The sequence below is a fragment of the Rhinichthys klamathensis genome, unplaced genomic scaffold (assembly GCF_029890125.1).
Source record: "Rhinichthys klamathensis goyatoka isolate OS25496 unplaced genomic scaffold, OSU_Roscu_1.1 h1tg000111l_1, whole genome shotgun sequence".
Classification (NCBI taxonomy): Eukaryota; Metazoa; Chordata; class Actinopteri; order Cypriniformes; family Leuciscidae; genus Rhinichthys; species Rhinichthys klamathensis.
In genome coordinates, this window is record NW_026606649.1 from 10,693,202 (window position 1) to 10,765,290 (window position 72,089).

Here is a 72,089-nt window from a genome sequence, read left to right on the forward strand (position 1 = left end):
TTCCACTTCTCAGCTGTAACCCCCGCAACTTGTCTCTAAATCCATTTTAAAAAACATTCCTTAATGAATTTTATCAGCGTAGGTTCTGTTTATCAAAAGACGCTTCCCGTAAGGTTATTTCCTGTGATGCAACGTAATAGGCATCACGGCTTGGTGCCATATGGGTCTAGTTTGTGTGCACCCCTAGTAAATGAGTCAGACAAATGTTTATAGTAGTACTCACATTCTGTACTGACATTTAAAGGAGTTGTTCACCCAAAAACATGACTATTCTGTCACCATTTACTCACCCTCATGTCTATTCAACTTGTCGACTTTCTTTCTTCTGTACAACACGGAGGTATTATAATGTCTCTGTGATTGTTTGTTTTTTTCAATGGGGTCCAAATTGTTAATTTGGACCCCATCAGTTTTCATTGTATTAAAAAAAAAAACAGTTTTGGAATGACATGAAGGTGAGTAAAATGATGACAGAATGGTCATGTTTGGATAAACTATCCCTATATTAATGCTTAGTTCACCCAAAAATGAAAATTCTGTCATCATTCACTCACCTTCATGTCGCTCCAAACCCATAAGACCTTTGAAACACATATTAAGATATTTGAGATGAAACCTGTCAGATGAAGTCCTTACATTAAAAGTCTATTCCACCAAAACGTGTAAAAGTAATGCACATCAATGGATTGAATGGTTTTATTTACATGTAAACACAGATCGATGCACATATTGTATAGAGCACATCAAATATGGTAAACGGTAGATCAATGTGCTTGCTTGCTGCATAAGAACCAATGAGGCTTGTTCTTGTGTGTTAAGCAATGTGAGCTTCCGTTAACCATTTTTATGCGCTGTATGTTGTGCATCCTAAAATCTGTTTAGCATACCAAGAGATCATGTCTCTGCAGAAGAACTGCTTGATTCATTTGGATTAATTGTACGATGCCTTTATGAACTTTTTGAAGCTTCAACGTTTTGTTGGAATGGGCTTTCAATGGAGGGACAGAAATCACACAGGTTTAATTAAAAATATCTTCAGTTCTTTTTCAAAAGTCGTATGGGTTAGAACAAAATGAGGGTAAATAAATGACCACAGAGTTTTCATTTTTGGATAAACCATCCCTCAGGCTGCCTGACAATTGATGTCACCAATTACACCACATGTAACTTACAAACCAGGCATGAAATTGATTCCTTGTCTTGTTTAACATGGACTGATCTATATGAAAGACCCTTGAAATGAGAACACGGTTGTAAAACAAACTATTTTTCCTCTGAATCATGACATGTTGCTCTCTCTCTCCTTTCCTTTTGCTCTCTTTTTCCACAGGCCAGTCAGCAGCTCCCCCTCCTTATTGACTTCACTCCACTACATGTTCTCATCGTCCGAGCATTCCCTCCACCACGCCGAAAAGCTGTCTCTCATTTTCCCACTGCGCTCTGGTCTGCACTGGGGGCTTTAAAGGGGGGCCGGGGGTGCGGACCCCAAACGACGTGGCAGAGTGTGTGCGTCTATACGCCGACCAGCATAACCACACACCCTATGAGGACAGGCAAATGAATAAGATGGGATTCGTTCACATTTCCCATAAATGATTTCTGTCCACTACGGTCTCTGGAATGAATTACCAGGGCTGCCAGTAATTCATCAACAGCTACATCAGTTTAGAGAGGAATTTCACTGATACCAACCATGCAATTTCAATAACCATCGGCGAGGTTACAGGGGGATAAACTAACAGACAGACATGGAAGGAATGGGAAGAAAGGCAGTTCACACAGGATAAAGTCAAACGAAAATGATGGTGAATGTGTTCTATTGTATATTTGTGTGTATCTGACTACAAAGGCAAAATATAACTAACTTCAGCATTTAATATTTTTTTGCAACAGGCCTTTGTCAAGGTTCCTTGAAAAAAAAAAAAAATGCTGAAGTGAGTGTGCAGTTATATTTTGCCTTTATAAAGCTTTGTTCTCTAACTTGCACCTCCAAAAGGTGTGTGTTTGCTCCGATGCATTGTTAAAGGACACATTGAGCACAGCAGGAAAATGGAGGCTGTGGGAATACTGGCAAGGAGGAAGTACTTCCCTCAAACACACATACATTTACTCTCTCGCGCGCACACACACACACACATTCCGATGCTCGCACACACACACACACACACACTCCCTGGCCCCCTGCAGACTGTGTGGGGGGTGGTCAGTCGGGCTGATTTTGGCAGCGAGAGTCTGAAGGAGTTGTACAGCACTGAGAAATACATTATCTAGGGTTTTAAAAAAAGCACCAGACTTTGAGAAAAACATTGGAAGGCAAAACCACAATGAAACCCTGAAGTGAACATAAGACTGAAAGGAACAAGATGTCCAAGGTTATGCTTCTCAGTTTTAAGGTAAACTAAGGAACGGTCTGAATCGAAGCAATTGATTTTGTTCTGAGAGAGTCGTTCATTGGTTTAGTGAACGTTATTCACATGAGAGCTGTTGTTAAACTGAATCCATAGTTTGCCCAGTGCAATCAATTACCCATAATGCTGCACAATGTGTCCATGCTGTTTGTATTTGTGAGTGCTGCTGGTAAAATATAAAAGTGTCAACCTGGGGGTAATCAAGCTTCAGAAACAAACACAAACACCTCCTAAATTACAATAGCAACCCTTTGTACGTTGGGGACACTGAGCGAAATTTCACCGAATCACAACCTGTCCTATTTAGAGCGCCATTTCTTCATCGGTCTGTGATACAACTCGCTCACAAAAGATAAAATGGTTTAATGATTGTCATTCTTTAATCAGTGTTGTTATTGTTAACTTCAAATAAAACTATTTGTTTTCCGTAAGTGAAATAAAAAATTTACAATTTAAACTTCAACTAATTCAAAGAAGTTTAGTACTAAAGTATATAAAAAAAAAAAAAAATCAAGCTATATATATATACATATTTCAAAATGCAAAAGCACACAACAAAATTACTAAAAATTAAAATGAAACCTGAAAATATACAAATAAAATCTAATCCAAAATATTAATAAATACTGTTAAAAAACACCACCTTTAACACCGGGATTTTGAAACTCTTCTTTGGTATGGCTGTTTTATTTACTTATTTTTCCATTTCTAAGCATTGACAATCTAATTGCTAATTAAAGTGGTTAAAGGGTAGCCTGGCTCCGCCCTCCTACGCACTTCCGCTCAATTTCATTTTCCTTCAGTACTACGTCTGGGATTGTGCTGTAGACTTCGGTTTCCAGAAATCAATTTTTTACCGGGCCAATCAGCGAACAGAGGGAGTGGCTGAGAACGATGACGTTGATGTCGACTCGTGCGTTATTTTGAGTTGTAGCTCAGTAATGGCAGAGGAGACAGATGCGAGTGAAGCTATTCGGTCCGTTGTGGCAACGCTGCCGAATATCAAGAAGTTAAAGCCGGAGCAAGAACAATCTTTGCTTAGTTTTGTGTTTATGGCCATCCTCCCACGGGGTTCGGGAAAAGACATATGTCACGACCAAACGTTAGCGATTGGTTATGGCAGATAGAGTGACTCTGGGCAGATCCAATAGTTTTAGACTTCAATAGAATACCCGCCTACAAGGAAGTTAACGCTTGTCAATGGAGCGGTGCCAGACTCTCTGTACAAATGAAATGTACGAGAGTCTGGTAGAACCAGGCTAGTTAAAGGGGTCATCGGATGCAAAATTCACTTTTATATGGTGTTTGCATAAAAATGTGTCTTTGCAGTGTGTGGACACAACCACCATATAATGAAAAAAATCCATTCACTCCTTTTTTTTAATCCTCGAAAAGTCTAAACACTCTGAGCACTATGATGTCATAATGCTCATGCTCCGCCCACAACCACTGACGGACTGTCCCGTATTACCATATTTCTGCTCTCAGCCATTCGACACCCCCCATGGAAGAGAGGGGTGGGGTGAGCAGTTGCTCATTATCACTTAAAGAGACATGCACCGAAACGTTTATGTTTTTGAGGTAAAAAGCGTGTTTTACACAACCATTGAGGAATTTTAACCAAAGTATATTACAAACTTTACATGAACACCCTAAAGAATCACACCAACTTGTGGAAAAATGGGCATCTGATGACCCCTTTAATAATTTTTTTGGACACTAATTGGAGTTTTGAGCACTACTCCGTCCTGTATGTTTCGGTGACCATGGTCTACCTTGTTTTTCTTTCTCACAGTCTGGTCCAGTGTACTTGATTGAAGATTGCAGGGCTCTTCAGCTGAAACAATATAAAAGTTTGTTTAGGTGTGTGTGCGTGTGTGTGTGTTAGCTGACAGGGTTCATTTCATTCCAGCTACTCAGTCATCCTTTATAGCAAGGTCTGAGCCAATCAAATCCACAGATATTAAGTTCACATGCACATTGCAATCTAGCTTCACTGGGTTTTTGTTTAGTCAAACTTCATCTTCATCTGTCTGTAATCAAATATTTGTATGCTTAAATATACATCGCAGTTGGAAGTCACTTTTGTCTTTTGGCACAAAATGTCAATTGTAGTCCGATTAACACGAATACATTCTGAAAGAAGCCAAGCTACAATCAAATTATCATGTTATCGACCGTGCAACTATTTAATTAAAAAGAATCAGTCTGACTTAAACTTTTAAAGTGGATGTAAAAGAAGGGTTCTTTATTTGCAGCAATGCCATAGAAGAACCATTTTGGTTTCTCTACAGAAACTTTCAGTGAACAGATTTGAAAGGAAACGAATGACATTTTTATACTCTTAAGAACCCCTTTCCACTATTAATAAACCTTTTGTGCAATGGAAAGGTTTAATGGATGGTAAAGGTTCACATACAGTAGATGTTGATTAATACAGATTAGACTCCTCTCCATTTGAATGATCTTCTCTTAAAACATCCATGTTATCCTCAGGTAAACACACCTTAGCTAGGATGTTAAGGTATTTTCTTTTTTATTAGAGTCATGTATACGGGTTGAAAGCAGGTGTTAGAGCAGTCAGGCGTTTACGCTTGCCTTGGGCTTCACATTAGCGTCATGCTCCACTGGCTTTTTTAGCATCCTGGCTAGCACTTACATACACAGTGACTGCCAACCTCTCTAAACCTCTCTTTTATATCTCAGTCTCGAAAAGTATGTAATAATATATCAAATAATAATTTCAAATAATTCCCTCAGTATGACTTGACTGACACCACTTCAATGAATTAACACTAGACAAACAGGCAATTTTACTTTTTTACAAGCCATACTAGCTTCTGCAATATCTTAGTAATCCAAGACAATAATCAAAGATTACTGATATTCTCCACACTATTCTTTTTCATTCCTATCTTCATATCACAGAGCTAAGCAAACACAACCCCTTGGAAATCCATTTTAAGCGCTGGAAAAGACCAAGCCAAAGTCAACAGTCCAATCATCTCTCTTGATTCAGTTTGACATTTTGACTGATGTAAAATGAACATTTCAACGCCTGCACCAACAGCAGATAAAGTCCTGTCAATCTAGCCAATTACCTTTCAGAAATACAAGAACAACATTTCTGTCAGATTGTGTGATGGATGACCATGTCTGGTGAAACCACTAAACTTCCATGCAAAACTTGTGTTTTCTTTTCAAATTGCAGTGGCACTGAAGCAGCTAAACAGATGCCAAATACAATTTGACTGTTGCTACTGCCTTTGCCCACAGTTTTACAGTCAACAGCAATTCTTTACCTGTGAAAAAACAATTTCTCATCACAGTCAACTTCCTGTTTACTTTAACTGAGCCAACCGAATAGTTAGAATGGAAAGGATGCTTCCAACAGCTTTGAGAGACAGTATCGCAGTGAGAGGGGGTGGAAAGAGAGAAAAAACTAAAGAGAGTCCTCCACCTCCTCTCACACCTCCACAAAAGCACAGGACCGACACAAGGTGGGAGAGCAGGTCGCTATGGCAACTGACGAGTGGCCTCCAAGGAGAGTCACACACATCCCCCAGACTTCCTCAATTAGCTGCACACACACACACACACACACACGCACACACACACACACACACACACACACACACACACACACACACACACACACACACACACACACACACACACACACACACACACACACACACACACACACACACACACACACACACATGTTAGGGAGGGCTACAGTGCTTGCTCTGAATGGACATTTTGGTTGCTCATTAACACAGGGTGAAAGCAGTTTATTTCTGGATTGTTTCTAACATTATTTCTCATATTTATAATATGTTTTTAACCCTGTCTTTTTTAATCACTATATTTCGCTGCATATCTTATGTGCAGCCTCCTTATACATCTGAGTTCCCATAATCCTGTATCCACTTGGGAATGGTGACCACATACCATTTCATTGTGCAGGTCATTGACATGCTGGTGCATTGTTGCCACTGGCCCAGTGGTGGTTTACTGTGGCGGATCATTTGCAGCAACAGAGCTTAAATACCAAAATATAATGTCCCTAGCGTGTTCGCCCCTGCGCCACTATCCAGGCATTTTTTCTTCATCACTGCGATGTGTTTAGATCTCTGTTAATCCTCCTGAGCTGTTAAAGAGGTTTATTTACTTTTCTTTATTCCCAGAGGAATATTTCATTGCTCAGGAGACTTAATGGAGATCTTTGGTTCATGTCATTTAAGTATCAACTTTCTCTGAGATGTTTCTCCTAAAATATCACTCCTAAAAGTAAAGGTTCCAAGAGGGGGTTTGCCACAGACGAACCAGTCCCCGCAGAACCTTACTTTAAAAGAACCATTTTTTTTATCTTAGTGTGAAGAACATTTTGATAATCAGAATAACTTTTTTCCACTAAAGAACCTCTTGTGCTTTGGAAAGATTTTTTGGGGAAATTAAAGGTTCTTCATGGAACCATATAGTATGCCAATAAATACAAGTTATTAGTGTAGGAGACATAAAAGTAGACAAAAAATTGACATTTGAGAAATGTTTAGTTCATATTCAAATTTCTGACTTTTGAGAATCATTTGAGATCTTTCTCTCCTGCAGAAAGTTAACATTTGCAACACATAAATACATAGATAAACACCCACAACATTTTCATAGTCTGGTGCACTTTCTGTCTCTCATATGACACACACACACACACACACACACACACACACTGCTTGTCCTCTCGCCTGGCAGCCCGAGGGTCCACCCCCTCCCTTCATTCAGCCTGGTCATGTGACTCGAGCTCTGTGAGTAACAGCACCGTGTGAGCCATCCATTCATTTCCTCCTGAGAAACACACGGCGGAGGAGGGAAGAGAAAGAGAAGGGGGTCACATCAGAAAGTGCGACAGAGGAAGACAAGACAGAAAAGAGGGAGACAAAAGGACGCTCTAAGGATAGTGGTTCTCGCTCTCAATTACTGAGGTTAATAAACAAGGTTAGTACTGTCCGATGTTTTTCCTTTCCGTTTAGCTACCACTTCTTACTCTGTTAGTTTGTTAGACTGTAGACCTGTCAGCTGTCATTTAACTGACAGTTACAATCGTCACTGTAAATAAGAACTCATTAATACCTTTATTTTTGAATAAACTTAAAAAAAATATTTAGACTTTCAATGTTAACATAACTGTCCATTCGTCAGTAATACTTCTCAATTTAATAGCATAAGAGTTATTATTAATGTGGCAGATGTTTTATTTGGGGGTTCTTTTTCACTTTTATTGCTGTTGACATATTTGTGTAATTGTTTAATATGTGACTCCTGACTTTATGACCTGAATTGCCTGGGTAGAATTCTTAGTAAATCTATAGCCTAATTCCTAATATTATTTAAGTGCATTATTGATAATTTGATAAAATGTGTTTACAGTTTTGCAGTCTTGAGTTTGGTTTTGAGTTTTGTTTCTCTCTTCCTATGTTTCATGTCATATAAGGGCTGCTCAGGCAGTTTCAGCAATATAAATAGTTCTCTGCACATTTATTAATATTATATAAATGCTATATGATTTTTTTTTTTTTTTTTGTTGTTGTGGGTAGGCTACTTATTGAAAGACTCCAGGATTGCATTCAGTTGACTTCTCTGATTCTCTCTCTCTCTCTCTCTCTCTCTCTCTCTCTCTCTCTCTCTCTCTCTCTCTCTCTCTCTCTCTCTCTCTCTCTCTCTCTCTCTCTCTCTCTCTCTCTCTCTCTCTCTCTCTCTCCTACTGCTTCAGATACTGACAAATTAACATTATGATAAATGCAGTATGGTGAAAATATAAGAACTGCACAGAAGAACAGTAGCTTTGTTGTAGTCCAGTAAAGAACTAGAGCGGTTGCATCTGTTGGTCTGATTTGGCATGGATGATTTTGTGTCTCTCCATCTGCCAGTGGTTTCCCTCTCAAGTATGTGACATGGTTTTCCTAGCCAAGTCAATCAGACCTTCAAAGCTCTGAATAATAATTAGACATCATTCAAGAAAACCACAGCACAATTCGAGTTAAATACAATTTAAGTAGCTATAAATATACAGCATCGTCTGCACCACAGAACTGAAACCGCACCTGAGAGTTCCTCTAGAGTGTCTATTGGTGTCTGGTGTCTGTCGCGTCTACACCGGATGAGCTTTGTGCTGCAGTTGCATGGTGAGGAAGTTCGGGGGTCACTAGGTCTTGTGTTTTTGGATGCATTTCTTCACCTGAAACATCAATAAAATAAGCAAAGTTTCCTCTCACTATGGCGCTTCAATGACCCAGTGAGTCAGCGGTAGTTCAGGCAGGTTCACCTCTGGGTGGTTGTTGTTGTAGATGTGGTCTTTAGGAACACAAAGTGGGCGTGAGAGGGAGCTAAAGGGTGAATGTGTGGGCTTCGTGCAAACATGATTTGAATCAATAGTTTGAGGGGGTGTGAATCAGGTGTGGAAAGAGTTTTTATGCTTTAACTTTGTAGAATCCCTGTAATGGACTGGCCATCCATACAGGATGTTTCTCTGCCAACGATCCGAGACACTGGGATAGGCTCCAGCATCCTTATGGCCCTGCAGGACATGCAGTTTGAAAAATGGATGGATAGGAATTTTTTAGAAAATACTTGTATTATGTAAAACCGTAAAAAGTATTGTGGATTGTAAATACATATTTATTCAGTTATGGTGTGATTAGTATTAGGGTTGTTATGACTAAAACTTTAGTATTCTATACAATAGTGAAATTTCAACAAAAAAAAAAGTTGTTTTTTAAGTATTTGTTATTTACTATGTAATAAATAAAGATCACAAAAGTAAACTGAACTGACCTTTGATTAAAAAACTGAAATATATAAATAAATAGGTGTAATATAAACATAGTTTTGAAGTTTTTGAAGAATTTGTAGTTATTTACTATGTAAATAGTAATAAAGAATAACGAAATTAATTAAGAGCAGTGAGTATTTGTATCATTCTTGTCAATACTGTTGTATTCTTGTACATCTCTGTACCTTATTTACCCCTAAAGAGTGTGTGTAATATACAATAAAGGTACATATTATTACTTAAATGGTATAGTACCTTTCACCTCTGTTACAGCTTTTTTCTTCTCCTTTATTTTGGATAATAAATACAGTAAAATACAGAGCCAGACCTAACAACTCTGATATTTTGACACATATCCCTTTTTTTTTGTCTTACCGTTTTACACTCACTGACTGTGTTACATTAATAACTCAAGCCAAATAAGACAAGCTTTTTAGCTAAGAAGTACATTTGTTCATTCACACTTGCAGCAGCTGCGACATGTGTACCTTCTTCACTGAGACAACACTCGGGAACCAAACTTGGTGCTCTGTGACCAATAATACAGAAAGACTAGTATTGTTACTTTTGATTACTTAGATTATCATCCCTAGTCAGCATATATTCATTGGGACCTACAACAGTTAATGGACATCTACATTGGAGTGCTGAAGCTTTCACTTTCAAACTGATTTTCAGTGAACTACTGCTTTTCTTGGCATAGAAACCCAGATGCTTTCACACAGACATGCACCTACACATATGTGCACATAGAACACAAATCAGAGGAACTAAATCTCCTTTGTGAGTCACCAGCCTACAAAGAGTGAAGTGGCAGGGTGGTTCCTGTACAGGACGGGAAACAGCAGATCTCCCCAGTGACTGCCTGGCCCATTAAACAGAGCTCTGCAAAAGGGCTCCAAACCAGAGTCTGTAGCGGATACACTTCCTGTGAACACTTTGACTGAACTTTGACCTCTGACCCCACAACCACTCCTGGAGGGACCTGACCTCCAAAACGCAAGAGGAAGAGGGAGAGAGTTTCATGTGTGATCTGTTCCTGGTTAGAGATCTGTCAAAGCCAGACAGTTGTCTTCAGCCTCACAGCTGCCGTCAGGGCAAATTATCTCAGAAGAGCTAAAAGATGTCCTTTTTCTCAACCTCTTTACGTCTTGCTCTCTCTCTCCTTTCAGTCTCTTCTTTGATTTTCACCTGCAGTTGTTGGTTCTTGTTCACTTTCTCCACGTTTTTCTTTAGTTGCAGCTGTGAGTTTTCCAGCCTCACCGAGGGCAGAGAAGGAAAAACAATTCTTACCCAGCCCTGTGTGAGCATGCACTGCTGGAAAACAAACACAGCTGCCTTGCTCATTACGAGCAGGGGCATCATAACACTCAGGGAAGAGGGCTAATATTGTTCAAGGGGTAAAAACACATGCCTTGTGAGAAAGAAAAAAGAGTGCTTTGTGGTCATTATCTGTTTTGGAAGGGCTGCGTAATCTCTAGCAATCACATCCTTTCCTGTCCTCCTCTCCCTCTGCTTCCTTTTTCTCTTCGCTTCTTTTCTGTAAGTTTACTCTTTGTATGAGGTTTGGTCTCTGGGTGGTTAGCAGTCACGCTAGTTAGCATGCTTGGTTACTGGCACTCACGCTGCGCTTGAGGGGCCGAATATTTTCTGGCACTGCTCTAGAAGAGGCTCAGGCTTTCCCACATTGTCGAGGACAGCTGGGAAGGGCTATCGCTACCCCCTGAGTCCGCACAGCCTACTGGGAATGCGGGCAGATCTCTTCCAGCTGTGAAACAGGCAAGACTTTCAAACACCTTAGTGGGTGGTTGTTTGGACTGCAGGGTGACATATTGTATATTCACGATATATTTGCAATTCTTTTCTGGTGATGTAGAACTAACCAATATTGTGAATTTTGGCTATGAAATTCACTAAACAGTTTGTCTTTATGTTACTTGTGAGACTTGTGTGTCTCACAATTTAAATAGTTTAATTGGTTCAATTCTTTTGCATGAATTATTTAATTGATTCTTGATTCGATTGGATTAAACCTTTTTTTTTACGTCACTATTCAAAAATGTAAAGATATGACATTTTCTCAGCAAAGTGTTTTTATTATTTAAAAAAATATATATATATACAGTATATATATATATGTGTGTGTGTGTGAAGTCAATCCTGAATTACATCCCAGTCCCATTCACCCTTTACCATTCTGTTGTCTTATATGACACAATACCATAAATAAAGGTGAAATTTAACTAAAAAAAATTTAAATAATAATAAATAAATGGCATGTATTAATATATACATTTCTGTTTATCACAATTTTATTTTATATATTAAACAGCATTCTTTCGTGTGTTAATTCAGTGAAAAACAGTGGAGAACATGTCTTGGTCATTTTAAAGTACTTTTTACTGTAGTTTGTTTCCTGCGTTGGTTTTATATCTAGTTGGTTACAATAAAACAATAAGCAATTTCAGAGCAATTTAATAAATATCAATATATATATATACAAGCATTATTTGAAATCTAAAACAAAAATATATAACATTAAACTATCTAGATATATATGTTTTAGCTATACCGCCCGCCCGCCCGCCCAGTCCTAGCCATGCAAGCACAGCATAGAAACTGTTTGTCCTCTCCAAAACAGTTGAAAATGTAATTCCCTTCTGTATATACTTCACCAATTTGAGAGCAATCAGAGGTGTGAAGACAGCAAGATGTAACACCGTACAAAGTGCAAAATAGATTGCTCAGCTGAGCACAATTAACTCTAGCTTAACTAGAGCTGTGCTCATTATTTACGATTTAGATCAGACACAATCCAAAAAATGTGCCTCTCAGAGGCCGCCTCTTAATAAAAAACAGGAAGCAAGTCCACACAGTCACTCTATGATTAGTTTGAGTCACCTGACCTGCATTAGGGAATGTTCAAATCATTTGTTGGTTGCCCCTATTATTCAAGCTCTAATTTTCAAGGAGCACATTTTTCTTAAACTCTTCACGGTTGACGCCACACATTGCACAATATTGCCTAATAACATGGCCTTCAGATATTGCGCAACCTGGTGTGTGCCAGACCTCTGATAATAAACATGCGGTTCAATAGTTCAAGTCAAATTACACACATCTGTCTCACCCTGTCCAGCGGAACACCAGAGAGAGAGCTTCAGATGTTTCTGGCCCGCTGTCAGCATGGAAGAGAGCACAGCAAACCAGTCCAAGCTGTGACCGAGAGGCCATTTGTCATCTTTTTTTGCCTGATCTGGGAGCAGACTTGCTTAGTAAGGTCTTGATCTTCACCATTGTAAAGCTGATCTCGAACCTGCAATAACTTCTTACAGCACACTGTGCAGATGAGGTAGATATTACAGACAAGATGGGACAAAAAAAATGCAGACTGCATCTTGAGGTTTAGTCGAGTTGTTTGCGAAACAGGAAAAACAGTTGTTGACACTTTCACTCTTCAAAGCGCACTGGTACTTTCATCGACTTAGTCTTCTGTGAGACAGAAAAGACACATGGTTGGATTATACATAAAGGCATGGGTGAGAAGATCGAGAAATGGGGAACAGAGAAATCTGGAATGACCTCCTCTCATATAGCCTTATTCGTATGTGTTTCTATCTATCTGACACATGATACACAATAAATAGAAATCTTTTGGCAAAAGTAACTGGCGTAGCTTCCGTGATTCAACAATCATTTTCAAATCTACATATTCATTTTCCATATACCTGATAGATGGCCTGATCGACATTTGACAGACTTTCCATTCACAGACAGACGCTGACACTGTCACCTGTATGGCAAGAGGCAAGTAGATCCCACATGAGGTCAGTAAATACTAACCTATGCGCTCCTAACACTGACAGATTTAAACGGAGGGGTTCCAGGCTCCCCTCAAATCAATAGCAGATGTGTAAGTGAGCGTGTTCACTCCTAGTTCTCTCTGAAGGCAAGTGGAATATGCAGAAGCCTGATTTTTTTTCAACTAAATTTGAGGAATCTGCAGGAGACGTTCTGTAGTGTTTATTTACTTTAAAGACTGCGAGGAGCAGATGAATCTTCACACAAAGCATCGATTGTGAGGCTGAGAGAGAAGGCCATTTCATCCATGAAGAGCATTCAAGGGTTTCATATATCAACATCATGTCTAGAATGTTTATTATTGTAGCCAAAATCTCTTTACAACTACCGATCACCACTAGGTGCGTGAAATGGGCCGCCAAGAGGTCAGTCAGTTTGATCAAGAGTCCCTGAACGATCACTGACTCAATGAATTCTCCAACTACCATTTAGTGTTGTGTTTTATCAAAGTTTTTGGGCAACGTTTGATTGTTCTTTTAAGAATTGTTAACATTTTTTTTAGAACTTAACAAATTGACAACTCTCGTAGTGCTTGTGTATGGACTGTCCGCAACATATACCTGTTCAAGCTAGATAGATCAGAAGTAAAACCGTAAATATATAGTTAAAAAAGCCTTTCTGATATTCGGAACAATAGCGTAATTGTGAGAATGCAATTGCCTATTTTATTACACAACTCTCTGGACGACCTGATTCTGATTGGTCGATTTCACCATTCATCGGTCTGATATTTTTTGATAACCGCCCACATATCAGAACGCTTATCAGCGTAACTGAAACCAGTGCTATTTGGTTGTCTCTTTTATCACATTTCGGACATGCTCTCTGAAAATAACCTCAGAGGTTGTCATTATTCATTTTACAGTAATATTGTTGTAGTTTTCATCTCGTTGTCAGATCATTTGTTTTGAAAGATCCTTAGTGTAATACTTTTTTAATATAATGAATAAGAATAATTATTTGCTTGATGAGAAGCCGTGTGTGAGGACAGTACATTATCCTTTAATTATATGTTTGTCTTTGCTTTAAGGAGCTTGGTAATAACTTTTATCTTTGCAGAAGCTTTGAGTTTGTTTTACAACTTTTTAACTCAAATCACTATTTTGTGTTGAATTATTTACTTCTGTGGCAAGTAGCTCTGTAATAAATGGGGTGATGTAAACATTATCCATGGGGGCTGTGCATTATCCCTTGCATACAACAGTTACATTATCCTTTAAAAGTTAATATTGAACGTATATTTAGACACAAAATTACCGGTAGACACAGCAGAATTTGAGAGATTGTGAGCAACACAGTAGTGGTGTTGAGTCCATGTTTTTTTTAACAAATTGGTTGAGTGAATTATGTCTGTCTGTCTGTCTGTCTGTCTGTCTGTCTGTCTGTCTGTCTGTCTGTCTGTCTGTCTGTCTGTCTGTGAGAGAGAAATTTCCCACCTGGGAACCACATTTACCACAGTTCAATCACTGATAGAGTAGATCTCCTCAATAACGAGACATGGATAGGAACAAAACGAGAATATTCTAACAGGAACCAAGAATGAGAGAATATTGTTTATGAGCATATTTAGTGGCATCACAAGTTCAGATGAAATTGTTCAGAGATCTGCTGAACAAGAAGAGTCGGTACAGAAGACTGGAATGTTTATATTAGTGGCCACATCTGTTCCTGGCATTGTTTTACTTCAAGGGTCTGGCCAATTTTTTTTTTTAAACGTTGCTGTGCATTCACAGTTGATTCAAATAGTGTAATAGCACACCTCTCCCGAGCAATTCCTCTCACACACACACACACACACACACACACACACACACACACTCTTCTTCTCTTCCTCACTTTTTCTCTCTTGGAGGTTTGACAATGTCCTGGCTCTATCCTACAGAAGTTGTCCTGCCAAGGAAAATGAGCTCTGTTGAAATGGAAAGTCTGAAGTCACTCAGGGCTTTTTGGCAAAAGACAATTACGCAAAGCAGGAGAATCCAGAAGAAGTCTGCATCTTGGGGACAGATCCAGAGCAGTGTGCTTAATTTTTCAGCACATAGTTAATAAGATCAATTTTAAAAGGGAGAGGTCTGATCTTGGGAGCAGTCTTTAAAGTTTTGTGAGTAAAGAGACTAAGTTGTGTCTGTTATCTTTCCTGAGGAGGAAGGAGAAAAGGGAAGAGTGGAGATGAGGAAGATGTTTGTACAGGAGACATTGTTGGTGAGATTTGAGCCTGGTTATCAGTAGCATGGCAGTGGGCAGGAAGCAGCTCCGACCCAAGGTCACATTCTGATGATACTTGCCAACTTCCCCACAAAAAATGTGGAGTCACTGCTTTCTCTCTGAGTGAAATGTACCAAGGATGATTTGCTTTGTTAGATCTCGTTTTCAATTTTGAGGTTAGCATGTTGCTAAGCTAATGACTTAATACTTTAATAACACCCATGAATTTGCCATTAGATAAAACTACTTTTCAGTACCGAATGAAATATATTTATAGTTTTAGCTGGTTTAAGCTGGTCAAGCTTGCCTCCCACCCTGGCCAAGCTGCTGTTCAGCTAGTTTTAGCTGGTTGTTCAGTGTGTTACCTTTTACATTTTGGAACAGCCTTTGTTTTGAGAGTGCACCTACGGTCTGATGCCATAAATGCTGTCTAGGTAGGGAGCTCAATTGACGTGGGGTGCTGTCAATCAGCACTTGGGTGTGGTGTGCACCAATGCTTTAAAGTCGAGATTCTCTGGTAGGAGCACTCATGGGGAAGTGAAGTGTCTTCAGATTGGTGCCATTAATGTGGGTTTGGGCGTTCTCTGTTTTGAAAACCCAGGCACACATGGATATACACAGCATTTGGAAGTTGGGATTTTAAGTGGGCACAGCCTTTCGGACCCCACCCGTTTCCTGTCTGCCAAGGATTACGGCGCGCACACACACACACACACACACACACACACACACACACACACACACACACACACACACACACACACACACACACACACACACACAGAGAGGCAGGTCTAAACTAACCAGGTCAACAGAAGCCAAAACAGTCAGCAGTTTCCAGTCTCTCTAATGAATCTGCAAGCACTGCAGTAACAGGAAGAAATCAGGTGATTTCCAGATATAATCCACCTCCTCTATTTATCAGTGATGCCGAGTTATGAGACAGGACTAACACCATGACCTCCAATAGCCAATGGAGCATTCAGACTTATGCAACACTTCCAAATGCACTTCATGCAAGTTTGTGAGCCAATGCTGCCTATTCTTCTGTGTTAGTTTTAGTAAAAAAAAAAAAATTCAGTTGCTCATTATCATTTAAAGAGACATGCACCAAAACGAGTCGCTGTGAACAGAGCTGGTTTTGAGGAGGTAAAAAGGGTGTTGTTTTACACAACCATTGAGGAATTTTAACCAAAGTATATTACAAACTTTACACGAAGACCCTAAAGAATCCGACCAACTTGTGGAAAATGGGCATCCGATGACCCCTTTAAGAATTTGCTCAAATGTGATAAAGGTCACGGACAAATAAAAGTGTTCACGATGTGCCATGTTCTTATGTACACTCTGTTTTATGTACATGTTTGTACCATTTTATGAAATTTTGAAACTGAATGAACCATTAAGTAAAAATATTTTTTTAAAGGTAAAAGTTTTTTTTTAATTATTAAACTCATAAAGTTTTTTGAGAGTCTCACAATTTGATGTTTTACAACCTGACTTACAAACTTGTTTTGTCATAAAAAAGTCAAATGATCAACTATTTGAAGAGACTTGTCATATCTTTGATATTACTGATAATTACTTTTTTTGCCTCCATGTTGGTTTCACCACATGACTTGACTTTTTTTGACTTTCAAATATTAATAATTAGTGAAGTGGTTTTGTTAAAACATTTTTATAAGATATATTAATAAGAGATTGTGCCAAACTGCTTTATGGATTTATTTTAAGAATTTTATTCTTTCTTTTAGTTTTTTCTTCAATATGATACTAGTAAAGTTGTATCGCCATGACATTTTTGATGTTAACAAATTCATTTTAATTCAGAAGTTAAAATCACCCTCATTGAATAGTTGTATTGAAGATTTTAATCAATAGATCCAGGGTAAATTTGGCCCATTGCCTTCCAGATACATTTATAATGGCATTACTGAAGCAGGGCACTAGTATTTGCTAGCAGAGGTTGATTCTCTAGTAGTGAAATTAACAGCTTGTCCATTTGAATTCTAGTCATTTGTGCAAGTGTAAATGTTTCACACCTCTAATTTCCTGCTGTCTGGAAATTGGAAGCTATTTGTTGACATTTAGTACATGGACAGTTCACTTTTTCATTTAAAAAGTGTGTGCAAGGTTCACACAAATGCACATACACGCCACATTAAATCATGAACACACTAAATGTATAACGACTGCTGTAAACACTGCTGTATAATGCTTCTTTCCTTGCTGAAACTACCCATGTTTAATGGCATCTTAACTGAATGTGACAACATGGCCAATGTCAGTACAAAGTTATGTATTATAACATTCCTTATTGAGTAACTAATGGCTACCCAGATGTTATTCAGTACTGTTACTGTAAAATAATCTAAAATAACTAAATGTGAGGCAATTGTTTTTAAGCTGCTGTGCTCACAATAAGAGATGTACTGTAAAAAGAACTGTCTGAATGATAAATAACAACTGATTTTTCAGAAGTCAAAGCATCTGTTCAGATCTTGATCAGAGTCAGGGTGGCGTTATTATCATTTCGGCATTATTATCATTTCAGCTCTATACCGCATGTATACAGTGAAATGAAACAGCGTTTCTGATAAACATGACTGTAAAATACCTCAAGCAGTAGTAAACACTTCTAAGAATGATATATGAATGCTTATTAAAACCATTTGGCTTGCTCTCTCACATATGTTTACTGTTATTATCCTCACAGTTTATCTGTTGGACTGTCACCAAGCACAGCTCCTATGTGATCTGAGACAAATCTAAGGTTGAGAAGACGTGTCATCACAGTTATAGCAAACATATTTGATTTCTCTATTCCTCACTATGGCTGACTGTCTACAGAACAACACGGTGTGATATAACACTTCAAGTTATTGAAGCCTAACGTTGTTTTTCTGCTATGCCTCACAGGAACAGTGCTATCAGGATGTTGATGCTGGATGGGATGCCAGCCCTGCCAGTTAAAATCGATCCTGCAGAGTCACAGAGACGGGTAAGAGGTCAAAGCGATGCCACACCGGTGTAGTCAGAGGCTTCCAACACTCAATAGCATAGTCACACAGTTTGGATCACTGCGAACGCAGGCAAACAGAGTGATGCAAACCAGTGCTGTTATAGGATATCTGCATTCTTGAAACACCACTTGACCAATCAAATCAAACTAACTGTTATACATATTCTGGTGGGTGAATGTCACAAAGCCTGAATAAATTAAGGCTTTACTAGATAAAGTAAGGCTACATTGATGACTGGAAGTCAATTTTTATTGAGATGTGATATTTCAGGACAATTACTTTCCTAATTATTTACACCCACATGCAATACAGTCAAAGCAAAATTTATTCAGACACCTTCAACATTTCTCACATTATCACAGTTTATTCGCTATAGTTTAGAAAATGATAATAAAATATGACAAGAATCAAATCAGTTGATATTTCACTGGTTTTGGCCATCCTTCTGTTAGACTGTCTCACAAATGAATTAGGTTATTATTATATATATATATATATATATATATATATATATATATATATATTGATTATAATAATGAGAACATGACACCGACAATCGTTTATGGCATTGCAGTGATATTAATATTTTGGTATTATGGGGGCAAATGTGCCTACTTGTAATGAATATAAATGTTACAATGCAAAAATCTGTATGGTCCTCCCTAAAAATAAGCTTCATTGTCTTTATGCAAAATATATATATATTTTTTTTAATATATATATATTGGAGTGAAATACCAGGACTTTTTCTTACTAGCACCAAGTAACCGTGCTTTACTTTGCCTTTAGCATACTGTGTATTGCTTGTCTACTCTAGTGCTTTAGATTAAGGTGTCTCATGCTTGAAGTCTTCAGGATACATGCCAGATTTTCAGGCCTGACCAAATAAGCATATACACGTGTTTCCCCCACTCCCCGTGTCCCATGCTCTCTTTTTTCCATTTTCATGTACAGCTAAACCCACACACATAACATTTTGCACCCTTTTTTACCCGTTTTAACAGTTGTCATTGTCGTGCCGTTGTTCGGGTCGAGTGCAGGATGTGCGTGGGCCACGCAGCTCATCTTTGAAGTGTGTTAAATCAACAGGCAGCGCAGATGCCTCTAGTTTAAGTGGGCTCAACGCCAAGCCCCTTTTCTTGGAAATGCATTGCTCCCCACTACAGCCGTCCTCACCAGAAGCTATTCGGATTCGGAAAATTAGCCATAATGACTGGTAGCCCCCCATTCGAGGGGTTGGATGTGGGCCGTGCAGGAGGGGAGGGATACGAAGGTAGTAAAGGTGAAGCATGAGTCGGAGAGAGAGAAATGGGGTAGAGATGAAGTTTCAAAACATGTTCCATTTCGGCTGAACAGCCTCCAAGTCAACCGCAGTAAAAAACAGAAGGGAAATTTTGGGGCTAGAAATAATGCTGCCAGCAGACCACTTTTTGTCCATGATTTCATTGAGTCTGAGTGAGTGCTTCTGAGATGTTTGACTGGAATGTTTTGGCGATTTTCTGATGTTAATTTAGGATAACATGCCTGAAAGACTGCTTTTTCTTCAATTATTTGTTTGTGATGTGTTTTCCTCTCATATAATAAACAAATAAGTGACGTGTAGCTAAGTGTGGTGTCCCATACTCAGAATTTGTGCTCTACATTTCATCCATCCAAGTGCACACACACAGCAGTGAGTATTGAACACAAAGACACCGTGAACAAGCACCCGGAGCAATGGGCTCAATATAAATACTCTCAATACATACTGTATGTGTTGCTAGTCCCTATTTATGAAGCATTAGCCCCCTGTCTTTCATATCAGCCCCCCTAAAGTTAGCGATCTGAGGTTATTTCACTCAGAACCTCCCCTTACCAGTCATTAAAAATGTTGTACATTAAGTATAATCCTTCCCTCTAGTCTGTGACACACCTGGTTATCACTTGATTATTTGATTTGGTGCTCAGCAACATTTCTTATTGCTATCGATGTTGAAAAAGGTTGTGCTGATACACTGTGATAAAGTGTTTTTCTGAATTATTTGATGAATAGAGAGTTCAAAAGAACAGAGTTTATTTTAAATAGAAATATTTTGTAACATTATAAATGTTATAATTGATTTCCTTGCTGAATACACATCATGGACCTTTACCTTGACTGCCCAACTCAAGCTGCTTAGTCTTCAGCCATTTTCAAGAAACGGCTGAAGATGCATCTTTTCCATCAACACTTGGCCCATTAATGCTAACACGTACTATTCTATATATCTATATCCGTGCAATGTGTACTGTGCTAGACTTATTGGGACTGGTCACAGCACTTGCATATTTTTGCCCTATTGTTGGTTTGATTGTTTCTATTGCTCTCCTTTGGATAAAAGCTGAATATTTAAATGTGAAATGTGAACTCACTCTAATCACTTCATCACTCTAATGTCATCCCAAACCTATGACTTTCTTCTTTGGAACACAATAGATGTGTATGTTGTGTCATGCATGTTTGGAATGACATCAGGAAGAGTAAATGATGGCAAAGCTTCTTTAAAAAGCTAAATTTTCTAAAATCCTAGGATGCTCCTGTTTCAAAAGCAATTGCTATTTAACTGATCTCCTTCTGTCTTTTTCCTCTCAGTCTCCTGTGATCCATGACTATACAGAGATGGGCGTGCTGGTGTTAAACCGCAGATTTCGGACACAGTCAGATGACAGACGGTTCCTGTCCGACCCCTTCCAGACACAAACAGAGCCAGTGGACCTGTCCACCAACAGAGCCAGAACCTCCCCGTCACTTTCAGCACCGTCATCTTTATCCTCGTCTCCCTCGTCCTCGTCCTCATCATCAATACGATTCTGTCCACGGTCCCCTCCTTCCAGCAAGTCTCTGTCATCTTCATCACCGTCATCATTATCCATGCCTTCATCTTCCTCCACTTCAGTGATAACCCCAGTTCCTCGTTTGAAGATGTCTCCGTCCTGCTCTGGCCCAGTGCTGGCATCTCCCCCATCCAGGAGTCTCCGGGGGCAGTCGTTTTTGCACATACCCCAGCTGATGCCTCCTTGCTCCAGCCCGATCCACCTCCACCCACGGCGGGTGCCGGTGGTGATGCAGCCCATGCCGCTGATCTACACTGGGGTGAGATCGCTGGGTAACAGCAGGCTCATGATGCCGCTGCTAGAGGAAAACAGGATGCACAGGAAAGGTGAGACATAAGCATCTTACACCGTGTCTACACCAAAGACAAAAGCACACAGAACCAGGGTTTGGAATTAACACCCGCCAAATGCGAGTAAAAATCAGCTGTCAAATCCCTAGCAAATTTGGCGTGCTACTTATTATATTGTTTACTCACTTTGCTGGGGAAGTTCGTGTAAGCCAAATCTGCTCCGATTTAGCGCAAATTCTCAACTCGAGAGTCATCGTGATATATTAAATATAATCTGCGCAAATCTGGCTTACTTGAACATGCACGTCACTACGCAACAAATAACGGCGCGTGCTTGTTCATTTGCATTGAAGCAATAGCGAAGATTAAAAAAAGCATTTTGGTAACAGAAAAGACATTTTATTTTCCAACATCCTGTATTGATCTGTCCACCTAAAATACATTTGTGGTGATAAGGATGAAATGAAAGAGGAAGGGAGGAAAGGCTGGATGACAGGATTTTGTTTGAATACGAAATAAATGTATGAAATCCAAATTATATATATATATATATATATAGATGTTATATATTCTTAAATACTCCTCTAAAGTTAATATATATATATATATATATATATATATATATATATATATATATATATATATATATATATATATATATATATATATATGCTGTGGCACAGTTAATCTGGTTTATTTCTTCTTTTTTTCTTTTTTTGGCTAGTAGAAGTTCTGAATGGACAGTAACTTAAAAATTTTGTAGCCAAATTGGCTGGTGAGTGAAAAAGTTCATTTCAAACCCTGCATAGAACCCATTATAATCAGTGATGCTGTCTACATTGGATGCGACGAGGTGTGACACAACATGGCAAAATCAGGCATGAAGAAAAATGGATTTGCAACTGTCGCAGTCATGTAGACAGCCTCAAGCTGTTAGCCAATTAAATTACTGAGCTGATAAGCCCTGTTGTTATACATCAATTTGTCTGTCAAACTTACTGAACTGTCTGTGACACGAACCTCCTATTTTGGCAAATTCCCAGCATATGATAAAAAAGGTGTTTCTCATTTATATTTAGTTTAACTTGATGTACTAAAATAACTAAAACTAAAATAAAAATGTATAAAAACTAGACATAAAAATGGCAAGAAGCACAACAAAATGACTAAAACTTTCACAAATTTAAAATGAAAAAGGAAAACTCAAAAATAATAACCAATTCAAAATATTAATAAAACCCACAACAGTATCTCAATGATAAAAATATCTAAATTAACACTTTGAGTCGGATCAATCTCTGCTGTAAACCGCATGTACAAAATAATGTTTTGAAAGATCGTCTAAAAGCAAAACATCTACGTAGGTTGGAAACAAACAAAAGCAATAGTAGAATACAGCACAGTGGATGTTTTAAGAAAAATGTATTAAAATAGTGCTTGTCATTCTTTATGAATAAACCTTTGTTCATTTCTGTGATTTTGTTTTGTTTATTTTTTTTTCTGTTAAATACAGACAACATGCAGCCAAAGTTTCTTTTAAGAAAAGCACACAAAATCACAATATCTGCAGAAATCATCCGTAACACATTTTTCCATTGTGTTAATGTTAATATTAATGACGTTGAATTTCCGACTTCCACTTGTAATTTTACTACTTTTTTCATCTTCAACCATTATATTTAGTGTTTAAACATAACAACCCGATACAAAAGCCTGTGCTTTCTTTTTATTGTGCGATGATAAACTGCATTTGAAGTCATTTATCCCGAACTCATCAGGTACACCAGCAAGCGAGCCGACTCGTCTTGACATCATGTATTTGACAGACATAGAAAAGCGGTGGGTGAGGTTAAGAAATCCATCCTTCTGCAAAGTCTTTCATTCTCCTCCTTTCACCACTTTCCTCTCCTCCTCTGTAGGTGCAAAGCACTGCGTTTTAAAAGCCTCTCTTCGAGTTTCCGTGTTGCTGGCAGGGTCAGTGACAGAATCCAGAGCCCAGCTGTGTGTTAGACAGGCTCAGCTCTTATAAGTGCAGCTCCATTGTGCTCGGCTCTTTATATTCCTCAAAACATGCGGCTGCTAAATCCCCGCAGGAAGTAGATGCTATGGCAAAAACTTCGCTTAGCTAAACGAGGGCACTTGGTTTATTAGGAACAAAGCGTATGTGGAAACACAATAGCATCTGCAATAAAGACACACATACACACAAAATAATATATATTAGAAAAAAAAAAATATATATATATATATATATATATATTTGCAATATGTTCTAAAATTAATATCAGTTTGATTCATTATAAGGTAAGCCACTTAAATACCCCCAGCTATCTCTCTCTCTCTCTCTCTCTCTCTCTCTCTCTCTCTCTCTCTCTCTCTCTCTCTCTCTCTCTCTCTCTCTCTCTCTCTCTCTCTCTCTCTCTCTCTCTCTCTCTCTCTCTCTCTCACACACACACACACACGCACACACACAAGCTCATACTCAAACCTTTTTTCTGAAAGCTTGCCTCTGGGCAACAAAGCTGTTTTTAATTGGCTCTGTGGCTAGGATGTATTTCCATTCATTCTTTCTTCTCTTTTTTTCCATCCTTTTTTTTGGGGGGGGGGGGGGGGGGGGGTTAGATAGAGGTTGGAGATGTCCTATGTCATATAAGTCTCTGCATTAATTTGTGTGTGTGTGTGTGTGTTGTGTCTCAGAGCGCTTTTTGCTATAGACTGACCAGTCAGAGAAGGGCATTTATGTATCTACATCAGAAGCCCACAGTGTGTGTGCAAACAAGCAGGTTGACACATAATTAGGCCTGTGCAGTTCACACTTTGATGATCCAATTTCAGTTCATTAAAACATTCACGATTCACACACAGAGACCAGCCCCCTATCTTGAGGGTCCGTGCCCTTATGCTCTGCAGTCTCTCATGAAGTATCCATGGCAACAAGACAGGACATGGAATGACACGAAGACAACAAAGAGCTTTGGAAATGCTATTACAACCAAACAAAAACAAAACAAACCAATACAAACATGCCAAGCTCTCTTATTATAGGAATAGAGTGAACTATTCTGTCATTCATTTGAGCTAGGAACAGTTGAGTTCAATCAAAAAGTACAATGTTGTCATTATTTACTCATGTGCATGTCGTTTCACATGGCAAAGTGGACATCACGTTCTTGAGATTCTCATAACTGAACATCAAAACATCAAACCTGCTCAGGTTACACCGCTGAGGTTGATATTATCAGTGGATAATCAAATGTAAATCAGTTCTTATATCACCATTCTTCTTATATCTATTCACCATTCTTATATACTATTAATAATATTTTTAAATAATTTTATTATATTTTTATAATTATGTTATGTGCTTTAGTCTTTTTTCCATTTAGCTTTCTTTTTTATTTCAGTTTTAGTCATTTTAGTACTTCAAATTATTTTATTTCAGTTAGTTGCCAAGGCAACATAATTTGTGTTTAAGTTTTTAATCTAATATTTATATTTCAGCTTTATTTCAATTAACAAAAATGATTTTGAATAATTTAGTTTACAATACCTACACTGATGTCATTTAAAATTTAAAACTTAAATGTCATATTTCAGCTTTATTTCAATTAACAAAAAATATGTTTAATAGTCTTAGTTTACAATACAAATTAAATTCAATTTAAATGTTAATTACATTTACTTTTTAATTTTAAACTTAAATTTTGATCTGTGTATCACACAAAGGTATTTTTATGACTACAGATAACTTCATATGTACTACTTTAATGGTGATTTTATTGTCTCTATGAAAACAAATCTCTGAAGTTTCTTAAAACACTGTCCATCCTTTAAGGAAATTCTCTGCTGTCTATCAAAGCTTTTATTCAAACATTAATCAAAGTGCCATTAAATTATAATCTTAGTTTGTTTTTTTGTGTCTATTGTGCTACGGCCATAGAATCAAACTGTAGAGTCAGTGTCCACATAACTGAATCATTTCTCATCAAACACCAGCATTTCAGAGGTCACATACAGTATGAATTATGCTACAGTAATCCATGTACAAACTCTGAATCAAGTACAGAAAACCAACACTGGGTTTGTTTGGACTGCAGTATCTGATCGTAGACTGATTGTAAGTTGTGGAATTATTTAATCATATGTGCATATTGAAAATTCAACTGCACCAAACTTCTGTTTTTATCCAGTCACACACCGAATCGCAGATGGACTGTCACCGCGGCGATCTTTGAGTGACAGCGAGGATGATGACCTGCCCAACGTGACCTTGGAGAGTGTGAATGAAACAGGATCCACTGCCCTGACTATCGCCCGCGCTGTCCAAGAGTAAAGACACCTTTTTTATTAATCAGCAGTATTTATAATCCAGTCTACAACCTACTTATCTATCATTATATACACACACACATATTTATACACATATACTGTATATACGCGCACGCACACACACAGACATATATGATATATATATATATATATATATATATACATATATATAAATGTAATAATATATATATATACACACACACACACACACACACACACACACACACACACACACATATTATGTAAACACAAACGTTTATGAGATGCTATTAATCGAGATAAATCGATTTGACAGCACTAAGATACTAAGTAAACATTTATACATATTATTTAAAAAAAATTCTACCATGAAATGAGTGTGAGTGACCTGTTAGTGTGTGATCTTTTTTTAAAGCACCCCTATTATGCTTTTTCAGATATTGCGTTTCATATAGTGGTTTATATAGCTGTTTGTGAATGTAAAAGGTCTGCAGAGTTTCAAAGATGAAAGTGCATGACAAATAGAGTTATTGTCTCCCAAAAGATTTGCAAAACTAATCATTCACTCCTCTTGGCGAATCAGTTCGTCAAAGGAACCGAACTGATCAAAGATTCATTTGTGAACTGCATATTGCTATGACCGATCAGCAAAGATTGCTTTCCATTATATTTTGCACTTTGCAGCTGCAAATGGAACGAAAGGAGTAAAAATATACATTTTCTCTTTAACATGTAGTAAAGTACAAATGGAAGAAGAAATATACAAAAACTGTACTTAAGTATTACTTTGTTATTGTACACCATGACCACAACAGACTGGGCCATCTGACCAATCAGAGCAGAGCAGGCTCTCAGAAAGGATCCATTATCAAATCGTTTCAGACATTGTGAGAAAAGAGGTGATGCTGCAATGTATATTATGATAAAAATTAAAGTGTTTTTTTTTATTATTTTTTTTATCTTGGGTGCATGTAAAAACCTGTTGTTGGAGACCTCTCAAACAAAATTAGGAACCTTTAAAATACCATAATTGAGGCACTTTAATGAAGAATTGAATAGACAATTGTATGCGGCACCTATACTTTATTTGTTTGCGAGCTATAGCTAGAAAAATCTATAGCTTATTTATAATAAACTTCTCCCCGTGACTGCAAGTAGGGACAGAGGCTAAAAGGCTGGCAGAATTGTCTAAATGTGTCTGGGAAGGACAAAGGTGCCAGTATGATTTATAGCAAGGTGCAGGAGTGAATATTATTGTGAAAGAGAATGTGTGAGAGAGAGTTGCTGATTTGACCTGTTGGTTCTTCAATCAATGCGAATTTGATCCAGTGATTCATGTTTGTATATATAGTTTATATACAGTTTGTTGGCAAAATTTGAAATCTGACAAACCACCAGATTGTTTAAGACACCTTTAATTGGGAAAAACTATTCATAAATAAATATGCTAATGTTTTTTTTTTCCTTAATTACTGTGAAATTATTTTACGTATTATAATTAGGTTTAAATATGTAAAGTTTATGTACACTGTAAAAAGTGATTCGTTGACTTGACTTCAAAAAAAAAAAGAAAATGTGAGGAAACCTGTTGCCTTAAAATGAAAAAAAGTTAGGTGAACTTGACAGTTCCACAAGTCAACTGATCACTTTTTACAGTATATTTGTCAGATGGCGTATTCAGGGTACACATTTAGCCATCTTGCGTTCCCTGGAAATCAAACACATGACCTTGTTAAACCAGTTGAGCTGAATGAAGTGATCTCAGTCTCAGAGGGAGTGCATGCTTTAGGTTGAATGTGTTGTGGACACAGGTGCAGGAGTCGATGCAGGTTTATATATTCCTTGACCCATGGTCAGCTAGTCAATAATGAATGGACTTCATTCTTACCTTTATTTTTCTGATAAACTGATCCCCAGACAGTGATGCTGGCCTGCACGTCACCACCACTGGAAAGCCCCTCTGGTGTTCTCCACTGGGAAACATACAAACAAAAGACGGAACATAAATGACTGTGCTGAGTTTAGTCTGATGGCAGCTGCTGTTTCCCTCCCTGCTTCTCTCATTGACAACAATCTAACGTTGATTCTTACTGTAACACACTCTAGATGGAGTTCCTCTGACCTCGGACGACTAAAAATTCCACACGATGGAATGTGGAAAATAGTGACAGTGTTTTAAAAAATGTAGATATTGTTTAATGGAGGAGAAAAGATCTAGGATGTTTTCTTTCTTTCTTTTCCTCTTTGGGGCCCCAAAAGTGATGGAGTGTGCCAAAGGCTACAGGTGCCCCCACAATGCCCCCCATCCTGCACATGAATATGCACACACACACACACACATACTGCACTCCTGTAGACCAAAAGAAACAGGAAGTGGCTCTATGGGGGGTGAAAATGCCTCTGCTGCCACACAGAAAATATTTCCAGTGAAAAATCTAATTTATCTGACAATATATATATATATATATATATATATATATATATATATATATATATATATATATATATATATATATATATATATATATATATATATATATATATATAATTTAAATCAAATTTAAGATGGGATAAGAACAGGCAGATTTCCCTGACACAACATATATTAACACAGTAAAAGCATTGGTTTTCATCAAATAAACAATTAATATTCTCATTTAAGCATTAACTGAGAAAATATTATAATGTAAATAATAATAATAGTGTGTCATTTCTAAACCACTAGCGCCACCAAACTGAACATATTAAGCTGGGAAAACATATAACATTGAAAAAATGAAACATCTCGCCTGGAAACCACCCTGATAGCACACGTACATCTCAGAGATGTTCACTTCTGTAAGACGTGTTTTTTAGTGTTTGCTCATCTGCAATACGTCTCTAGGAGGTTTCATGTCAGGCGTTAAAATAGACATTTAGAACATGTCTGATGTTGTCTATTTGCCATCCATTGATTCCTTTATAGCTCCCTCAAGTGGCCATTTAAAGTCTTACCCCAGAAAAGTCTTTAACCATAAATGTATGTTTCCCAAAAGCATTGCTAGCCAACTATGGTCGCAAGTTCTGTCGTTATAAGCATAGTTCAACGAGTCAGTGTTTCCCGAAACCATAGTTCCAACGAACATTCACAAACAGCATCGCAAAGTTGTGTGGTCTGAACGACAACTCTCAACTTAAGGTGTAAAGGAAGGGTCAACAGCATTATAAATGCTATTTCAGAAATGAATTACAGCTGTTATTACATGCAGGTATTTTTTAAATGTAAGTACAATGTAAAAACATGCATGTACACAGTAAATGCATTGTATCAACGACGGGGCTTAGATTAAGCCAGGATTAGGCCTTAGTTTAATTAGGAGGACGTTTAAGTAGCTTTTTTTTAAAACATTTCTGGTGTGCATCTTGAGACAAAACAATGGCACTGACATATTTTAAGATATGTCAGTGCAAGATGCTTTCAGTTAAAATACAGTAGGCTAGTCAACATTTGAAGTGGATCAAAAACTTTCATCAAAGTTGTACATGAATTTTGAACAATACCCGTTCTTGTCTTAGGACAACTTTGATGAACTTTTATGAAACCACTTCAAATGTTGCTCAAATATGCAGTTTAGTCTAGACTTAAGCCTTGTCTGTGAAATCGGCGTACAGGCACTTTATATAAAGTGGACTTACATAAATAATTGTATAGGATTGTAATTTATTTATGAATAATGTATTATTTCTGCCTGTCATCCTGCATTAAAAAAACAACTAAAATAGACTATCATGCTTAACAAAATTGTATTTGTCCTTGCTTTTAATAACGTTAGAAATCATGCTGTCGTTGCAGTTCCCTGTTGCCGTTCAGTATTGAGAGTCTGCGGAGGCCCAGGCCTTCAGAGTCGCCCGACTCAAAGAGAAGACGCATTCACAGGTGTGAGTTTGAGGGCTGTAATAAGGTTTACACCAAGAGCTCTCATCTTAAAGCCCACAGACGTACACACACAGGTGAGCCTGTCATCTTTTTTAAAAACGTTATATTCCTGTTCCATAAAAAGTCAGGTGTTTTATTGATATTTCCGTATTTTCTCTCTCAGGTGAAAAGCCATACAAGTGCACGTGGGACAACTGCACATGGAAGTTCGCTCGCTCTGACGAGCTGACACGGCATTACCGCAAACACACCGGTGTTAAACCATTCAAATGCAGCGACTGCGACCGCAGCTTCTCCCGCTCGGACCACCTCGCCCTCCACCGCCGCAGACACGTCCCACAGACATGCATAGTGTGAAAAAGACACTTGATGGACAATATAAGCAGACGGAGCGGGTCTCTATCTGCCAGTGTCGCATGCAGAAGGTCTGGAATGATTCCCCGCACAACAATAATGAGGTGAAGGACATGGGAGTTAGGACAGGAAGATGAGATCTGCCTTCCCTCATATTGTTTATCTTCTGCACTTTTATGTGAGGTTTATTCATGAAGGAGTCTTGTACTAATGAACTATTAAAAGCCATTTGCTGTTAAATGTATTTGATTCTCCAAACCTTCAGGTTTGCCTTCAGGTTTACTCATGGAATTGCAGTTTTTCATTTCACAAAAGTTTTAAACATATTTAGAATTCATTTTGTAATACTTATTTTTGTCTAAAAAGCATTGCAGAGTAGCCTAAGCCTGTGCACGATTTGGTTTTGCATTTTGCAAATAAAAGTCACTTTGAAAAAAAAAATATATATATATTTACAATTTGCAGGGTAATAATGGCATGGCAATAATGGCACAAACACATTAGACAAACAAACATAATGACATTATAACAATGCATTTACTGCAAGTTCACTTTTTAGCTTCAAACTCTGCATGGGCTCCAGTTATCACTTTATTATGAAATCTGAAGTTGTTGTTGTTGTTGTTGTTTATATATATATACATATATATATATAAAACTGAATGTGAGGAGACGGCCGTACCATTAATGTAGTGTTCTGTCCTCTCGGGACTCGTCATATGAGAGAGACATTCTCTCACACCTTTTTAAACTTTCCTTGCATCATTTGTGCACAAAACTAGTGTAGCAGATGTCTGTATATTTTATAGTCTTTACCATGTGGTATCTAATTTTTGTTTGTTTGTATTGTATGTCATATATTTGTTCTGTATTCTGAGATTTGCACCCTTCTGTCCATAAATATGTGATGCCAAAATGTATAGTATTTTACAGGGAACCCACTGACTAAAAATCATGTGTGTAAATGAACGTCAAATGGGCATTCCTTTTATTTTTTCTCTTCTACAATGATGTATCTGTAAATGATGTTATGGTAAACATTTCAGTTTTATATGGATCTAACTGTGAATTTATATATAAATACAGTATATGTTAGAAAAAGGCATGAATAAAAGCACCGATTTGTATGTAGAGAAAATACTTGTTTTTTTTAAGACATAAGCCCAAACATATAACAGCTCGTTGAATAGAATAGAATGATAATAACAGATCGAACAGAACATGGATGGATTTTTAGAATTTGATTTTACAAAAATACTACAAGGATATAGGATTTATTTGTGTGCACATTTATCAGTGTGCAGATTTTTTGGTAACACTTTACAATACGGGTGCACTAATTAATTCATGTTTAACTGATGCACAGATAATCATGAGTTAATGTATGATTCATGAAGAACTAAACCATTAATTAATTATTACTGCATCAGCCACTAATAAATAGTCTATATGATTAATAGATTAAGTAATACATGAATTGCTATTAATTCAATGACGTGTCATTGTGTATTAATTCCTTAATAACAAATTTTATTGACTAATAGTGTAAATGAATGTGTTAATTACCACAATTAGTCAAAGCTATGCACTTCAACTTCCAGTTGTCTGCTTAAATTAATCATTAGCTAATGATTTGCAAAGGTATCATTATGTTATGACTTTACTTGTTGAGGCACATCATTATTAACTAGTCATTTAGTAATTGTAGTAATTTACACATGAATTTGCCCTAACAATGAAGTAATTAATCATGTATTAATGTGTACCTGTATTATCTGGAAGTTGAAATACAAGGCTTTGGCTCATTCTGGTAATTAACATATTAATTAACACTATTAGTTAAAAAAATGAGTTATTAGGGAATTAATCCACAATTACATGTTTAATTAATAACAATTCATGTATGAACTAATACATTAACCATACAGACTCTTAATTAGTTCCTAATGTGGTAATTGTTAATGAATAGCTTAGATAATCATTAGTTACACATTAATTCAGTATTATCTGTGCATTAGTTAAGCATGAATTAATGCTTATTAGTGCACCCGTATTGTAAAGTGTTACCGATTTTTTTATGGAATTTTACTAGCCTAGCTGGTAGATCCCAGAACTGCACTATTCTATTTCTTTATTATCAGCCATTCAGAGGTAACTGTATTTAATTTCCAAACGAATTTTAGGTAGCACTTTATTTTACAGTCATGTTCTCCGTGTACATATTATGAACTTATTATAGTAATTGCAATAACTAGATACTAACCCTGGCCTAAACCTAACCTTAATTTACCTTATTTTATCAAGTGCTTGGTAAGTGGCTACACTGTAACGTACACTGTAAAATAAAGTGCAACCGAATTTTATTTTTGCAAGCAATATATAAATTGCACATATTTTAATATGTTATAGTAGATGTTTTGTCAATAACAACTTTTTTGAAGGGATCGCAAATGCTTGAAATGGGCTTGTTGCCTTTGGCTGTTAACTCCGAGGCAGCATTTTTCGGCTTTTGAAGTCAGCAAGTGGTCTTGAGTGCCTAGTCACATACTTTACACCATGAGTGCCTATAGTCACATACTTTACATGCCAGCCGTGCAGCTGATAATGAGAATGCTAACCTTTCCTCAGGTATTAGCCTATAGACTTCCTTAGACACCACCAGATGAATGTGTAATATCTTACACTTTGATATTTTATGATAATATAAAATGTTATTTGTATTTTATATACATACATATCTATGTTTTCCTATATTTGACCAGGTACATTTTATTTATAGCTATATGCACTTCTTCAAATTGGCCACAAGGGTGCAGCAGTACACTAGTGTTAACAGATTCTCAGGCATCTTTTCAGACAGCTGTCCTAAACTGGACCTCGTCATGCCCTATGGTCATGCCGGTCAGTTCGACTCTCGATTTAACCTTTAACCCATCTTTACCCTCACTATGACGAACATTTTGACGAAAAAATGCCATCCGTTTTCCTTGGGTGTTGTCAGTCTAGGTTAAGTGATGATGAAATACCTTTCATGACTATCGTGCCTTGTTATTAGTGCAGGTGCGTGGGTTAAATCGTTAAATCACCATTATGCGGGTCTTCATGTTTTCTCCTCGTGACCACAGTCATCTGCGGCTGGCTCATAACATTAATAAGACAACATGATGCTTGACAGATTCAACCAGTGCTTTATGTTTGCATATTGGCTCAAATTATCTTTAATTAGAGATGCAACAATGTTTCAGGTTTTGTTTACGTGTGTCCCTCAATGGTCAAATTTTCTAAATATATGAATAAAAGCTCCTTGAATGTTATCAACGATAAAAGTTATCAATTATTAAATAAATATTAAACGGTTCGATTAATTAAAGTAAATTAAATGAAAATAATCTATTGCCCATGTTTAGATTTAAGTCGACATTTATGCTATATTAAAAAGACCATCATAACTAGACCTTGACATCATATTTTCAGGATGGAACCTCCTTAAAAGTGTCTATTATGTGTTTGATTTTGGTATATCCCAATATAGGCCTAAATTAAAAATTTGCTTAAAATGGCAGAGTGCACTGTATTAAAACTTTTAATATGACATTCTTTATCTGATAGAATGATTAAAATGTCATTTAAAAATAAATATACATCAAAATCACATCCAAAATGTAGTTAGTGTGTAGTAATTTCTAATTATAATAAAAGTATATAATCTTTATTTAGAAAAAAACGTGTTTGTCTTGCTATGGTATGTTAGGGATGACCTTTAAATGTTAAGACAGGTCTAAAACCGGTTTCTCGGATTTGGTCATGATTTGAATGAAAATGATGATGTTCCTGCATTTTGTTAACTCAAACTAATTATGTTGTCTCTTTCTTATTTGCATATTAATGAGTGCAACACATAATAAAAGCAAAGACCATTTCATAGCTGAAGCTTCATAATGCTGTTTTACATCAAGCTATAAGAGCCTTGCAGTGTCACACATTTCCACAAGCGTCAGGAGGAGAGCTGGACACACTGAGTGTTTGTGTTAGTTGGAAACAGATCCTGCATGTCTCAATCAGTCATCTCTCTCTGATCTGAGAGGATGAGAAACACCTTATGAAAATATTGTTTATCTGACAGTAAAAACAGCAGTAAGGCTTGTTGTTCCCCTTTCCTCTGCCTCATAATCCAAACAAAAGAATCTCTGTCATAACACAACCGCTGAGCACTCTTCAAAACAGAAAGAGAGATTGAGCATGTATGTGTGTGTGGAGAAAAGAGAGAGAGAGAGAATGGGGAGGCAGGATGTTCGTATTTTAGTTGGCACGAGCTTTGCTCACTTGTCTTGCTTTTTCTGCTTTATCTCTTCAGAGAGAAAAAAAATAGGCCTAGTTATAATTTTGGCTCTTGACAAATGATTCAAAGCTCAAATTCCGACTCTGAACCTTGGAAAACCTTGTCAATGCCTTTTAAAGTTTGTTCAACAGTGATCAAAAGGCGCACTTACGTAAGTCACATCACAAATAACCGATGCCAACGCCATATGACACGAAGAAGCTAATGTGTGAGGTTTAATGAAGCGTTTACAGGTTTGAGCAAGAATCAGGTGTCCATACAAATCTCTGGTGCAACGCTACAGGTTTCACAACAGACCCCAGGGCATTAGGAGAGAGTGCCAAGCGAACAAAACGTGACTACAGTGCTTGCACTGACGCCTGCCAGACTCCACAGTCTCTGTCATGTTTTAGTCACAATTATACTGGTGCCATTATAGCAAAATTACAGGTTCAAAGGCTAAACTGATAATTGTAAAGGTGTGCTTTTTATAACCACCCTATGAGTCATCCTTTGTTACGCACAATGCTGGTGCATGAACAAACATGAAGGTTTTATTGAGAAAGAGAGAGAGAGAGAGAGAGAGAGAGAGAGAGAGAGAGAGAGAGAGAGAGAGAGAGAGAGAGAGAGAGAGAGAGAGAGAGAGAGAGAGAGAGAGAGTGTGTAAATGTTTGGTGATGTTTGCATGGTGCCTCAAAGAATGTTTTTGAAGTCAGTTATATCATATTCTGAACTTTTCTGCACTATCAAAGGCCTTTAGATCCATATTCTACACAATAGTGTATGAAGTCTCGTGTGTCAAGCCTGCACGCTAGTTTACAGTGAGCCTATGTTGACTAAATACTGGAGAAATGATACATGAGGACATAGTGCAATTTTTAACTGCAGTGTCACAAGCGGTTCTTTACTCTGGGATTCTCTGGGATTCGTAAAACCCTCCCTGTAACTGATGGCTGAAAAGCACATCGTAACATTTAGAATGAAACCATGTATAAGCAGAATACAGAATGATTGTGATATAATATTCCAAAGACACTGTCTTCTTAGTAACCGAATCCAGTCACTTAATTGTTTACTTTCCATTTTACTCCCATTACAGGCAGCTCTGAGACTGCATTTATAAAACAGATAATCCTTGGGGGATGGGAGTTCTGGTAAATATTTGGCGATTCCTCTTTGTGTCAGGAACAACAAGGCTGATAATATAGCTATATCAGAGGAAGCTACTGTTATTAATCAGTGTATGGCTTTTTTAATTGTAATGTGTTCAGATTTGCCACTGTGGGGTTTTGTAACACCACAGGTGAAATGATCAACAGCAAATGGTAGTGACTAGGTGAGGAAATGAGAGGGGCGATTGCATCTGGATACTGTTTTTTTTTTTCTTCTTCTTTTCATGACTCTCTTTCTTTTTCTTTTTTTTTTTTTCTTTTTTTTTTTTCTTTTTTTTCCCCCACTTTCCTTATTGAGTCATGAATGTTCCCACGGAAGTGAGGGAATCCCTGTGATCTTGCCCAGGATAGAAGGTGTCTGTCTACAGTGAGATGCCACATATCCCTGCTTTCTTTCCTATGTGTGCAGGCATCTTTCTTGTTGACTCATCCACCTCCATGCTGCCTTTTCTAGATAAGCAGGTTATTCCATGCTATTCAGCTAAAGACTTACAACCACAATCCTAAACGAACTTTTTTGCCACGCTGGAAAAAGGTGGGTGAGTTCACCATTCGCCATAAACAGTTCATACTGGCCTTTTTTTAAATTCAGTAATAAATATTTTAATATGTTGAAATAGTATGAAATAATGTGTTTTCATATAGGAATTTATTTTTATTTTTAATTGTAAAATTTAAAATATTTTTGTGTGGGTTGATGTTGTTTTTGATTTAATATTTCTTCCAAATAACACAAGTAATTGCGATTCCTGCAAAATCATGTAGGAGATTATCTAAGTAAACACAATGCACCTATTACAAAAACACAAACGTATGTTTATATTTTAATTGATTATATACAGTATATATATATTGTGTGGCTTAATGTAATAAATATTACGATATGTTATTACAAGGAGTATTGGTAAAAAATAAAAAATAAAGTATTCTACACAAACGTTTGATTGTATATTTTTATTAAAAAAGTCAAAGTTGTTATAGAAGACGTGCATGTGGTGGCTGAATGTTTGGGGTCAGTAAGGTATGATTAAACAAAAGTAATAGAAAACACATTAACCCTTAAATGCATGAATGTTTCGCCAATCATTATTACATATTCGGGTCTTTAGTGACCCGGAACTATATCTTACACGGATGGATCTCTACCTGTCGTGATAATGTAAATCTCTCCTGATATTAGAGAAACAATTACAGAAGAATAAAATAAATCATATTTTGTTACTTTTGGAGCTTGGAAGGGTTCAGTTGGAGCAGATGTTTTATACCATCATCACTGTCCTCATCAGAGCTCATTTCCCAGTACATTCAGCATCTGGCTCATATTCACCATCTCAAACATATTCTCAAAACTATCATTTCCAACATCTTCAAAATCAATATTTTGATCGCTGACAGCTTCTTCACCAGATCCACCATCAAGTGACAGTGACACTAATATTTGATTGTGTTCAGTACTTGCTCTGCAGTAAATCGCTGAGCCATTTCAAGTTTTGCTGATGATACTTCCTATTCTTTTGTTTTCTGCCTGCGGTAACTGTGAGTGAAACGTCACTTCATCATTGTGTATCAGACATTGCCACCTTGGGAAAAAAGGTGAATTGCACTTATTTAGTCATCAAAGATTCAATTATATTGTTGTGCTGGAAAAATATACTTACACTGTTACACACATTGGGTCCTTAGTGACCCTATATAATTTTTTACCAAAAAATGAATGGGAAAATAGGGATTCATTTATATTTTCTAGCTATATTGTTTATAATGAATTGATAGAGAAATACTAAGAATACTAAAAAGGTTAATGTCTAATTTAAAAATATATATATATATATGGGAAATTATGTAGTGAATGATGTCCCGGGTCACTAAAGACGCGAGGTATGTTTTTAAGGTTTAATAATGTTAAAATATTTCTATTTCAAATAAAGTTTTTTTTTATTTGATTTTTTTTTTAACTTTTTGTTGATTAAAAAATCCTGAAAAAGGAACAAAACAACTACATTTAGCATTGTAATAATAAGAAATGTTTCTTGTGTATCATAACAGCATATTTCTGAAGGAAAAGCATTACTGAAGGAGTAATGATGCTGAAAATTTAGCTTTGCCATGCACATGAATAAATTGCATTTTTAAAATATATTCACATAGAATAGTATTATATATGTATGTAAATATATTAAAATAGAATCACAATGTTCCTGTATTTATCATCAAATAAATACTGCCTTGGTGCGCATTCAAAAACGCTCCAAACTTGTGAACGAAAGTGTAAATCATATATTATGTTGCAGTTCCTTTTGAGGCTGGTGAAAAAAGTAAGACACTTTTTACTTGCATTTGCCACTAGTTGAGTGTTGATTCTGAACCCTGCATATGTTCATCCAGTCAAACTCAAAATACATGCTGAACAACATGTAGCTATCATTTACCATGAGGCATAATGCCCATGCCAGAGGACAGATATGGATTAAGATATGTCAGATATGTCTGTTCAGCTGTGACGGACCATAAGGGCATTCTAGGATGTCTGGGAATCGTGACGTTAAGCCTGATCTGGCCAGTGATCCTGATGGAAGTGATTGAGGAACATCTGCAGTCTTTTTCTGTGGAATGAGCTAAGGAGCTTCATCCCACTCAGGTCAGTAAGTCAGTGGATGTGTGTGTGAGGGTGGGAGGTAAGGGTTCAGGGGTTGGTAGCAGAATTCTGTTTAGTGTTTTTTATGCTATTGTGTCTAAGGTCCCTAATGTACCATTAGAAAAGGGAGTTTATAGAGACTGTTTTCCATCAACACTGGAGACAATGTGGACAGTGAAAAAGCGGCAGCTGTGTGCAAAAGGGAGCGAAAGAGAATTGGAGAAATTTGCAGCCGTCTGATCCATCAAGACAGCAGACTCCATTTGTGTGGTGTTAGTGTGCTGAGGACTTCTCATCCACGTGTGTATCGTGTGTGTGCGTGTGCATTAAAAACGAGAGCTTCCAAGAGCATGGGAAAATGAAAGCGGTCAGTTCATATTTGGGAGCCCCCAGGAGAAGAGTGAGGGGGAAGAGCAATTCACTCTGAAAGTTTTGAAATGGCTGTCCGCCCGCGCACACAAATTGCCTCGCCACCTTTGAGACATATATGCATACCATAAACTAACAGAAAAGAAATGCCTTGGGACTTTGAAAGTCAAACAGACCTTTCTTACATCCCTACCACCCACACAAGCCCAGCTTGCTGAAGTTCCGGTTGGATAAAGTGAACATTGGAATATTATTATTATTATTTTTTTATACACTGTAAAAAAAAAAAAAAAAGTTGCTGCCTTAAATGTTTAAGAACAATCAACTTGGATGTTTAAGTCGTTCAACTTACATTAAACTGACTTTTAAAAAAATAGTTGAATCTTGTATAACTTGAATCTTTTATTTAAAAAAAAGTTATTTGCTTAACTTATTTTGATGATTTAAAGCAGTGTAAAAATATATGTTGTCATGTTATTTATTATATAATTTTTTACAGTGTAAAGATGAAAGGGTTTTAGGGCTTCGTCAATCCATCGAAATTTCTTTCACAACTTGATTGGTTTAATGTTATACGGTTAATGTTATATATTTTATATTCAACCTCCCTATGCACAGAAATCAGGTCTTTGAGCACAAATGAAATACAATGAAAATTATTTTTGTGTGAGTTTTGTCTTATGTATTATTTACTGCTACTTTTGTATTTCATGTTAATTAATGGTAGCATTGATAATTGTTTGAAAATGTATTTATTTAAAATGTTAAAGTAATTAATATCTACTTTTATTTTACATTGCTATTTTTTATTTATATAATATAATCAGGAAAATTAATTCCATATATAAAAACAGAAAAAAAAATCCAGATTCTTATAAATATCTACACCCAGGTCTGTTTCTTTTCAGGTTGATTAAATGAAGAGAAGAATCTGAAGAAGGAGCTTCTCTGCTGCCCTGTGGCAGGGTCACTGACATCTAGTTGCGTCCATTTCATTAACCTATTTCTTGGCAGAGACACCTGGAGCATCTGTTTTATATTAACAAAAACACCTTTCACCTCTGCTGTTTGTGTGTGTGTGTGTGTGTGTGTGTGTGTGTTGTGTGTGTGTGTGTGTGTGTGTGTGTGTGTGTGTGTGTGTGTGTGTGTGCGTTGGTGCGACCGGATTATGAGGACAAAAACCATGGATACATACCGACTCTATGAGGACATGCCGTAACTACGAGGACAGCACTACTGTCCTCATAAGTCGAGCAGTGTAGAAAGGCATTTCACGCTGCGCCTAACCACCTCCCGCTTTTTCTCAATATGTCCTTATAAATCCGTTGTACCCGTTTTTCAGTGTGTGACGGTGTATGCTCAGAGTCGCTCAGAGTGTATAATCTCCCTCTATGTGAAATTCGACGCTACTGCAGTATCATACACATTTCATACACCCAGACCACGCCCAAGCGCGATTCATTGGTGGAACGCTGGAATCCTCGTCAGTGATTGGCTGCTGGAATCCTCGTCAGTGATTGGCTGCATTTCACATCCGTCAAAGTCAGCGCGCCTGCGCCTCTGATCTTCTATCGCAGACGTGTGGTGTGACGGTGTGATTAATCAGAAGTTTAATCATCATCATGAAAGATTAATTAGCAGAATTCGAGCGAAGTTGACGAGCTATAGTGGGAGATTTTCACTTTATCACGAGGAAGGTAAGTGCGTTTATTTATATATTCTACCTTTATGGAGTTAAGTGTCATGAGTCAGACAGTTTTTAATAACGTTAGTTAACCTACATTACTTTAAACGTGGCCACTAATCGGGCTAATATAAGTCCATAAGCAGTTAAAATGGCGTCTCCAAACAACTTGCACATGCTATTCACGCTTTTTGTTTTGTTTTGTTTTGTCTACAATACCTTTAAACGAAATTCTCTTGTTGTTCATAGACACATACAAGTATTAGTTGATGAAAGATACATCTCCATGGATGCTTGAGAGACTTAATTTACATTTTGAAATAAATCAAATCTATGTCGTCATCATGATGACTGGTAAAGTTGAGTAGATAAATTTACAGTTTAATACAGTAAGATACAGAAATATATTAAATAAACAGAAATGAAACTAATGTAAAAGTATACTTTCATTAATGTAACGTTACTGTCATTAGAATGACTTGCCAAAAATATTTAGTTGATTCATTTTAGGGCTGGATATTAGCAGACATTTTATGATTCCATTCAATTTTAATTCACATGCTTACGATTCTATTTCCAATTCGATTTTACATTTATTATTTTAATGTAAAACTGTTGTTATACATGTAACATTTTCTAAAACTTTCTCTCTATAGTTAATTTTTCTAAGTAACGAGTTTAGCTTCGTTTGATCTGAGGCGCCACATTAAAGAGTGATAAAATGGTATTAAAATGGACTGAATTTGAAATCGGAGACTGTTTCTTATCAAAAGTAACAAGCCTCAAAACCTCACTGATCAACTATTTCTGTGTAAAATGTTGTATTTATTGATATAGACTACAGTCTGACAAGAATGTACTGTATATAAAGCATCTATCTATATTAATAAATACATACTAATTATGTTGTCTGGAATGTTTTCAGTCAACATGTTAAGAAAGAAGAGAATAAAACCTGAGCAGGATGCAAAAGAACACATATTGTCGGGCAAAGACAAAGCCTTCATTGAGGGACGACAAATCAACACATTCAAAGGTAAATTGTGCACCACAAGGCAATTTGACTATGTTCAGACTGCAGGCAAATCAAATCATAAAGTAGGCATGCACTTGTAAGAATGAAAAGTAGGCCTATTGCTGGCAGTCTGGACATGATCTTTCACATTCACACATTTTACCCTTGGGTAAGCCGCTCATTTTCATAAAGGTTAAGAGATGAAAAAAAAAAACTTGAAACAATTTTTTTATTATTATTATTTTAAAATAAATACATAAAACTATGTATACAGAGAATAGTGTAACCAAATTCAACTAGTAGGCTATATCACAGTGAAAACCAATGCTTGATTTATTTATTTTATTTTTTTTATTTCCTGCACCTCATATTACATTACACAGTTTTACAGGATTTAACTCTTTAAAAGGATAGGTTGGTTAGCTGTGTAACATATAGGTGCACTTGGATTCATGTTTTATTTGTATTATTATATATTATTTTGCCCTTTTAGGGAGAGGTGTGTTTGCACTTGAGCACATTGAACCATCCACCTTTGTTGTTGAATACCGTGGGATTCTCTCTCAAAGTAAACATGTTAAAGATGTTCAAGGCAACTACTTGTTTGACTTCACATGGAATGGAACACGTTATTGGTAAGCTGGCTGTTTCTTTTTTGGTTCATATTCAGAGCAAACTAGTTGCATGTCATTCTAATAAAAACAGTTATGATTATGATTTATTATTATTACTATTATTATTACAATATAGGGCTGCACGATTTGGGGAAAATGTCATATTGCGATTATTGAGGTCAATATTGCAATTGGAATATGCGATTGCGATATAATAAACAAATGGTTTCATGAGTCAACTTGCTTGATTCTAAAGCAAAATGCACACACAGATTGTAATTCTGAAATGTGTATTTCTCAACTCAAACTAGCAACAACAACTAAATGATTGATATCATCTAAGCCATTGATGTCTGGATACAAATTAATCCACCCCCATTTAAAACATTAATTATAGCCATCCAACATTACAGTGATTCCATCATTACAATTGAAAGCTATAATTTAAAAAAAAAAAACATTTATTAGACGTCAAAAAATATAACGGCTTTTAATTTAAGTGAACTTCAAATAATCCTCACATAAACCCATAATAAATGACATGTCATATTTACCTGTGCCCTTCCTGTCTAACAGGTATGCAGAAATTTAATAAAGTTATCAAACAGTCTGCGGCTCTGCGCTGCATAAATAATAAATAGACTAATCCTTATTAAAGCTACATAAGTTCTTTAGTCAAGAGCAGTGAGTAATTTTCTCTGTCCCCTTTGTTCTGTGATTAACTTTACTGACAGAAAGCTTTGGCTGCTGGCCCTTTAAGAGCAGCCGCTGCTGACAGAGACGCGGATCTCACATGCGCCTCATCCTCTCACAACTCTATACGTCCATCATAAGACTGCTCTTATGTTATGAAGATACTCGACAAACGACATTTTGGCATAATTGTGTGTTGTTGTTCGTTCAAGCGCGAAAGAGAACTGTATTCTGGCGCGTGTCTTTCTGTGTGTCACAGTCGGACATTCAGCGCGCTCTCTTTTGACTTGTCTCGCATGAATGGTTTTAAGCAATCGCATGAGAGCATTATCATGTAACTCTAGCCAAAGGATAACAAAAAATAACAGATGCTGCGTTAATTGCGTTAACAGCCCATTTAGGGATGCAAATTATCGATTCATTCATTAATTGATTGACCTTATCGATCGATTAACTGATAAGCGGCTATTTTCCTGAGAATGTACATTTCTCATGGTATCAATAGTGGCTTTAACATAAAAAGCAACATATTGCTTTATATATAAAAATGCATGTTATATTGCTCAAATTATGTTTTATTGTAACAGTTGGGATACGGTACAGAATGGCATTTATGTAGTTTAACAAAATAAATTATGCACAGAAAATTAAAATACATAAAAAATAATTGTGCACTGGCTCACCTGTTGCAAACATTAAGAAACATAAAATACATTTTAAATAAAAATCTATGGGTAGGTTTAGCCTAAACTATATTAAGTCTTCATATAATAATCTATCTGGTGAACTACTCGTATGAAAAACTTGAAACATTAGCAGCAGCACTTATAATCCCCCTTGGTCTGAGAAAGCCAACAGTATCTTACTAGACCTGGAAACTTCAATTATAGAACTGAAGGGATGTCAATTTTCACAAATTCCCATGATCGATCGTCATTTAAATTAACAATCAATTATGCGTCTGCTGCTGTGGCATATGGCCAACAGCATGACAGGGTTTGCAAATGCTGCTCAAAACGCTATGTTCCTCACCAAATTAATGAGAATGGTTTTTAATCTAAATAAAGGGCTAGTAGGATTGTAAAATGTTTCGATGTGATTGATAATTAAATGAAATATAACGACTAATACAACGTGTCACCAAAGCCGCCTCAGATGCGTGCTTGTCAGAATGTGTTGTGGACGTGCACTGAAACGCACTGAAAACGGCAACTAACGATTTAATAAATTAGTGTTCCAATGTTATCTAATATGACAGTCCCAAATTAATCATCGTTATTAGTCGTGCATTGCTGCTTGAGTGGCGCGCGCTGAATGAATAACCGTTGAGCACTTTGCTAGCTCGTTCGCAACCTATATGAGATTAGTCAGATATATACAAAATAAACATAATATTACAAATTATATCTTCACAAAATGCCGTGAATGCACAAGTGAACTTGAACTTACGTGCCATTCAGAATGACTCATGTTGTGCACGCGCTCTTATTGGAACAACGCGACACAGCAACTGAACCCAAATAATTCACAATGTTTTTTTACAATATTGTTCTCTTTATAATGTAATATGACAGTTCCAATAGTCATTATTAGTCATGCATTGCCGTTTGAGCAGCGCGCGCTAAAGATCACGCTTCAATTCTTAACCAAATGCATCCAATATGAGATAAATCAGATATAGAAATGCGCACACATAATAAACTATTACAACTTACATTTGCACAAAACAAAAGGCTGCGAATTCACACGCAAATACACCTTCATGATGAAGGTGTAAAATAGTCCCAAACATAACTCCGGCGCGCTCGCTTACATGTTTAGCGGTTGAGCAGCACACACGCGCATGAACCTGCTTAATCGATGATCGATCAGTTTGACCGATTAATGTATTATCGACAATTAATCGATCGTCGATTAATCGTTTACATCCCTAAGCCCATTGTTTATTTTACATAAAATCGCAGCATTTTGCGCCATATAATCGCACAGGCTTGACATCGTGATTACGATTGCGATAAGATTAATCGTGCAGCACTATTACAAAAGCAGATTTGCTAGTGTTCTCATAACATTAGGAACTTATTAGTTAGTGATAATCAATAAAATGGTTATTGTTCATTGGTATTATTGGTTATTGGTATTATTTTTTTTACCTTAAGTGGATCATCTGACCTATTAAATTCTTAGGAAGTCAAGTTAACTTTCACAATGTGTATTTGAATATAGGTTAAATAGGCCAAGGTTAGCCTAACCCAAATGTTCAGTTAGAACCGTATGTTTCAGTGTGTGTCTATGTTTTAAGTTTCTTACTGCACTATTTTTATCACAGCATAGATGCAACGAAAGAGGACAGTGGACATTCGCTTGGACGACTGGTGAATGATGATGACAAAAATCCAAATTGCAAAGTCAAGACAATCATTGTTGACGGAAGGCCACACCTGTGTCTGTTTAGTATAAGACATATCTTTCCAGATGAGGAGGTCACATACAACTATGGGGATTCCTCTTGGCCTTGGCGTTTAAGGGTGAGTCTCTTAAAGACTTTATCACTGAAAGTCAACCATGTTCTGTATTTCATGAATGTTAGTTTTTTATATGATGCAGATTATTTTAAAAAATTCTGCATGTCTGCTTTGTGCACGACGGAGCCATGAAAGGGACACTAGATATTTAGTCTTTGGTTGATACTAGAATTAGTTGCGGTGACCAATTGGCAAACATCCTTGCCTCAGTGTTGTACCTGTCTTTCTCATAATTACAGGAATTGTGTGACGAGACATCAGTGGCTGTGACTGAATGCAGTGTGAATCCTTCCTCATCAGTGAAACAGAAAGTAAGTGAGCGCATGTTCCTTCATTGTTTTCTTCTCTTTGACACAGGCAATGTTAAGTGTAGGATGGTTGGGCATCATGCTAGACTGGTTGACGTGGACTGTCGTCTTAAAGACGCTGTTGTGACGTCTCAAATTCGAGTAAAATGTACCTTGCTCGGTTCATTCATTTTCATAACTCGAGCGTTGGGGGATGGGCATGACACTGACCTGAAATGTAAGGACAGTTCTCCACTACGAGGACCATCATGTCAGGGTTAGGGTTTGTTGAAAAGATGTTGCTTTGGGTACAGTTGGTACTCAACAAGAGCGGCGGTAAAATTTGGATGTGTATTTGCTGCCTTTTACCGCTAAGAGGCGCTACAATCACAGACTTTGAAAGGTGTCCGTTTATTCTCTCTATTGCGTAATCTACCGCCGCGCCGCGGCTCATTCAGAGCGATTGAAAGCTGGTAACAGATTAATTCAAGTGAAACATTGTAGTTAAACGAATTCATAATCACAATACTGAAATTAAATTGAATAAATAGTGAAAACATTACAACATAAAACATAGCAACAGAAATATATTAGGCTATCAATGAGGGTCTGGAAGAGCATAAGACGTAATTTAATAGCGTTCAGACGGTAGCTCAGTGGTTAACGCAACAACACGAGCCTCACGGAGCTTCAAGCGATCCGAGATCGAATGTCAATGTAGCCAACATGCTGTTGGCCGACTTGATTTATGTTTTACCGTTCTTGATGCTTAAATAGGTAACTGTTTATTAGCGAGTTCATTAACTGTTTATTTATTTAATGTCAAGCGTTTTGTTTACTCTTAACTCTTAAAGGGGAAACACCTCCAAAACAGACTGTTTGAATCAGAGGGGGAGAAACAGGGTGGGAAAAGGTCATAAATCACTACATTTTTAAAGGTTTTTTTTGTACAAAAAACTATAGTAATACTATAATTGCACATAAGGGAACATAATAAAAAAAAAAAAAAAAAAAAACATGTCATGACCCCTTTAAAGGGTCATGAAACCCTAAACCAAATTTTCTGAGATTTTAACAGAGGTATGTGTGTTGAACAACATTGAAGACAATGTTAGCATCTGTTAGATTTAATAGTAGGGCGAAAATGGTTAAATTTTATTTTTTTCCAGCTATTTTCGTCTTCCGGGTTTAAAATCTTCATCGCAGGCTGTGACGTGGCAGTGCACAGTGTAGTGCGTTGATGACTCATCGGTCTCTCATAATTATTGATGAGACTGAATTTTTATATCCTATGAGAAGACACTGTCTCTTAATTATTCATGACACCACGTGGATCTTTCCACAGACATGTCAAACTGTGATATCGCGTACGGGTAGTAAAGGAGAGAGACAATCATGGGACGCAAGTGCCGCAAACATTTTACCCGAGAGAGCTTCGAGAATTGGAGAATGGTGGACTTCAGCCTTGTCGATGACCAATGCAAGTTACGTCTTGCGAGTAATGCGGTACCAAGTCCTGAGGACTTTTCTATCCCTTCAGAGTGTGTGTCTAAAATGTAACCCTGCTCATTTTACTTGCCTTTTCTTAAATAAGCGGTCGTTATGAACATTTTAGATATTTCGATAATATATCAATTGTATGCTTAATGCGGGAGACTTGTGAATGTGTAGTGTTGACGTGCGAGCCGGGCGACACCGTGTTGTGTGTGTGTGTGTGTACGTACGTGCAGGCAGGCGAGCCTGCGAATTGATTCGGGGTCAGAGAGAGAAGCGGTAGGATGTGTGTTTGGACGAACGACTGAAAACTCTGAGATTATTGTTCATTATTGATCGTACATTGCACAGAGGTCAACATTATTGTACAAATACGATAATTATCGTACATCTGGCAACACTGCTGGCTGATGGCAGTTCCCCCTCTCCCCTACCGTGCCACACCCACTCCCTCACTTCTTCTCACAGCCATCCACGCCCATTTAAGTTGCATTTTTCAAAAAGATTATGAGCTAGACTTGAGCTGATAGAGGGGGGTTTCATGACCCTTTAAACAATTAAAACAGTACAAAACGAAAATAGTCCAAAGCCACATAAATTAAGAACATGCGTTTTTCTTTGCCTCTCTCTCACGCTTGATCTCTTTTTAGCAAGTTTATTTTGTCTCCCTCCCTCCAAAAAAACAAATTATTTAGCCTTTGTTGCTTCAAAGACAAAGCATGCCTTGTTGAATTCACTTTACAATAAAACGAGGTTGATCGCGAATTAAAGAGCTCTGTATCTGCTGTGGCATGAACGTGTTTAGTCAACAGTTAATGTTTAGATAATGCCAGATTGTTGACAATCATACACAGTGCTCAAACATTCTAAAACTATAAAAACCAGTTGAAACAACTGGATTGAACACTTTAATTGAAATTTTGTGTGAAAACTTTAAATACAAAAAATAAACTACAATATTTATAATTTAATAAGATATAGGGCCTACATTTGGACACACCGAGAGATTTATAAGAATTTAGCCTTTGCCTGCTCATCAGGCTGGCTATCCGACATCTCCATATGAAAGAGGAACATTAACACCTATTGTGCACACGCGATAAAGCCACTGTCCCTCCAACCCCCCACAGGCTCTCTGAGTCTGAGACTGACTTACAACAAAAAGAAGTCGCAATTCACACTTAAACCGCCATTCTAGCATTAGACTATTAAAGTGTTGATAATGAAGGAATTAAATAATGTAAGCTACATGTAGTGATATTTCTGTCATGAAACTTTATTACTAAATATTTCATTTCAATAATTCATTCAATTTCAACAAGTTGTTCTTTTTTATTCAAATAAACCTCGAACCACAGTGCTTCATTGTGCTGCTGTTAAACTAAATAACATTTATAGAATAATTATGAACTTAAATTAAACAATATAGCAACATTTCGACAAATAAATTATTTGATCTGCTTTCACATTTTAATTCAGGGCGATTTAGCCTACATTTAATTAGAGCGAGATTTTCCCCCTTGTCCTTTCCTCATTGGGAAGCGCTCACATCATAGCTAAACATGTTTGAGTAGATCATCTGTACCTCAGCTTTAGATGGATTACATAATCAGATAACATTTATTAAATATTTAGACATTTAAAGGCTTTAGACATAGCCGATTTCTTATCGTGACTGAGCTGAGGCAAGTGGCTTTCGGTTCATTTTTGTGACGTGCAGTTCCCGGAGACAGAGACGAGACGACAGCTAAAATCAGGGTTCCCGCGGATCCTTAAAAAGTCTTAAAAAGTCTTAAATTAGATTTTTTAAAATTTAAGACCATAAAAAGTCTTATAAAGTCTTATTTTTACTTATGAAAGGTCTTAAATTTTAGATGACACTTTGACTTAGACATATCTAAAAGCTTTCCAAATTAAAACTATCTAATTAGCGTACGTATTTTTATTTATTTATTATTCTATCTTTGTGGATTTGCTAATTCACGTGACATTTCGCGTCACTCGCGAGTCGCGGCAGCATAACTGTCTCCTGCACGCGAGAGGAGAGAAGGAGAATAAAGGTCGTAAATGTCAGTTCAGTTGTAAGTTCATTCTTTATGTGCGTATGGTGTGCGATGTGTATTGTCTATTATGATATTGTAATCATTGTTTTAACAATGTACGAGGCACTGCGAGCTGACATCGCATTTGTCTCGTGCTTTCACTGCGTGATGTGTGCAGTGTAACTGTTATGTCCCCAAATTAGTTTTTGTCTTATATTTATATCATATTATGTTCTTATATTAGAATATCACATCAGAAAGAGTGCCGTTTTCCCGTGCACAATTCCAAGTGTGATATTTATGTTATACAAAAGTTAAATTAACAATAAGTTAACATTGAGTTACTTTTTAGACACAATATTGTCAATATTGTTTGTTTTTCCTTTATTTCGCCGACTATAATTTCAAAATGAAACAGTAGCAGAGTCTCAATGCAACCGACAGCGATGATTTCTTGACTGAAATCCGCGTTTTGAACGAATCACTTGCTTCTTTCCCGAATGAATCAGCCGTTTGAACGAATCGGTTGAATGAATGACTCCCTCAACTCACTTACTCACAACAGTGATTTGCCGCTGCGGTTTCATATTTAAAGTACCCTTTAAATAAAATGTTAAAATTAGAAATCATTTCATATTTAAATATTGAATATTGATTTAAAAATAGGCTATATATCTCATAGCTTTATTTATGCAGTTGTAAATGGAGTGTAAATATATTAATGCCACTTCTGATGCCGCTTCTGTCACCTCTGCACTGCAAAGATGGATTTTGATTGAATGATTTAATTTGACTGGTAACAGTGGTACTGTATGATTATTATATAATTAAGTATTATTGTATAATTACTGTATAATTTAATTTGAATGATAGTATTTGACATTAAAGGTGATGCATAACTCTAAATAAGTTTAGAAAAAATGTCCATATATAGGTGAAAATGCCCCTGAAAAAATCAATTTAAGGTGGCAAATATTGCCCCTTAATTAAAATATTAATTTCTGTCACTGCTGTGAACTGACCACTGCATAGAATATGAAAAATATGAATATCTTCGTGAGTCAGCTGTCAACAACAGACCTAAACCAGCCATGGCACCAGCACAAAAACACAATCAGGAAAATATCATCTAATTATTATCAACAAAACGTTGAAAATATCAAGATATATTTTTGTCAATACTGCACAGCCCTAATGTACGGTATTAATTTTGATTTCTTAAGGTCTTAAAAAGGTCTTAAAAAGCCTTAAATTTGACTTTCAAAAGTGTGCAGGAACCCTGTAAAATGTTGTTGTTAGCCTAATATGAATAAAAGTTTACAGTTTTGAACGATGTAGGCAAAAAATACGGAGTAGCCTATTAAGCTATTTTAGCTGTTATGAGAAAAATAAATCCAAATGAACGCGCCGCCGCGTTTGTCGAACTCTAATTCAACATGCCAGAATAAAACCCGACTTTAGAACAATGTAGTATTCCGCCACTCGGCGTGGTGTGCCAAAACACTTAATTATAAACTTCAATATTTCATTCAAAATAATCTCAAAACGCTTTGTGATATTTTGAAAAGCCGTGCATGCATTAAGGCCACTGGAACTAATGAACAACTGAAACGCTGGTTTTGATTTTATTGTTTGTCGTTTAAACGTGCCTGTTGCATATCTCTATTTTATATATTGTATATGGTATATTGGTGAAGTAGCCTATAGGGAATCCCAAAAATATATATAGTGTATAGCTATTTATAAATTACGATTGGTATTATTAAACAGATGTAAAGTCATTCTGTTGGATACTATTTGTTCCAGTGTAAAATGGAAATGCTTGGCAATTTTATTTTATAAAAATAAGCAAAAACTATATGGTGTAACAGAGTTTTAGAACTAGACAAATCTCTCTGCATTAATAATCGGATATAAAATGCATTAATAGGCTAATATAAAATTTACAAAAGTCTCAAGTTTGTTCGGGATTTGAACCCGTGTCATCTAAATGATCGAACAGTAAGTTCTACCACTCGGCCATGAATTTACTCACTGTGAAATGACCAAACGTTTGTTTCTCCAGTGTGTTCGTTCACATGAGCGAGAAAACGTTTTATCGTTAGCATATTGTAGACCTTTTACAGTTTAAAAAAAGATGATATCTTATCTGTATGACCAAAAATTGCGGAGTAGGCTAGCCTTTTAAGTTCTTTTAGCTGTAATGAGAAAAAAATAAATTCAAGTGAACGCGCCGCCGTGTTTGTCGAACTCTAGTTCAACATGCCAGAATAAAACCCAATTTTAGAACAATGCGTAGCGCCACTCGGTGTGCCAATACACTTAATTATAAACATCAATATTTTGTTCAAAAACATCTCAAAACGCTTTGTGACATTCTGAAAAGCCGTGAATGTATTAAGGCCACTGGAACCAGGATCGTAACTGAAACGCGCTGCATGTTATCTCTCAATACAGGAGCAGAAGCGCCAGTTCAGATTGTATTGTTTGTTGTTTAAACGTGCGTGTTGCATATTTTTAAAAATATATAATATATTTGATGTGGTCTATTGGTGAATTAGGCTATAGCATTGATTACTGTGGAGGGGGGAAATCCCCCACCAGCATATCGCACCTTGTTACACAACCATGCTTTTAAAAACTCTTTCTGTAGCCTATATGGAACCCCATTAAGTTTTTTTTTTTTCTATTTTTTTAACATAACTGCTTTTGAAATTACGATTGGAATTATTATAGGCTACAGATTGATATAAATTCAGTCAATCTGTTGGATAATATTTGTTCCTTTGTGTAAAATGGAATTGGTTTCTTTCATTTTCATAACTCGTGCGTTGGGGGATGGGCATGACACTGACCTGAAATGTAAGGACAGTTCTCCACTACGAGGACCATCATGTCAGGGTTAGGGTTTGAGGCAAAGATGTTGCTTTGGGTATGTGTCGGCTGCTTGCTTCTAAGCTGTAGACCCAATATGCACACTTTTCAATCTGGATATGCTTTGTGACTTTCAGTCACAGAGACGTAAACTGTTAAGGCCCATTCACACCAACCATAACTGTGTTAGGGTCCAACCAGCAGACGGTAACGCTCTGTTTATTGTGATCGCATCTTTGACTGCCGCTTATATACTGAAGCATGTTATAGCAGAATTGATTCCGATTGGCTGTCAATTAAGCAATATATCGCAATACAAAAATGCAACAATATATATTGTGGATAGTGACAATATGTATTGTGGATAGTACACCCAAAATAAAAATTACTGTGTGAGGGGAAACAATCAAGTTTACAGAGTTTAATTAGGCATTTTAATCAACAGTTAAAAAAAAAAGTTACCCTTTTACCACGTCTTGGAGTATCTCTATAATATCGTATCGTGATATGTATCGAATCGTGACATGAGGGTATCTTTACACCCCTACTGCCAAGGTTTCTAGCGTTTCTCAGCTGGTAAAATCGTTCTGAAAGTGATTATTTTTGTTTTTGTTTCTCTGTGTTATCGCGTAAGCTGTGGTGTAGGCTCTGCTATTCTTTAATACTGAGAGGATTTTTTAGGCCTATAATTTAATAGATATATAGTTTTTAGTTTGAACAGGCCTTTTTTAGTTGGTAAAATTCATCCTGTCCTCAGCTAGCGGGGAGGGGTTTGCGTTTAGGGAGATTTTCTTGTCTAATATCTGCATTTTAAGGGTCATTTTAGGAGGGAAAGCATAAATAACATCCGCGTTCATACTAATTTGTTAAATGTTATGCATCAGAATGAAACCATTTTATGACAACAGCATACAATTGCTCTGTCTGATTTCAGATGACCACATCAAAGATGGTTGCAAAGAAAGGAGATTCAGCTTTGACTGGAAAGGAAATGGTATGTTGATGTGTATTTGATTTATTTGACTTTATAGACAAGATCTACATGTATCAGCCTCCTCCTTGCATGTTTTATATGTCTGCTTTGTGCACGACGGAGCCATGAAAGGGACACTAGATATTTAGTCTTTGGTTGATACTAGAATTAGTTGCGGTGACCAATTGGCAAGCATCCTTGCCTCAGTGTTGTACCTGTCTTTCTCATAATTACAGGAATTGTGTGACGAGACATCAGTGGCTGTGACTGAATGCAGTGTGAATCCTTCCTCATCAGTGAAACAGAAAGTAAGTGAGCGCATGTTCCTTCATTGTTTTCTTCTCTTTGACACAGGCAATGTTAAGTGTAGGATGGTTGGGCATCATACTAGACTGGTTGACGTGGACTGTCGTCTTAAAGACGCTGTTGTGACGTCTCAAATTCGAGTAAAATGTACCTTGCTCGGTTCATTCATTTTCATAACTCGAGCGTTGGGGGATGGGCATGACACTGACCTGAAATGTAAGGACAGTTCTCCACTACGAGGACCATCATGTCAGGGTTAGGGTTTGTTGAAAAGATGTTGCTTTGGGTATGTGTCGGCTGCTTCTTTATTGTGGATAAGCTGTAGACCCAATATGCACACTTTTCAATCTGGATATGCTTTTGTGACTTTCAGTCACAGAGACGTAAACTGTTGAGGCCCATTCACACCACACTCTGGAATGAAAGTTGTGCTATGTTCAATATATGTTGATTTAATAAATATTTTTTGTTATAGTGCCACCATGAAGTTCACAGTGCTGTTATCTCCAGTTTGGATTCTTGTGAAGATTGCAGTGGACCTGTGTCAAGTCGAAAATGGCTTGGCCTTACATGCAAATGTCAGTATCTGCATCACTCATATATGTTTGTATGTGTTTTCATTTTTGTTTGAAAACAAAATGGGCTTTTATTAAATGTTTTATTCAAATCATTATTATTTCAAAGGCATATCTATTGTTTTCGGCATTTTAAAATGAGCAGTAATCTGGTAAAAAACCTAAAAGAAACATGCTTATTTTTATATTCTTTCAGTATGTTCAAGATCATGGCACAAAACCTGCTTCCTGAATATGACACTGGTATGTTAATTTCTTTTACATCACCTTCTTTTACATAAACATTTTCAAGTTTGTTACATCAAAACTGTGCTGGACTATAAGCAGGGTACACTATTATTGTATTATTATTTTTGTTATTATTGTTCTCTTTTTTTTTTTTTTAGCCAGATGTTGAATTTTCCAGCTTTGAAGAATCTGGTTCTGATGAAGAGTATTCTCCTCACGCTGATAAACACACTGAAGAATCTTCCTCTGATGACTTTATCCCGGACTCTAGACAAAATAGCGATAGTGATGATAGTGTATCTATCAATATATGCAATCCACCATATTATAAGTCCACACCAGCTTTTTCAGAGTCTTCTATGAGAGCAAAGAGTGTGCCACCACAACCCATTCCCTGTTCTTCCACTGAGCAAGAAATGGTTAGATCCAGTTATGCTGAAGACCTCACTTGTGATGATCATGATACTACTACACACAATACTGAGATGCTTCAGAGTTTTAAGAAAACACCAGCAGTGTCTTCTTGTGAAAGCTCAGAGACTGACAATGTGCCAAACCCCAAAAACACTATTTCCACCCACAAAAACTACTGTTATGTCTGCAAGAAACCACAGTCTAAAATAGCCCGCCACTTTAAAAAGCATCAAGACAGTGAGACAGAAATTGCTGCTGCATTCTTGCTCCCTAAACACTCCCAGGACAGAAAAAGGTTACTTCAGAAATTACGAAACAGAGGCAACTATGAACATAATCAAGAGGTTATGGAAAGTAAAAGTGGACCACTGAAAGTTAGAAGGCGGCCAGGACGATCAGACATTGAACTGAGTGCCAAAACATATGTGCACTGTGTATACTGTAAAGGCATGTTTGTTCGCAAGGAGCTGTGGCGCCATACACGGAGATGCCCTTCAAAGATGTTTTCAGAGTCTGAAGCAACTGGTAAGGCCAAAGTCTTAGTTTTGGCTGATATTGCAGAGTCAACATTCTCCCAGGCAATATCTCCGGAGGTGTGGAAGATTTTGGGAAACATGAAGATTGATGACATTTCATCTGTGGTTCGAAATGACTTCCTCATACTGCAGTTGAGTCAGTGTCTTTACAACAAGCATGGAAGTGATCCAACAAAATCCGAATACATCAGACAGAAGGTTCGGGAAATGGGCAGACTCTTGCTAACCTTGAGAAAAAAATACTTCATATTTAGTTTTGAAGATGCTGTGAAGCCAAACAATTTTTACAAAGTCATTGAGGCTGTGAAAGATGTTGCTGGCTACGATGAAAAGAGCCACTCATATAAGACACCAAGCCTTGCGCTGAAGTTAGGACACTCGCTCAACAAGATCGGTGACATCATTCTCTGCAGGGCCATCGCAGCAGAGGATGATGGCATGACAAAAGCAGCAGAGCGATTTAAACGACTGTGCTCAAGTGAATGGGCAGAACATGTCTCCCATGCTGCTCTTGCTACTTTGAACAAATCAAAGTTCAACAAACCATCAACTATACCATTCACACATGATGTGCAGCTTCTCCACCAGCACCTAGAGAAAAAATCAGCTGATGCTTTTGAAAGCCTAAAAAATCATGAGTCTTCACAAACATATGCAGAACTCGCCAAAGTGACACTTGCACAAGTTATAATCTTTAATAGACGTCGTGCAGGAGAGGTTTCAAAAATGACGCTTGAGTGTTTCAGGAAAAGAGACCAGACTGAGCTCCATGATGATATCGCCGTCAGTCTCTCTCCATTTGAGCAAAAAATGGCCAAGCATTTCAGCAGAGTGGAAATTATGGGCAAGAAAGGGAGAAAAGTTGCAATTTTGTTAAACCCTGAACTTGTCCGTGCAATAAAACTTCTTGTGGACAAGAGAGATGCATGTGAAGTAGACGGGGACAACCCCTTCCTATTTGGAAGACCGAAGTGCTCGCCCAACAGCTTCTTCAGAGGACAGGACTGCATCAGGCTTTTTGCAAGTCAGTGTGGTGCACAGCACCCAGAATATCTCCGGTCTACACAGCTCCGTAAGCAGGTGGCAACAATGTCCCAGGTTCTTAATCTTAAGGATAATGAGCTTGATCAACTAGCCAACTTTTTGGGCCACGACATTCGGGTCCATAGAGACTATTATCGGTTGCCAGATGCAACTATAGAAATTGCAAAAATTTCAAAGCTGCTCTTGGCAATGGAGAAAGGAACTCTTGTCAATTTCCAAGGAAAGTCTCTTGATGAAATTGAGATCGAAGGTTTGTGCCTTATTTTATATGATAATAATAATAATGTTACGGTACAGTAACAGGACAATTCTAAATTACATGTAGAGAAAAACTTTGAAGCTAATTAGGTTACTCAGAAAAGATGTTTTTGAGGTCAATGAGGTTTTTTTTTAATGAGTACCTCATTTTTTTGAATGAGTACCTCTCATTTCTTTAGATAAGGAAGTTTAGGAATTGTATATGTGCACTAATGCAGGTGTATGGGGATGTTTGTCAAATATGTTTTTCTATAGATGAAATTGATCTGGATTTAGATGAGGAAGAAGTAAGCGATGACGACAATGAAGAGTCTGAGCCTGTCTCTGGAGTAAGCGGTATGTAATGAATTTAATTCCAGTGAGCATCAGTGGTGTAGTGTATTCACTACATCAGGTTTCTGATTATCAGAAACAAAGTATTTGGGTTGTCAAGTTTTAAGTATGGTTTCATTTTCTAAATGTAGGAAGCAAAGAAGGGATGAAGTTGACCCAGGACAAGACAGAAAGTTCCAACGGTATGTTTTAATGTATATTTATATATTTACCAGGGCTTTAAAAAAAAAGAAAATCCAACCTTACATTTCTGTTCATGCGTTACTTGTGAAACATTATTGTTCAGAGAACGGCTTGATTAGAAACCATACTGGTTAATAACTAATACCAGAAATTGAATTGAACTCGATGCTAACAGCTTGTGAATAAACCTCATAACTCCAGTCCATCCTCAAACTGACGACAAAACCTCATACAGTTACGCGCACGCTTTGGAGACTGTCTTGTTTTCAATGCAAGGGTAGTAAGGAACTAGGGTCCGTTTTTCGTACGCCACTCAGTTAGTGGGATTTGATTGTGGATGATTTGGCATGATCTTGGATTGTTTGGTTCTTCAGTGCTCATCCTGGACTTGCTGTCATAGTGTTGCTATAGTGGTCCGTAACTTAAACCTCCTCGAAGCTTATTTCATGTAAACCGGATTAGATTGCATCTTTTTAAGTGGGGTTGATACTTAAAATATAATATCCCAACCACTGCTACTTTATTACAAGAGTTCCTTACTGAAACTGGGACAATAGTAATTTAAAATAATGATATAAAAATTAAATTTGAAAATGATGTGTTGAACGCCTGTGTCCGATTCAAAAGAATATATTATATATATTATACTTATACTTCGTATACTTCGAAACGACGAAGTGGAACGCAGTGTGTGTGTTAAGCTCACCCTACGGTTTTGATATTTGCACTAATAAAGTGTGTAAACATTCGCTCGTTATGGATGAACAAGACGGTAAAAAGGACTGAGAAAGCTGTGGAAGAACACAAGTCCAGACAACTTCATGCACGCAGGTATAAGCTAACGAGCATGATAAAGCAAATAATTAGTTCGCAAAGTAACTCTTCACTAGAAATTGTGTGAAATGATTTCCAGGCGGTAGGTAGTGGGAGTGGCCTGCGGAACTGAGCATTGCAATGCACTATGGGGATTGTTGTCTACAATCCACAAGCACTAAAAAGTCATTTTCTGCCTTTTATCGGCCAAGAAGGACCCAAATTAGAAATGTATGCTACTATTCTATTACATATATGACCCACTTTCAATACATATTCATGTCTCAACCGGTGGAATTACCCTTTAAACAGAAAAAAGAAGGGAAAAAAACACCATTATTAACCGGTTAATGGTCATTTCAAGTAATCGTTTCTGGTTTTTCCCCAGTTTTTGTTTTCATTCTTTAAACTGGTTCAGAGCCCTCATATTTACATAATAATAATAATAATAATAATAATAATAATTATATATATTATATACCTGTTTGCCGTGTAGAGAAGAGGAATAGTGTGTTGCTTTTTTTCCCTTAGAAAAAACAAAAATGGGCCTGGGTGAGGCTGACAGCTCCACAGGTATGTGTGTGCGCATATATTTTAGATATTTATTTGAGAAAAAGGATACATGTTGATTTTGGGTTCATGTTTTATTTTTTATCTTCCACAGTAATTCAGTGTAAAGTGGTCCTTTTCATGTTACACAGGACCAGAGACTAGTTTTCCCTGTGTGCTTATCTGCTGATATTTCACATGGTCCGAAACTGTTTGGATTGTAGGGCTGGAATACATTTTAATTGTTGCTTTTTACCCCTCAGGAAAAAGCCAAATGAATCAGGATGAAACTGAGAACTCCAGAGGTATTTAAACATTTGGGTATATTAAAGTTATTCCATGTATATACATATAGGTGTATAGGTATACATATGTGTATGTATATGTTTGTTTGTTTTACAGAAACCAAATTGAGGAGAATTGTGAAAAGGCCATGGAGCCCAAATGAAGTGAATGCTGTCATGAAACATTTCAGAGTCCACATTTCAAAGGGACACCTTGCAACAAAGGCAGAGTGTGAGCAGTGCAAGGCTGCAGAGGACCCTCTTCTGAGAGAAAGAACGGCCCAAAATATAAGGGATTTCGTGAGGAACCGAGGTTTGATGTTGAAAAAGAAATCTTCTTAGAGTTCTTCGAGAGATCAGTGTCGCCTTCCATTAAAGGTTGTATCAGCGATTTCAGGCCCAGAAAAGGCCCAAATATAAATGATCACATTCATCTAATTTTTCCTAACGATCCGCTAGCTGCCCGCCCCATAAGCATGCTGTCCAAAAACCGCGTCTCTGTAGGCAGCCTCGGCTCTGAGATCTGCACACAAAAGGTGGGGGTGTTGTGGTTTGAGATTTTGCGGTGATTGGTTGGAACTGTCGGTGATTGGTTGGAACACTGTTTATTTTGGTTTTGAGTGGTTGGTGAAACCCATTGTTTTTGTGTGCAGATCTCAGAGCCTAGGCTGCCTACAGAGACGCGGTTTTTGGACTGCATACTTATGGGGCGGCCAGCTAGCGGATCGTTAGGAAAGATTAGATGAATGTGATCATTTATGTTTGGGCCTGAAATCGCTGATACAACCTTTAATGTCTGGGTTTTGTTCTCTAAAGTGTTCCTGGGCCAGAAGAGTGTTCAAGACATCCTTTTATTTACTTTTATTAAAACACTGTTTTGAAAGAAATGTACAAATACATGCATTTACTGGAAGGCAATTTAATTTGGTTTTATTTCCAGTGTGTTGCTGAGGTCATTTTGAGGCACACTCCCTCATGCACTTTAGTCCCATAATGGTTAGAGATGCGCCGATTCCGATTTTTCCGAGTTTGACCTGCCGATACCGATTTTAGCCGATTCCGATTTCATTTTTTCTAATCACTTTACAGCACACACAAATATTTATTTTCTATATTTTTTTTTTTATAAAACACCATATACTTCTACCCAAACTGAATAATAAAAACAAGTTTAAATGGGTGAATTTTCTATAAATATTTGAGTCTTCATTTTCTTTTCTGACATAGCCTACTCCAGTTCTTGTTAAAACACACTAGACATGCAAATTCTGTGCATTTTGGGCACTTTTTGTGTGAAATCATATTTATTTTGCCCATCAAAAAAAGTGTGCTTTCACTTTAATTGAGTGTGAGCAGCGCAGCAAAAATAGACTCTGAACCGCTTCACTGCTTCTCACACGCCGCTCCTGCTTGACGCTCACGCTCTGCTCCCGCTCCCGGTGTGATGCACTCACTGGTTAACATGCACGCCGAAAAAAATACGTGCCTCTCACGCTTGCGGTGTGAAACGGCCGTAATTCACGAGGTTTTCTACATGTGCGTTCCATGTGGACGTGTGATGCTGATGTTCAGCGATGTTAATCATTTGGCGCCCGAGTGCGTTTGACCAGTATAAAATCGGCATATGTCAGACTGACCGGCGATCACGTGAAAATCGGCCAATTCCGGTCCCAAGCCGATCAATCGGTGCATCTCTAATAATGGCCTTATTAGATCTGTTGTTGAGCCTTTTTTTTACCATTTGCAAAATAAAAATTGCCCTTTCAGTTTAATTTTGTTAGTTTTTATTGGCTGTCTAGTTGCATTTCTTCATCTAATTGCCCTTTAACTAGTCTTCTATGAAGTGTAAAACTTGCTGATCTTTGATCACTGAATTTTCTCCAACAAGGTTCATTTTGCACCATGTGTATATGTTGGTTGATATAGCAACAGCACATTGTAGCACTATTTCCTTAGGTGTGCGTATTACTTTTACAGGTTTAGTGGCAGCAAAAAGATGCACAATCATTTGTGAATTCACGCTTTAATGTAGAATAGTTGATTTGGTTTAGTATGGTTAACTCTAATACAGGTACTCCTGCTATGTGTGGAGTTAATAGTGATGTCCATTTAAACCCAGTTTGTCCTCATAATCAAGGGTTAGTCAGGTGTTTGTGTGTGTTTGAGAGTGTGTGTGAGAGGTCCAGTTAAACTCAAAATGTCCTCATAATCAAGGGTTAGTCCGGTGTTTGTGTGTGTTTTAAAATGAGGTCCAGTTAAACCCAAAATGTCCTCATAATCAAGGGTTAGTCAGGTGTTTGTGTGTGTTTGAGAGTGTGTGTGAGAGGTCCAGTTAAACCCAAAATGTCCTCATAATCAAGGGTTAGTCAGGTGTTTTTGTGTGTTTGTGTGTGTTTGAGAATGAGGTCCAGTTAAACCCAAAATGTCCTCATAATCAAGGGTTAGTTAGGTGTGTGTGTGTGTGTGTGAGAGGTCCAGTTAAACCCAAAATGTCCTCATAATCAAGGGTTAGTCAGGTGTTTGTGTGTGTTTGAGAGTGTGTGTGAGAGGTCCAGTTAAACTCAAAATGTCCTCATAATCAAGGGTTAGTCCGGTGTTTGTGTGTGTTTGAGAATGAGGTCCAGTTAAACCCAAAATGTCCTCATAATCAAGGGTTAGTCAGGTGTTTGTGTGTGTTTGAGAGTGTGTGTGAGAGGTCCAGTTAAACCCAAAATGTCCTCATAATCAAGGGTTAGTCAGGTGTTTTTGTGTGTTTGTGTGTGTTTGAGAATGAGGTCCAGTTAAACCCAAAATGTCCTCATAATCAAGGGTTAGTTAGGTGTGTGTGTGTGTGTGTGAGAGGTCCAGTTAAACCCAAAATGTCCTCATAATCAAGGGTTAGTCAGGTGTGTGTGTGTTTGAGAGTGTGTGAGTGAGGTCCAGTTAAACCCAAAATGTCCTCATAATCAAGGGTTAGTTAGGTGTGTGTGTGTGTGTGTGTGTGTGTGTGAGGTCCAGTTAAACCCAAAATGTCCTCATAATCAAGGGTTAGTCAGGTGTTTGTGTGTGTTTGAGAGTGTGTGTGAGTGAGGTCCAGTTAAACCCAAAATGTCCTCATAATCAAGGGTTAGTCAGGTGTTTGTGTGTGTGTGTGTGTGTGTGAGGTCCAGTTAAACCCAAAATGTCCTCATAATCAAGGGTTAGTCAGGTGTTTGTGTGTGTCTGAGAGTGTGTGTGAGTGAGGTCCAGTTAAACCCAAAATGTCCTCATAATCAAGGGTTAGTCAGGTGTTTGTGTGTGTTTGAGTGTGTGTGAGTGAGGTCCAGTTAACCCCAAAATGTCCTCATAATCAAGGGTTAGTTAGGTGTGTGTGTGTGTGAGGTCCAGTTAAACCCAAAATGTCCTCATAATCAAGGGTTAGTCAGGTGTTTGTGTGTGTTTGAGAGTGTGTGTGAGTGAGGTCCAGTTAAACCCAAAATGTCCTCATAATCAAGGGTTAGTCAGGTGTTTGTGTGTGTGTGTGTGTGTGTGTGAGAGAGGTCCAGTTAAACCCAAAATGTCCTCATAATCAAGGGTTAGTCAGGTGTTTGTGTGTGTGTGTGAGAGGTCCAGTTAAACCCAAAATGTCCTCATAATCAAGGGTTAGTCAGGTGTTTGTGTGTGTTTGAGAGTGTGTGTGAGTGAGGTCCAGTTAAACCCAAAATGTCCTCATAATCAAGGGTTAGTCAGGTGTTTGTGTGTGTGTGTGTGTGTGAGAGGTCCAGTTAAACCCAAAATGTCCTCATAATCAAGGGTTAGTTAGGGTTGTGTGTGTGTGTGTGAGTGAGGTCCAGTTAAACCCAAAATGTCCCCATAATCAAGGGTTAGTTAGGGTTGTGTGTGTGTATGCATGATTCATATGGTTACTGATGTCCAGTTAAACCCAAATGGTCAGCAATGTTCATTTAGATACTAATACCAAGTCTTGAACAATCTTCTCTTTTCACATTAACAAAACCCAAACCCAATCAACTGGAAATATTTAGCTTTATTCAAAACTATCTTTAGACAAAACTTCTTAAAATCTAATGAATAAATTAAGACTGACATTCAAGGTTCAATTATGAAAAATACTTGTGGGTGAATGCATTTGTCAGTGATGGTTAAATAGTAAACTCTCCTTTTGGTTTTTTAATTTCTTAATTTTTAAAGCTAAAATATTTCCGTATTTCACTTTCACTCTTCTCTTTTTGCTCTTCACTCACTTCACACCTGCTAAATCTCACATTACAAACTCAGGTTAGTTTTCTGAAATCTCTCTTAAAGTTTAAGCCAGGTTGAACAATTGCTGATCATTTCTTGTTTTGTTTTTCTATATGCTCGTATTGAAACAAACTTAAGTGATGTGGCACTCTCATGGGTAAAGTTAGTCCAGGTGATACCAGGTTAGTCCTCATAAGTAAGGGTCAGGTGTGTGTGTGTATGTATGTAAGTGATGTCCAGATAAACCAGGGTAGTCCTCATAAATCATAATTCAATCAGGAAACGCCCACTCCTGCCCTGTCCTTACAGTGCTTTAGTTTGTCAGGTCTTCATATTACCAGACTGTTTCATTAGAATTAAATTCTGAGCAGTCAGATTTTTACCCCATGCCATAAGGAGCAGTTTAATATTTATTATTAATCTCTATGACAAAGGGAAAGGTGGGTCCCCATAAACCAGGATGGAACTTTTTAGGGGAAAAAGTCTTTATAAACCACCCGTACCAGTATGTGTGTGTGTGTGTGTGTGTGTGTGTGTGTGAGTGTGGATTTAAACATAGTCTGTGAGAGCAGGTCTATTAGAGGACATCCCGGAGGAAAGGAAATGTTGGCACACACTTCCTCCTGTACTGTCAACTAAAGGGGACACACACAAACACACACACACACACTTCATTCTTATGCCAGATTCTGACACACACATTCACGCAAATGGGAGTAATTAATCTCCTCTTCATTAGGATTACCTTTTCTTTTTTTTCTTGAGGGATTTAAAAATGTCTGGATATTATAACACAATAAAGCGCTTCAACAAACCAAGGACAACAGATATGATGGCATTCATCGTATATGCAGTGAAAACAAAACCCTTGATCTATTGCAGTAAAATCCCTTGCAGTCAGATTCACAGTGCAGTGACACACACACACACACACAGTAAATGGTCATTAATGCATTCAGTTTAATGGCTCATTACAGAGGGAGGCAATGTTTAGCCAACAGTGTTAGAAAGGTCAGCAACTGAGGGGGGAGGTTAGAGAGGTGAGGAGATTCACCAGATGAGGGTAGCTGGGTGAGGAAGGGGGGATAACCAGGACCCATGGGAACTGGAGTCCTGCCCTCTGTTAATGGACTGCAAAATGAGCCCCGGTCCCCCGTGTCATCAAATCAGATACAGAGGCAGATGGAGATGGAGTGAAAGATGACAATCAGGGTCAGACCCTTCATATTAAAACCGTGCTGTTTCAACGTTCACAGTTGGAGGCGGAGGCACAGGATGAGTTCGCTTCACTCACATGTTTGCAATAGGATTATTTTTAAAAAAGCTTAACGTGCTCACAGGAAAAAATTAAAAACACCAGCTTCAAAGATACTTTGATTCTGTGTCAGCAGAAAACTGATCAAGGTAAAGCAGTACTGGCGTTCAGTTTAGATCGTCTGATTCACCACCTAAAGTAATTTTCTCCTCTGGCGTTTCATGAAATTCACACTCGGTACACACACTGTACGCGAGGAGTCGACTCATTTTGATCTTCTTTGTGGCTTGTAAACTGAGACTAACCTTCAATTATTATCCCAGTGCAAGTAAAGGCAGGAGATGCAAATAAAGGAAAGATTGCAATAGCAAATAAAAAAAAATAGCAAATATTTTGCAGTCTTTGCACAACAGCGTTAAAGTCGGCATGAAATGAAAGTTGCGACGGACTTTATTTCCGTATTGTGAATTATTCTTGAGAGAAACAGTTTATTGAATGAGCTAAAAGATGTGGGGCAGAACTTAATGTTGTCTATAAGTTGTTAATTTGATAGTTAAAAATGGGCATTGTATACTGGAGTTGGACCCACTTTATATTTAGTGTCTTTTGGCCGGTTTCCCAGACAAGGCTCAAACTAGTCCCAGACTAAAATGCATGTTTGAGCTGTTTTAACTGAAAGAGACTTGCAACATATCTTAAAATATGTCAGTGCCATTGTTTTGTCTCAAGATGCAAGCCAGTAATGTTTTTTTCTAAGGCACATTTATAAAATCTACCTAATTGAACTAAGGTCTAAGCCTGGCTTAATCTAGGCCTTGTCTGTGAAACCGGGCCTTTACTAATCACATTAAAATGAATCATTAGATACAATGTACTCATTGTGTACATATATGTTTTAAATGCCAGCATACATTACATCTGTAATTAATTTCTAGGCTTATTACACCTATAATCTGTTGACCCTATCTTTTAACCCATGCTTAAACCTATCCATACCAGCAAACTTCTAACCTAACCTTATGAACCTTAATATGAAGTGGGACCAAAATGTATAACATACACACATTTGTTACAACATTCTTTCCTGTGTCATGAACTGCAGTAGATACTGCTCAAAATAAAAGGTGTAACCAAATGTGCAATCTCAGAAAAAAATGGCACAAAAGCTATCATTGGGATGGTTCCCTTTAAAAAAGGTTCCATACTTTGTATGTACCATATAGGTATAGCTACTAATATTTGGTACCAATATGTACCGCCCCAGGGAGAGTTTTTTTTTCTTTTTCTTTTTTTTTTTGAGAGTGTGTAAATAAATGTGAAGTCTGCCCTTAATGATAGACTGATAATCTTAGTATTAGTGGAAACGTGTTTGGATGCACCTGAGAACGTCACTGGCATGTGATTCCATTGCCATTTTAAAACGTAAAACTACTTACTGCCAAATGGAGGACTAACTGCTGTAATTAAATCATTAAATCTCACTCTCCGCTTCGCAGGACACGAAGAGAATCGCCTAACCAGCTCGCCAAACTCATTTGCTACTCGAGCATGAAATTATGACTTTTTTGGATAAATAATTACAAAGCTAACATCTGATAGCAAGGTGCACCCAGGGGGAGGATTAGCGCAGACAGGGGTGTTAGCCCTCATTACCAGCAGTGGATGAGAGGAGGAGAGAGAAAATATACTGGGATGGAGAGATAGGCTGTGATTTTAATTGCAGGCTTCTCTGGTTGGCTCCTTATCACAACCTCTCAGAGGGATCAAATGGCTCCTCTGAATGGAGCATTTCATTAACCTGTCACCTTATCACGGGACAACCTGTGTGATGCTAATGTGCAAATTACCATAAACGGGATCGTTTGTTTCCCTGTTGGACATTACTGAGACCCTCTCTGGCACGCCGTGTGAACGTGTGTGTGTGTGTTCGCGCGCGCGCTGTGAGAGAGGGAGGGGAGTGATGATGATGATTCTCTCCGCTCCATCAAATCACTATTACGCTCTTATTACTTTCTTCAAAATTCCACACCACAAGTAAAAGACACTTCTATACAAACTCAAACTCCTGAGCAGAATGCGCGAGTGGAAAATGCTTAATAAAACATTAAATATTGACTGGACATGCTATATGCACGATCAATGAATGGCCAAATGCATTTAATCATGGATGGATAGTGGCAAACTTTAATGAACACACGCTTAGTACACAAAACCTGGGAAAAGTGTTGATTTAATAACTGGCAACATGGCATTTGCTTTACTAAATCCAGTCCGTTTCTAAAGTAGGCTGCTGGAGAAAACAATCGTATTAAGATATGGGAAATTTGTAATATTTGCACTATAAATATGTCACAATGGAAGGTTTTTATGGTGACTTAAAGTTAATAGCCTCTCCATAGTTCTAGGAATATGGTACTTTTACCTAAAACAACTTTTAATAAAACAATGTCAACAATAATAACACTTATTTATTTATCATATGTAGCCTATACTCTATACTTTTATAAAAATCCATATTTAATTGTGACAATAAATATGCATGTATTGTCTTTTAAAATATTACGTAAGACAACTTCGTTAACCAATCAACAATCCATTTTTACTGTAGAACTTTTGTATTTATCCGTTTAAATCAACAATTTCACAGAATAGTTCGTCTTTTTCTACATTTATTGTTTTGAATATCAGTTTAAAATTAGTTCAGGACGTCAAAAACGATACATATGTTCAGCAACACTGATTTGATTTTAATATTGTTTTAAATTGTATTTTCTTATTGTATTTTTTTTTAAAGATTTCTATATTTGTTGTCATATTCAACACCTTTACGCAAACAAGACGTATGTAGGCTAACTAAAGTACTTCGTTTACACTGCCACACAGACACACACTAACACACACTGCAGCCTACTTATCGCGTGGCCTCGGATAGGAGGGGCCTCGCGCTTAAGTAGCATGCCAATCAAGCCGTCAACTTCAAATTGTGAGAGGTCCAGAGGGTAGACGCATCACTAGACGTTCCTCCTGACGAGACCGCGCTTCTGCACCAAGCGAGAGTTATTGCTGTGATTGAAAGTGGATTGCCCTTCTCTCCTGTAAATCTCCGTCAGAGTTCCTCGGGAGTTGGACATGTCGTTCCCCCAGCTGGGTTACCCACAGTTCCTAAACGCTTCCCAAGAGGTGTACGGAGCTGAGCGCGCGGGTGTCATGCCGTCCTCTCCACGCGAGGGAAGCTCGGAGAACGGCGCAAATCCCGCGACTGCAGCGGCTGCTATCACGCCAATGCTCGGCATGTACGCGAATCCGTGGACCGTGCAAAACTATAGCGCCTTTTTACCTTACAACAGTGCCGAGCTGGCCCTGCTGTCTCAGATGGTAAGATACTTTTAGACTTAAAAAAAAAAAGTATTTTACGGTTCATTCCTGCGGATAAATATCTGTACAATGTTTTGAATTGATGAATGAAACATTATGACTCTGTCAGGGCTAAATCTTAATAATTGGCAACGCTTCGAAAAGATAAAAAAGGACATCTTTACCAAATGTTCAGAATTGCATGAAGTTCATTTTTTTTTTTTTTTTTTTATCCATAAATGCCTAGTTAAAATTAACTAATTATTATTTGTAAATGTTTTACTCGCGCAAAATGATACAATTTTAGATAGAATCACGAGTCAGTTATTGCATCACTACTTTTTAAGAACGACGTTCATTTAGCTTTTATTATTTAACTAATTTACTCTAAAAACTTTTTTGAAAACAATTAATATTTTGAAATTATAGTTCTTCGTAATTTACATTTGTTTTTACTTGTTTGTTTAAAAGTGAACTGCTGCAAAGAAGTTTGTTGCCATGTTCTTCACCCAGTTGAAATAGTCAGTTCACTAATTCTCTTTTTCTCAATTAAAAGAAAAGAAAACAAGGAATGAGGCTTTACACACCTTACTGGAGACCCTTATGCATATTTCTGATGGTTTCAAAAACTTTTACTGATAGTTAATTTTGACAATCCACAGGGGTCGCCGTATGAGTTGAAGGATAATCACGGGGCTCACCCACCAGGATTTGCAGTCCACGCAGCGCCCGGTTTCTACCCATACGGCCAGTACCAGTACGGTGACCCGGCCCGGGCCAAGAGCGCAACCAGAGAGACCACCAGCACACTGAAAGCATGGCTTCAGGAACATAAAAAGAACCCGTACCCCACCAAGGGTGAGAAGATCATGCTGGCCATCATCACTAAGATGACCCTTACGCAGGTTTCCACCTGGTTTGCCAACGCGCGCCGGAGACTCAAGAAAGAGAATAAAGTGACCTGGGGTCGCAGTGCCGAGGACAGAGACGGACGGATTTTCGACAGCGACAATGACGACGACGCGGACAAAAATGACGACGAGGAAGAAATCGATCTGGAGACCATCGATATTGACAAGTCAGAGGAGCCCAGGGAAGATCAGAATCAGGAAACCTCGGATAATCAGCCTGAGAGAGAAACCGTGGAAACACCGCGGATATTATCCTCACCAGCACTTAAAATGGACAGCCCTTTGTCGAGTAGTAATAAAGAACAGAGTGTGGTCAAAAGCGTTGGTGAGGTGTCTCCTGGTGGACCAGTGTGTCAGAGGCCTGGAAACAGCAAACCCAAAATCTGGTCTTTGGCGGAGACGGCGACAAGTCCCGATAACACGCAGAAACTCAATGTACCCTCGACGCCCGCAGGCCTCAGGGCCTCACCCTCGACCCATCCAGCTTTCCTCTCCACTAACGGAATTTATACTTGCCAGATTGGGAAACTACACAACTGGGCGAGCGCAGCTTTCCTCAGCGCAAATTCTCTGATGGGTGTGCGCTCACTTTTAAGTCAAAACAGTAACTTCCCAAACCACAGCCCCGTTACGAACCCCGAGAAGAAGCCCTCGTCTGCCTCTGGGTCTCCATGTCTAGACAGCGACAACTCATCCGACAGTTTCAGTCTCAAACATAATGGTTAGTATTCAATACGCAAAGTAATTTTCGAGATCAACAACATTTTGGTCGCTGCTGTTGCAGTTAAATGCAAGTTTGTTTTTAAAGAGCACGGTTTTTCATTTATTTATCCTTTGAATTTTATTTAGATCAAGAAAACGTTCAGAGAATTGAATCTCCAACACTTGCGTCCAGATCAGCGTTTCCAGTCATCCATGACAGGTAAATTATACATACACACATCGGGGTTTTTTTGGGGTTTTTTTTCAAGGTTTTGATCACGTCAAACTTTGATTAGCTTTAATAATTAAAACACAGTTTCACTTCACACACAAGTCAATGTTCTTAATAACATTTTGTAAAGATCACCATTAGTTCATCATTATTTAATGCATTCAAATAATTAGACACTTTCTCTTTCATTTACATTTAAATAGCATGTGAAACTTTGATTCACACATTTTTATTAATAATCCTCAATACTGTGGCTTGTTGGCTTAGCCAGTGAAAGTTAATTAACGTCTAACCAAAGAAAACCAGTCATTTGCATCGATACACATATAACTCTACTGATGCTGTCATTTGTTGAAGTACTTTTTGACTAATTTTTGCCCTTTCTCTACTCATACAGGTCTCATCATGAAACATCACAACGCGCTCTGAAGACTATTTCATGAACACACAGAACTTATCAGAAACCTCTAAATTATTTAAGGAAAAACTAAAATGTGACAATACAATAACAGCATATAGCATCATCAGATAGACCAAAATAATTTTTGTATTTCTTAATACGCTCCCATCCTGCAATATCATTTTTGTATTGTCATTTAATATCATTTCAGCATGTTTGAGTTTACCGTGTAGCTCGACCGCATTTCTTTTACAGAGTTAATAAGAGTTATTTGTCAGAAAAATTGTGAAAATGATATATTTTTGTGTAATAAAGAAAATGAGATGAATTGTGTTACTGAAATCCATAATCATAAGTTAATTAATTGTGAGTTATTTTGTTCAAAATCCATGACTGAATTAAGACACGTCATTTTGAGCAGTTTCGTTATGTGATTTTTCTAATTGTAAGGGAATCAAATATATGTTATACAAATGTAAAATTATATTAATGTAAAAGGTGAAATTATATTTGTAATAACTTTGATAATCCGACATATGAACGTGTCCACATATTAGGTAGCCTAATTATATAATAAGCTGAAATCATGTATCAAAACCAGTCAATTGCAAACAAGCGTATGATTTTACCGACATTTAAAAAAAAAAAACTTCTAGTAAAAAAGTTGTTGCCTTAAATTTTTAGATAGGCTACAATCAACTTGGATGCTTAAGTCATTTCAACTTAAATTACAATGAGCTGACTTTATAAATAGGATTGAATCTTGTATAATTTTTTTAACTTATTTAGAATGTATTAATGATGACTAAATGTACATTTATTCTATGTATTAACATTTATTCTAAGTTACCGCTTTGAAATAGGCAACGGCGACATCTATTGGCAACTTTTTCAAATGTATGTCTGGAATGCGACATTATTTAAGTTAAAAAGAATGTAATGCTATGTTAATTAAGACTATTTAAAAAGACAATAGAATCGATCATTGCAACATCATTCGTTTTTCCTGTGACCTAGACAACTGTAAGAAATCACAGAATATGACATAGCCCATAGAAAGTTCTTCTCAAAGATGTGTTAAAAAATAAGGTGAGGGGATGCATACTTTTGAGCTGAGATTCAAACAAATGACTTGTTATGCACGATTAAATTGTTTATGAGAGTTCATAGCGCGGTTTCAACGGGAAAGGCGAAAGCTCTCCTTACACAACCCCGACAGCTGACTGAAATATGGAGACAGAGGAATATGGATCGCAGCTGTTCAAATGCCAGCGCGTGTGTTACTCGGAGGAGAGTGGGGTGTGCATGGAGATTATGTCAGTGATAAGTACAATATAACGCCTAAGAAAAGGAGACTGACCTATACCTGAACTATCGGTGCTCTGGTGTCTCAACGCCAGGAAAAGGGGCCATTCACTCAAAAGTGTGTTTTATAGCCATATATTTTATTAATAATAATAATAATAATAATAATAAAAAAGAATTGTGAACCAACAAGTAGCAGAATTCTAACTGCTGATAACAGACACGCGGCGAAATATGATTTCATAACATGAGGGAAGCGCTTTACAACGTCGACTTTTAGGTTAATTAAGGCATGAACAAATAGCCTATTAAATATATAACATAGCAGGCTAACTGGTATGGCTATACAGTCATACATGAAAATAGACATACCCTGGCTACAATAATGTTCTGTTAAGCATTATAGCCGTATGTTTGTTAATGTTATTTATGAAGCTGCTTATTATAAATTGTTACCAAGCGTGAAAAACAGGGACCTCTCACGGGACCTCTGAAGCGACGACCTCCGCAAACCTTCAGAGAAAATAAACCGCCACCCAGGCCAACAAAGGTTTATGTGAAGACGTGAATTAATTTTCAGTGTTTGGAAGTGTGTTTATATTCTGTTTGCTCTGTCGCAGATGCTGCAGTAAAGAAAGTGTTTTAGAGAGAGGGGAACTGGGGAAGTTAGTGACAGAGGCACATCTGGATCGGGTCACATTCTTAGTGTGTGACAAATAGACTGATTTATGGATGTCCTAATCAAACACATGATCCCAAATCAGTAAAGAGACATTCTGAAAGCTTTTCGTGATACAAGACGTCAGCAAAACCACACTCATGAAAACGCGGTGCTCAGCGAGAAGTTCGTAAACCATATCATTTTTTTGTTGTTGTTGTTGAGGTTCAAACCCAAAGGTCAGACTGGGGCCAAGAACACGGGGCACTTGGAGAGTGAGTGATGTGGGAAATAAACCAGATCCATTAAATCAATGACTGTTGTTTGAAAATTATTTTTATCTATTTTTTGCATGATATGAAAATGAATCACTCGGAATAAATATGTGGCAAAATACCTGACCAAGTACCTCAACTGTCAAATTTTTTTTATTTATCTATGACTTATTTTGTTTTTGGATCCAGACCTAAACTCATAAGGTTCTTGGGGAGGTTACAAGGTTTTTTGTATATTTTTTGAATATTGAAAAAAAAAGAAGTTATTTAACTCACATACACTGTAAAAAAAAGTTGCTGCCTTAACTTTAAGAACAATCAACTTGGAAGTTTAAGTCATTAAAACGTACATTATTAAACTGACTGTAAAAAATAATTAGTTGAATCTAGTATAACTTATAAAAAAAGAAAATTGCTCAACTTACCGGTACTTTGACAAGTTAAAGCAATGTTGTCATAACTTATTGATCATATAATCTGTTTTCAGAGTTCTTCATATCTTCATTGGAAA

At 37.4% G+C, this 72,089-nt stretch overlaps 3 protein-coding genes across 3 annotated transcripts; all 3 read left to right on the top strand.

The window, feature by feature from the left end:
- The first annotated feature begins 7,238 nt into the window (after window positions 1-7,238).
- On the top strand, window positions 7,239-30,332 carry klf12a (Kruppel like factor 12a). Its single transcript, XM_056254447.1, has 6 exons — window positions 7,239-7,403; window positions 18,223-18,304; window positions 20,938-21,505; window positions 25,660-25,798; window positions 29,610-29,767; window positions 29,857-30,332. Exons 2-6 carry the CDS (start codon window positions 18,239-18,241, stop codon window positions 30,048-30,050), a joined length of 1,125 nt encoding a protein of 374 aa, XP_056110422.1. The 5' UTR covers window positions 7,239-7,403; window positions 18,223-18,238; the 3' UTR covers window positions 30,051-30,332.
- A 9,788-nt stretch (window positions 30,333-40,120) lies between these two features.
- LOC130087901 (uncharacterized) lies at window positions 40,121-58,667 on the top strand. The gene is made up of 13 exons (XM_056254444.1): window positions 40,121-40,238; window positions 41,151-41,261; window positions 41,734-41,875; window positions 44,877-45,075; window positions 45,312-45,383; window positions 52,979-53,050; window positions 53,524-53,626; window positions 53,820-53,866; window positions 54,010-56,095; window positions 56,359-56,439; window positions 56,568-56,618; window positions 58,245-58,286; window positions 58,384-58,667. The coding sequence occupies exons 2-13, from the start codon at window positions 41,156-41,158 to the stop codon at window positions 58,605-58,607; spliced, it is 3,225 nt and encodes a 1,074-aa protein (XP_056110419.1). The 5' UTR covers window positions 40,121-40,238; window positions 41,151-41,155; the 3' UTR covers window positions 58,608-58,667.
- An 8,022-nt stretch (window positions 58,668-66,689) lies between these two features.
- On the top strand, window positions 66,690-69,673 carry irx1b (iroquois homeobox 1b). Its single transcript, XM_056254446.1, has 4 exons — window positions 66,690-67,116; window positions 67,758-68,727; window positions 68,856-68,928; window positions 69,338-69,673. The coding sequence occupies exons 1-4, from the start codon at window positions 66,871-66,873 to the stop codon at window positions 69,381-69,383; spliced, it is 1,335 nt and encodes a 444-aa protein (XP_056110421.1). The 5' UTR covers window positions 66,690-66,870; the 3' UTR covers window positions 69,384-69,673.
- Window positions 69,674-72,089: the final 2,416 nt, after the last annotated feature.

Excerpts from the sequence above, each read along its gene's own strand:
- klf12a (XM_056254447.1), top strand. The coding sequence starts at position 18,239 with ATGTTGATGCTGGATGGGATGCCAGCCCTGCCAGTTAAAATCGATCCT. Across the intron at positions 18,305-20,937 it reads CTGCAGAGTCACAGAGACGG|TCTCCTGTGATCCATGACTA; the intron begins GTAAGAGGTCAA and ends TTTTCCTCTCAG. Across the intron at positions 29,768-29,856 it reads CCACAGACGTACACACACAG|GTGAAAAGCCATACAAGTGC; the intron begins GTGAGCCTGTCA and ends TTTCTCTCTCAG.
- LOC130087901 (XM_056254444.1), top strand. The coding sequence starts at position 41,156 with ATGTTAAGAAAGAAGAGAATAAAACCTGAGCAGGATGCAAAAGAACAC. Across the intron at positions 41,262-41,733 it reads ACAAATCAACACATTCAAAG|GGAGAGGTGTGTTTGCACTT; the intron begins GTAAATTGTGCA and ends TTGCCCTTTTAG. Across the intron at positions 53,627-53,819 it reads GCTTGGCCTTACATGCAAAT|TATGTTCAAGATCATGGCAC; the intron begins GTCAGTATCTGC and ends ATATTCTTTCAG.
- irx1b (XM_056254446.1), top strand. The coding sequence starts at position 66,871 with ATGTCGTTCCCCCAGCTGGGTTACCCACAGTTCCTAAACGCTTCCCAA. Across the intron at positions 68,728-68,855 it reads TTTCAGTCTCAAACATAATG|ATCAAGAAAACGTTCAGAGA; the intron begins GTTAGTATTCAA and ends AATTTTATTTAG. Across the intron at positions 68,929-69,337 it reads TTTCCAGTCATCCATGACAG|GTCTCATCATGAAACATCAC; the intron begins GTAAATTATACA and ends CTACTCATACAG.